This window comes from Leuresthes tenuis, unplaced genomic scaffold (assembly GCF_036924035.1).
Source record: "Leuresthes tenuis unplaced genomic scaffold, fLeuTen1.0.hap1 SCAF_14, whole genome shotgun sequence".
In the NCBI taxonomy this organism is placed as follows: domain Eukaryota; kingdom Metazoa; phylum Chordata; class Actinopteri; order Atheriniformes; family Atherinopsidae; genus Leuresthes; species Leuresthes tenuis.
This window is the reverse complement of record NW_027325368.1, coordinates 34,099,936-34,172,024: the sequence shown is the minus strand read 5'-3', so window position 1 is coordinate 34,172,024 and position 72,089 is coordinate 34,099,936. Positions and strand designations below refer to the sequence as shown.

At 39.9% G+C, this 72,089-nt stretch overlaps 3 protein-coding genes across 3 annotated transcripts; 2 read left to right on the top strand and 1 right to left on the bottom strand.

The window, feature by feature from the left end:
• Positions 1 to 47,729: 47,729 nt before the first annotated feature.
• On the top strand, positions 47,730 to 54,105 carry dmbx1a (diencephalon/mesencephalon homeobox 1a). The gene is made up of 5 exons (XM_072363838.1): positions 47,730 to 47,988; positions 50,700 to 50,867; positions 51,154 to 51,349; positions 51,611 to 52,007; positions 52,114 to 54,105. Exons 2-5 carry the CDS (start codon positions 50,716 to 50,718, stop codon positions 52,554 to 52,556), a joined length of 1,188 nt encoding a protein of 395 aa, XP_072219939.1. The 5' UTR covers positions 47,730 to 47,988; positions 50,700 to 50,715; the 3' UTR covers positions 52,557 to 54,105.
• A 5,263-nt stretch (positions 54,106 to 59,368) lies between these two features.
• On the bottom strand, positions 59,369 to 68,465 carry nsun4 (NOP2/Sun RNA methyltransferase 4). The gene is made up of 8 exons (XM_072363111.1): positions 68,328 to 68,465; positions 67,880 to 68,099; positions 63,199 to 63,325; positions 62,970 to 63,124; positions 62,722 to 62,879; positions 62,489 to 62,613; positions 61,097 to 61,229; positions 59,369 to 60,936 (listed from the first exon to the last, which is right to left on the bottom strand). Exons 1-8 carry the CDS (start codon positions 68,436 to 68,438, stop codon positions 60,793 to 60,795), a joined length of 1,173 nt encoding a protein of 390 aa, XP_072219212.1. The 5' UTR covers positions 68,439 to 68,465; the 3' UTR covers positions 59,369 to 60,792.
• A 125-nt stretch (positions 68,466 to 68,590) lies between these two features.
• On the top strand, positions 68,591 to 70,558 carry LOC140268313 (cytochrome b-c1 complex subunit 6, mitochondrial-like). Its single transcript, XM_072363114.1, has 4 exons — positions 68,591 to 68,744; positions 69,159 to 69,224; positions 69,792 to 69,950; positions 70,039 to 70,558. Exons 1-4 carry the CDS (start codon positions 68,697 to 68,699, stop codon positions 70,069 to 70,071), a joined length of 306 nt encoding a protein of 101 aa, XP_072219215.1. The 5' UTR covers positions 68,591 to 68,696; the 3' UTR covers positions 70,072 to 70,558.
• The last annotated feature ends 1,531 nt before the right edge of the window (positions 70,559 to 72,089 follow it).

Sequence of the window (72,089 nt, the reverse complement as noted above, 5' to 3'; positions counted from 1 at the left end):
CGAGCAAGCGCAGCCAAATGTCATTGACAGTTTTAAATCCCAAACATTAAGACTGCCAAAAGAAAACAGAATACCATTAACAAAAGATTCCTAAGTTATAAGAATGACTGCAGATGTGTGAATTAAAGCTTGGAGAGAATTTTGAGTGAGATGGAAATGAGGGTTATCCAAATAAAACAAAAGACAGTAGGGTTTAGCTGGCACTTGGGCTGGCCTCTGTAAAGACAGTTATGAGGGTAACAGGTGAAATGAACTGTTGACACAGTCTGCAGCACCACAGTCACCATACACCATACAGAAAACTGTTTTTCTTATGCAGTAAGAATAGGGGTCTCTAAATATTTTCTTCAAGAAACAGCTGTGAGCCACTCAGCACACTTTGTTAAAACTAAGACAACATACTAGTAGTTAAGCCTTGTATCATGTCTTGTAGCCTATCCTGGCTACCACTGGGCAAGAGGGTACAACCTGAACAGGTCGTCAGTCCAACAAAAAGCCACATAGAGACAAACAGGAGAAACAACCATGCATGCCGCTCAAACACTCACAACAATTTGAATCAAACTTTGTGAAAACAGTTAAACACTACATAACTCTGATGAAGACACAAGTGATTGTGGGATTGTTGAAATGATTTAACATAAAACTATTGATCTCATTGTGATTTTCATACCAAATGAGTAGCATATGTGTATCACTATGGGACTGAGTTAAAGTAATTGTCTTTAGGTCTTTTTGACAGAGGAGAAAAGCCGAGGTGCTTTTAGATGGTACAGACATCATGTCAATAGTATTTCTGGATATAGCTGGACACTTAGAAGTTATCAGTTCATGAAAAATGTTCACAACATCATACTGACACTTTGGTCTCTACTCAGTTAGAACCTCCCTCATAGAGGGAGGGAATTAGATTTCAAAACCTCAGTGTTTCTAATCTGCTAAAATTATGTGTGCCAGTCTATGTATTCTGCATCTCATCATGTCCTATATGTTGACAAATGTATCTTCCTCTTATCACGTGGATTTCAGCAAAGCTATCTGAACTACAAACTGTCCGCAACTCTCCACAGTCACAGTTTTCCTCTGACAAGCAGCCCCGTCACTTCCTCTATTACCCCCTCACACACCTTTACATCCTCCTACACACACTCTCACACACATATCATCTCCTCCTGCCCTGCGGCGACATGCGCTCCACAATAGAGAACAGAGTGGTATGGGAAATGATGGCCATTTATAACTGCCTGACGCCGTACCCCACCACCTCAGACTATCTCACACACACACACACACACACACACACACGCAGTCCCGCACTGAGAATTTGGCAAAAGGATGGCCACAGAGAGAAATTAGACAAAAAGAGAACTGGATAATGCCACAAACATATTAACACTTAACTGTACGAATAAGCTCTGTGCAAAAGTGTAACATGACAACTGAGATGACTGTGGGGATGTGTGTGTGCCTGTGCAAAAACAGGGAAGAATGTGTGTGTGTGAAATAAGGGAAGGATTTAAACAGATACATAAGACAAATATATTGATTTGCAGCTGGTCGTCAGTAGAATTACTTCTTTTTCTTTCGCTTATAAACGCACACACACACACACACACACACACACACACACACTGCCTTAGTACAGTACGACAGATCACATGGAAGCTTTATGTTTTTGTGAAGACTCGGATGGCGGTTAAGTCCACCTTTAATTTTGCTTTTTTTTTTTGTCTTCACCACAAAATTATCAGTATGTCCTATTTTCCACAAATTATGTCTCTGATTAGTTTACAGAATCATGGCTGCTGTGAGGAGTTTTTGTTGCATTCATCTAGCTCTTGCTGTAATAGTGCAAAAGAAAAAAAAGAAGGGATAATAACTAATTAAGTGCAGACCTGTAACTTTTTCCAGGTTTATCTCTGTGTTGTGCAACCTACAGTGTTTTCCACTGGTTGCACCTGTGCAGTCTGTCTCACTGACATCACTGGCATGAAATTGCATTCTTTTAACTAGCTTTTCCAGACTGAGAAAGTTTAAGAAAGAGAAAGTTTCTGATACATCATGCAAAGAGTTTACTAATGGAAATTAGTTTTACAATAATTGTCTAAAAATGCCTGTTGGCTGCATTTTTGTTCTTATTGTAGCAACAATGCAGATATTCAGCAGGATACAGCGGCAGCAAGGCTGAGTGACATTCAGCTCTCTAAAAACATCCACAGTGGTTTCCCAATTTTCATTGATCTGTAGATGGTTGGCATTGCATCAAAATATGTAGAAATGTTGGATTTAAAAGAAAGAGAAAAAAAGGTTTTGGTTGTTTGTTAGAACGCCACAGAGGGGCTTAAAAAAAGGACTTCAGCTGAAAAGTTGGGGCACATGTGACTTCTTTTTCCTCAACATTCTGCCTAAGTCAAGCAGTAATCCAAAGATGTTCCAGACCTATGTTCAAATTTACACTAGTACTTCCAGTCATGAGGCATGTACAGCTCCACACGTGTGAATCTGCCGATGTTCCTCTCATAAGGTTTGATACCTCACTCTTAAAGCTGCTGTCTGATTTTTGGGCACAGACACTGAATGAATTAGGTGACACTGTTCAATAATGAAAAAAATCTGTACTCAAATGCTTGTCTTTGCATAACCTAAATCATTTGAAAAAACAACAACTAGAAATCATTTTTTTTTGTCTTTCTCAAGTGGCAAGTCTATCAAGAGATATACATACATACATATTAATACAGTGTAAGTCCAGAAAAGAACCAGAAAATAATCCTTAATAAAAGCGATTATATGACACGTCTCAAATCTTTGTTCCAGTTACAGAATATATTATGAGCCAACAAAGTCCATGAACAACAGTAAGTATTTTTTTTAAATGTGATTTAATGTGTCATGGTTTAGTTTGTACAAACTAAAAGCTCAAGACCTGCTTTGAATCAATCATCCTCATTTCTGGCAATAACGTGCGTCTGAGTAGGTTATCATATGAACTTTTTTCCTGTATTTTCTGACACGATGAAATATGACAGAGTTGACAGTGCATGACAGAGATCCGGTGTGTTCATACTAACTGGACTGCTACTGAATGGCATGGATACTGGAACTGATGATTTTCACCAGCTGCATACATTTATATTTAATTTCCATAATACATTTGTGTTTCCGTAAGTGCATGTGTGTACGTTGGTGAGTCCTCCGCCCGTCACTGTGCTAGATGGGCTGTCACTTTCTTAATTGCCTGAGTGTGACCTCGCCCTGTTCTGCTCAACTGGTTAATTACTGTGTCTTTCTAGCCAAGAGACTAAAATGAATTTGTCTCCATTCAAGCTTCATTGGCATGAAAAGTAAGGTCACTAACTTTGTCATATTGCAACGCAGATGGTTTGTCCTTCTAGCAATATTTCTGTAGCGTAATCATGATGATCAGAAAAGGGGGGGAGACCCAAAGGAACCCTTGTTGCTTTGATCTGTTAGGAGTGGGTTCAAAATAACAAACCCCTTAATTCACGATCATGAGAAACGGAGTGAAAACAACACTCTAAACAAAGACATCCCACTTTTTGAATGATTCTGGAGTCAGATTAACATCTGCTCGGCCAGCCAGAGCTGAGTTGGATAAACACAGCCTCACCTTTGGGGTACCAGATAAGGTCACTGAAGCACATACCAAAAAGAACATTACCATCCTTATCTAAAGAGCTGTAAATTAAGATGTGACACCCACCATCTGGACAACAGACAGACTCTTGTTGGAAATAAAGGAAAAACTTCAGAGCCAGTTTCAGATGGATTAATGAATCTGTTACCAATAGGCCTCATAATTACCTACTGACTGTGGAATACGAAAAAGGAAAAGCTCAAGCATCATTTTAAGACTTTCCACGACGCTGTACGTAAAACACCAGGAAACTTAATATTACTCCGTAGGACCCGACCGTCGTGCTGTGGAACCACAGCGCCATCTACAGGTCGCGACAGCGAATATTGGGATTAAAATCATTCTGTATTTTATTCTCCTGTTTATAATATGGTGACTACTGCATTAGTGCCAATTAAATGTGTGTGTGTTACAATGAACTGGAGGTCCAACCGACGGAATAATCGGCAGTCGATAAACCGTGTGAATAATACATTTTCAGTTTTATTGGTCACTCACTATAATCCTTCGTCATCTCTTGGTTGAACATGTCTACTGATTCATGTTTACATTACTTATATTTAATGCCTGTGTGATAAGTATGGTATTAATGTATTCTTTGAATGTGATTTGGGATGCCGGGATAAGAGAGATTAACTTTTCTTTTATAAAAGTTAATTTAAGAATCAAAGCCCCTCTGTGACGCCCAAAAGCCAACCCGACACTTCATTGGATGTAAACCAGTGACGAAACTCCGCCCTCGCCAGTGAAATCGAAGCAGTTTGCAGTCTAATTTTATTCTTTTTATTAGTCTAGTCTTGTTTTATTTTCAGTCTTGTTTATTTTCTTCTTCTTTTATCTAATTTACGTTTATTTTACACTTTCAGACTCTAGACTCATTTTCCCTTTTTGTCACTTATTTACCCTCTACTTAGATTATTTCCCTTCTCTCATTTTTGTTACCCTTTTGAGACGCTCATTTCCTAAGCAAACCCCACGGGGCAGACTCAACCAATAAACCCCCTTTTTGACCAAGTTTACTTGAAAACCCAATTTTTGTTGGGGTTATTTTGACTCGACCCCACTCAAAGCCACTCAGCCACCTGTCCACACCCGTCGGCAAGAAGAGGAGACCAGATACCGCATCAGGTGCCTTCAAGCCGAACCAGAACCAGAGACTGGACCGCACGCACCACGGATCCTGAGCTGCAACAACGGCCACAATTCCGTCGGAGAAAGAGAATCTACCAGCTTCCGCTCGTAGACTCGCTTATCCGATGATCCAAACTCCTGGGAAGGCGGCGGCCAAATTCTCTGGATTCTGCGCAAAGTAAGGTCCACCCTTGTCTACCTTGGCTACGGAGCATCGGCTGTGGTTTGGTAATAAATAGGGCCGAGTTAAAATAACCAAGTTTTCATTCACGCAGTAAACTCATCCCTATAATCAGCCAGAGACCACTATAGAAATATCAAGTCCCGTGTCTCTCTTATCCTTGGGCTCTTGAATTGAATCTTTGGTGTTATGTCCTCCTTATCATAAGTACTGTCTTTCCCCCATGTTAAATAAATGACCATATATATGTAATCGATCCATGTTTCATGTTTCTTAAGTAATTCCGGTCAATTCGGAGAGAATTCTAACCTTCAGTAACGACTCTTAATATAAATATTTTCATACGCTCCTGCCAGCGTAAATGGTAGGTGGTGCCCTATTTCTAAACGAGGTCTTAAGAATTAATATCATAGCTAGAACGCTACATTTCCCACCCTCAGAGTTTCATTGCTATGGAACAACTAAATGCTGACAGTAAAAGACGAGTCACGTGACACTGCTAAACTGTCATAATCTAAAAAATAGTAGATAGTTCAAAAAACTTTTAAATAATAAAGTGAAGTCTGAAAAACATGCAAGACACTGATATCTATAAATGACATAAATTGCAGCAGAAAAAAAGAAATACGTCCCTCCGAGTATATCCCTAAATCTCCAACTGGAAGTTCAAGATGAGAAGAAACAACAGAAGTTGAGAACCCCCCCCCCAATAAAAGAGGCAGTCAGAAACAGTGCAGTGTGATCAAAATCCTGATTGAAATAATAGAAATATAATGCTAATGTGATGCTAATGAGCAAAGGGAAGGAGGGAGGGAGTGTCAGGTAGGCGGTAAAGTTTGGTTAGAGAGCGAGCAGCGAGACAGCAGGCAAATGGGCAATGCTTGGGTGAGCAGTGAGCAGGCTGTTCATGATGCCTCAATGAGAAAAGAACCATTAAGCAACTGGAAGACGGCAAGATGGAGAGAGAAAGAGACTTGGTGGAGAGGCCCTGTGGGCTAATGAATCCTGATTAGTTTCCAAATGACATTTTATAACTTTATTTGTTCTTTTTTTCCTTAGTTCACATTCCTCATGAAAACCACTTCTCTGTCTTTAAATCACTTGTATGCTTTGCTTGTGAATAGACTCTTGCTTGTTTTTGAAAGCCCCATTAAACTCCAGTTAAATACCACCTGAAGCAAAAGACATGCAGTTGTACTACAGATATTCAAGAAAGACAATCTATTGTTTACAGCCATAGCCGTTCACTATTCTCGCAAACTTTGAGGTCCACTCTTGGTTTTCTGTGTTTGTAGTTTGTCAGACTTGAACCACTCTAGGAAAGCTACAGTCAGTACGATCTGTGTTGACCTCAGGATATAACAGAGTCCAGCAAAGGCTTTAAATACAAAGTTAAAACTACAGTTAAAACTGCACCTAACATGATTATAAATGTGTCATTTTGTGTTATTAAGTATTCATTAACTGTATGTGTTAGCTGTACAAACATTTCCTATGGAAGAGAATAAGGGCTAGGGCATCCCAGTCTGATGGGAACTGCGACCAATGTATACTTTTCTAACCCTAATCATGTATTTTGGAACATGTAACCCCAATTATGTACTACTAACACCAAACCATAACCATTGGCAGGTGAGAATAAAGTTGAAAAGTGAGGGTTAGGATTCGGACCAGCGATCTCACACTTGAAGGCCAAATAGTTTAACACCACTGCCAAAATATGGCAATTGTACAATTCCGAGTCTCTTTTGTGAAATTGCTACATATTTTACTGTGGAACAATTTGTCATGAGATCACGTTTGACAGAAATATAAAGAGAGACTCGAGCATGGGCCTCTTGATCTGTTGATTCTGGTACCTTCAACTCTGTAATCATGGATTCGATCAATTCCATTTTTCAACATTGCCACACTTACAATTGTTCAGATTTTATCACTGTATCTTGCATAACTGTGACGCTATAGTATTGACAAATTTTTTTCTTGTCACAAACAGGCAGACATATAAAAGCCAGCTCAAGTAATTAAAACTATCTTTAAAACGGCTCCTATTACAGTTGACTTTCTTTGCCACCACAGCATGATGATACTCTGCCCACACGGATTCTGTCTGTGATAAAAGCCATCTTGTATAAAGCTACCAAATTATAAATTTCTGATAATCAGATTATTTTTAGTCAAAGCATCCATACACTGGTGAAAACGAGCTGATTATATTTTTATACCACTTTATTAAAAAAGGAAAAAAAATCACAAAAAATTAAAAAAACTAAGAAAAGAAAGTAAAGTTATTTTTCAAAGAAACAAACCAGAAATACTCAATCATTACTGTATTTCATCCATCTGAGCACCATTGCTCTAGTGGCTGAAATGCTGGTTCATATTTTCAGTTTTTCAGAGTATTGCTGAACAAAGATATTAGGAATGATAGTGGTAAATATGCCTATATACCAAGTGCTTTGTGATAGGTTGGCATGAAAATTTAAATAAGCATATTTTTTTCACAATAGTGTCTGCAGCACTACATCCCTAAAAAAAAAAGATACTGAAAAATATTGTCTACACTTTCCTTGTTTTCAGCCACAAAGTCCGGTCTGAATTGGGGAAAAGGCATTTAAATATGTTGCTTGCTGCTTGGAATCGGCTGGAGAATCACCTTAATCTTAAGGACGTGATGTGACTTATTTAAATCAGGTTATATATTGATATGTAAGTCATTACCATTCATTAGTACCCTCTCTAAAAACTGGAGCAGTTACTATGTCTTCTCTTCCTCTTTGTACTGTGGTCTTCGATAGACTTGACATAGTCTGTGCTAATGGTTCCACTCCGTCTTTGCCATCACAGTAACAATCCCTGCAGATTCATTTGCTGCTGTCAGTGTCTCCAAATTAAAGACTCTCTGAAAGACAAAGAGCAAATACAGTTTTTTTATGCCTGTTGGGTTCTTCAGAGCTTTTACAGAGCAGCACATGGCCACATAAGCAATCATCAGCTGGGAGAGAGGGTACAGGAACAGAAAGAAATGTGATCATCTGCATCTCCCTGATATGTTGGCAGTGAGGAGGAGCATCTCAATGGCGAACGAGCACAGAAAAGGAAAATGGCAATATTTAAAATAGGAGACACAACTCCATTTCTTTTTGAACAAAATATTAATGATCTTTCATTTGGATCTCATCACAGATGCGGCTGGGTGAAAATTGCATTCTGTGTGGCAGAAGTCTGGGGAAGACATGAGATAGGATAATAGCCAATAGGTATTTTGGAGGGAGGGAATCAGAATGAATGGGAGAGAAAGACAGAGAAACAGAATTGACAAATTCCCATGATGGGTATGCCATGAAAGGAGAGGACGGAGGCGAAGAGGGGGCGAGGAACAGGAGAGAAAGATTGGAAATTGAAATTTATGACATTGAAAATGACTATGATGGAGACAGAGCCAAGTCCCTCTTTGCTGTCCTCTCTTTGGTAGCAGTCAACCTTGCAATGAGGGCAGATCAAACAAAAATAGGTTGTTAAGGGGGCAGAGGGGGTGGCAGGCGTTGAGTACTGCAGATGGGATGAGAGAGGAGGAATGAAAGGGGGAAAGCAGTGGCCAAGGTGGCAGGACAAGGGGAGGGATAGAGGGATGTGAAGGAAGTATAGACAGAAGAGAAGGAGGACATTAAAGGAGGAAATGATGATGTTGTCAGTGAGCGATGTAAATCGTGGCAGCTACATAGTCAACAGATACAGTTGGCTGGCTGTGCGGGCCGGGGCCTGTCTCAGCTGCAGTGGCACTGACAAATGGAATATTTTCAGAGGACTTAATCAGAGGAAAATGGGCTTTCATCTGCTCGCCTACCCGCTCTGCTGCTCGCACAGAGAAATGATTGCCTGCCGCTCTTCCTCTCCCTGTCTCTTTCTCTCTCACAGTCACTGAACATGACTACTGAACCCTGTAGAGGTTACAAAAAGGGAATTAATCAGTCCGTTTTTAACAAAAGAATGCGGGAACATTGAGACAACTGCACTCCTATCATAATTGTCTTTATTCAGTGAATGTTGGTAGTAGGTTTGACATAGATGCTTACAAAAGCTAAAGTAACAGGTATAAAAAAAGACAGATATCAGATTTTTAAGGAAATTATTTTGAGGACCATTTCAGTCTAACCTCCCACTTTTGGGCCTTGTTTCAAAGCCTGGCCTTTGGCTAAGCTTGATAATTGGTCCCAGACAAGAAGAACCCAATGTGTTCTTCCCAATATGCTTCAAAAATCCTCAATCTTCCACTCAGTAAAACCTATTATGTGTCATGAAGGCCTCATTTCCTACAGTTATGTTTGATGTAGTACACATCTGTAGGCCCACAGGAGAAGCAGATAGGTCTACACACAAAAGACAACAGTGACATGATCTATTTCTTTCATGATAAATGTACCAATCTGCTGCCCTGTTGCCCTGTCTGCCTAATTTGTTACGATGTGACACCATGGAGACCCTTTTTCTAGGATGGTGAACTTGCTGCGAGGAAGTTTCATAGAGCGGTTGGATTCACTGACAGTTCAAGATGAGTGTTTGTTATTTAATTGTCAGTGATGGGATGCTTTTGTTGCTATTTTCTATCATCAAATGACTGCTTCTGTTAAGAATCTTCTGTTTGTTCAGCTGAATCACGGTAGGTTTGCATTAACTCACCATAATGACTGGAAACAGGGGAGAATCCCTTGTTATTCATCTGATGCTCTTTTTGACAAAATAACACTTGAACAGACCAAGGCCACAGTTGGTGTTAGCCTTTATTTACTGCCGCAATTTCTCTACTATGAACCTTAAACAAAGCTGCTACATACTATAACATACCGTACTTTGAGCAGCAGAATTTATGACAGTCATTTCAGAGAATCTAGGAGCACTCAGCGCTGTCCATGGTGCTGAAGGAAACACATCATGAAAACAGCTTTTTCTCTGGTTTGATACAGCTATGGCATGGCTAGCAATCGCTCATTGGTGCTTTTGTAAAGTTTGAAAAACTCTTTTATGGAGCATGATTGATTGTAATAGTATTTTAGGAGGTTGGTGGTGATGTGTTGCCTGCCAAACTTAACTGATTTCCACACTAAGATCCTGGCTCTGTACTGCCAGGCATCTGCCCTGTGAGAGAGGGCTGTAATGGCTTGTTGAGTTTCTATAAGGCTGGGCCTCAGGGCTGGTCACAGCCATATCTCACATAATATCGATCAGTTCAGAGCTAAGTGTGGCCCAGAGCCCCTCATCCCTTCTCTATCTCTTCCTCATCTCCCTCTTTCCCTGTTCTTGATCCTGTAAAGTTATAGCTGTACTCATGTCAGCTGGATAATTATCATTGATCTGCTGCAGCAGACAGTGACAAATTCTGCTGTTGTTCTACAAGCTGATCTGGAATCTATCATGACTTGCTGCCATGACTTCACCACAATGCAGATGGTCTCATTTTTCATTAGGTTTTAACTGTCCTGGTGGAGGGATTTGGGTTGTGCCTGAGACAAATTTGCATGCAGATCTAGACCAAATCACTGTTTGTTTTCATCATATCAATTTGATAACTATTTAGAGCAGTCATTTTACAAATTAACATAACTTAATTAATTATGATATGTGATATTAAGCCCGTGAGAACAGCTGAATAATGATTTCTGCAACTGGGGAGAAAAAATATATATATTTGGTACTAAATTTCAGAATGTTATGATCTCTGCAGCATCAAATTCTTTCCGTGTGGAAAGAAAACACAGGTCTGAAAAAAGAAAATGGAGAAAGGCTTGTGTATATATTCAGTGTGAGCCCAAGGCAAATCATCTACACGCTTATCTTTTGAGAGCCGCTCTCTTTCTCACATACCCCCCCACCCCCACACACTTGTTTCTAGTGTCTCCTGGCCAGGATTTGTATTGTTCAGTCTGAATTTGAATCCAGAGGTCCTGGAGTCAGCGGACAGATATTAAAAAAATTATCTGCTGTGGGTCTTCACTTTGTGAAGGGAGAAGTGGTGATGACCTTGTTAGGCTGTCTTAAAATCTCCAAATGAGTCAAAGAGTGATATAATTACCTATATAACAACATACCTGTGGTATGCATTTGCATCTACTGTATGTTTTGTGAGGGAAAAACAGTTCTGGCAAATCCAGATTATTGCTGAAAGGATGAAATATATATTTCATTATAAATATATGTATATGTGTCAGCATGAGCCTGCTTCTTAAAGTGACACTAGAGAGTCAACTTTGTTTGTCATTTAACCTAACCAATTAACCTAACATGCATGTTTTTAGATGGCGGCAAGAAGCTGGAGAACCCAGAGAGAACCCACATATACTCAGGGAGAACATGCAAACTCCACATAGACTTTAACCTGAAACCCTCTTGCTGTGAGGTGACGGTGCTAAACACCCCACCACTGAGCAGCCCTATGAAAAAACACAATGATAAAACCAAAAATTGAAATGTATAAGATTTATTTTTTCTTAAATACATTCCTGCACATTTTAATCTGGTGTATGTATGCATCAATATGAGCAAAAAATAATTTACATTGTATGTATTACATTGCCATGTGTTGTGAGCAAGCAAAGAACCATTTGAAAGTCTGCAAACATCTGTAACTTTGGTAAGAAATCTGCAAAAACTGAAACAAACGTGAGAAGAACTTACTTGCATACGCTTCTGAATCAGGAGTTAAGTGACCGAGATGATAACAATAAGGAGAAAACTAAAGTTTCAGTCTCTGGCAAATAGCATAAAATGGATGCTGTTGAAACATATTGCTGTTAAAATATTGTGTTTTCCCCATCAACTGTGATACAGAGCACAAAATCAAATGTATATATTGTGTACATTGTATATATATATGTATATATATATATATATATATGTATATATATGTATATGTGTATATTATCTTCCTGAGACCCAGGAATGCATTTTTGTCCTATGTAAGGGACAAGAGTTTCACAGCTTTATTAAAAAAAACAAAATGGTTTACAAAACACAACCTGTTGTGCTGGTTTTATTTGCATTCTTTTCATGACTTTAAACCCACATGTCAATAAGTTTAGCAACAAAGCAAAGCAAATGAGAAAATGCAAAAAATAAGAAAGAAAATCAGTTAACACTTATCATGAGCAACAGTAAGGCTAAATCTGCATTTGTCTGTGTTCTTTTCTGAGCTCTCCTGCAGTCAAAGCCAGTCTGGTGTTTATTCTTGTCCCTTGTTTTATATGTACACTGTATCTCTTTTTGCTCATTTCCTCCATTAGAATTTTCTTGTTTTTGCTACATTTGTCTCGGTGTACCGCAAAACAAAATTAAGTGGTGCTGGGCTGGAAATAAAGGTTGTGAACTGTGGTGTCTCAGCTAGCTCCCCGCCACTGCAGGGCGGTTTCAGGCCTGGGAATGTGCACAGGAATGTTACTGTATATCAAAATGAGTCAGAAACACATATTTCTGTTTCAGTCATATGGGAAAAGAGAGCATGGTAGGCTTTCAGTGTCAAACTCATTGTTGACAATACAGTATGGGCAAACACAATGCACACACACAATAATACAGCCACAAGCAGATGGTTAATGTTTTAATGATATTTTTAATAGGATTGACCAGAAAACCAATCACCTTCCATCAAAAAAAGACTTTCTATATAAGTAGGTGAGCTGATGTGGAATTTTTGAGGATAAAGTGAACACAATAATCCCTTAAAAAGACTAAACCTCTTTTCCAATCACCGATGACTTTTCCCCCAAAACCCTCACCTTAACTACTGATGATTTTCAATAGTGTAATTTGGACCAAAGTTACACACACATACACACACACATAAACTCTGCCCCTGTCCACTAATCTATAGCAGACAAATGAGGCTGGGCTAACAGAGTGGGGAAAAGAGAAAAGATTGACTGGGAAAGGGAGGCCTAATTAGCAGAGACTCATTAGGAGTCTTTAAGAGGCTGTGATTAGGGATGTTTGTTCACACAGCATGCTGCTGCTGCTTGGCTTAATGACTGGGACTTATCACTTGCTAGTTTAGCCTACAGCGTGTCGGGGGGTTGTAGGAGGGTGGAAGCTTGAAAGACGTGTTCAGTGGTGTGGCTGTGATCCAGCAAGCTATCTGTCTGCAGTTAAGTGATATTAAACACAGGAAGAAGAGCATCTTTAGGTCTTTTTCAGATTTTCTGTGTTACACCTGAGACATTTGCACAATGTAATAAAATCAGAATAACATTAAACACTGTAATGTCTAGACACTGTTGAGGATTCTAGGATGGAGCCTTGGAGGTACTTGCTTGTAGATTTTGTTACATTTGGACACAGTCAGTCAGTTTCTTCCTGTGAGCACTTGTTATGTTGAGGTAAGACCAGATGGCTCAGAGAGTATTCAAGTTCTTTCAGATGTTTGTGGACAATCCAAACTTTTTAACCAAATTCAGCAGTGTTACCCCTATAATTTCACTCATTAAGGATGCAAATAAGTAGCCTTTTATTTTCTTTATCAGTCACACAATATTGTGTAAAGGTTTAAGGATAGCGATCTATAATAATATGTATATTTTTGTTTTTATGAGTCCGCAGCAAGCAATGTACAGCATCCAATGTATTACAGTGTTAGCAAAAGCTTATAAGGATGCTGCAACAGTGATACATGTTGGTCCCCTATATCTGTTATCCAAAGGCTCAAAGACATTTGAATAATCAGTACGCTCTGGCCAACATTTTAAAAAGTTTACTCCTGAGCCTCAGCTTTTTGTACCTCAAACTCCTTCTCTTAAATCTGATAAGAGTCATAGTGTTATTGTGATACAATTTTCCTTCCATGAGCCTGCATTTTCCTGAGTTCCTTTCATTCCACTTTCTGAACTGGGTGGGATTGCCTGGAATAAACTCCAATCCTTAAAAGCAGAGAGCAGAAAATGGGGGAGGTAGGGTGGAGTAAAAGCTCAAGGATCAAGGATGCAAGGGCCAAAGAAGAGACTCTGATAGAGCAGCTGGTAGAGTTCAGTCCCTTGTCCCAGCATTCCACAAGATTCTTAAATGTATCTTATCCATCCATTTGCCCATCTGAACATCTTCACCTGCACTTTTACCCCCAGCCACTGGGCAGCGCTGCAGCAGTGCATCTCAGGGGTGTTTGCAGTGACGCATTTGCAGCAAGCAGCTGGACTGATCCATTTGTTTGTTTTCTGAATCCAGGATTTGCAGAGATAGATTAGACAACAAAAGCATATGGAAAAGATAAAGAACACTTAGGTAATGGATTTTGGCAGACTCTCCAGCCTCCCAGAGAACTCATCCTCTTTCCATCTCTCATCCCTCCTCCTTTCTCTTTGCTCTAGATATGTTTGTCTGGCAGAAGAAAAGAAAGACTTCAGCTTTGTATGAGGATGATGGGTTAACTGTCACACAGCCATAGTTGTTGTCTATTTGTATGTGTAAATTTGCAATTTTTTTTATACTACAAAAGACCTAATATGATCCATGTTTTTCATAGCAACAACCTTAAGGGAATCTTAAATAAGTTAGATAACACTACACAATGCTAAGCCCAACTGTCTTTCTAACCACGTTTTTTAGCTTGTTTGATTTGCAAATATAATCAACCACTTAATCATTTTACAAACCACACCAAACACAGGCAGCACACAGAACATAGGCTATCTCTCCAACACAACTGTCTCACAGTTCAAACCAGTCATCTTATACAATTAACTGAAGCATTGCAACGTACTGTAAGAAAATTAATTATTGTGTAATGACAAAAGTCAAATTGATTTTAAAGTAACATCTTTAAAGTGTCTCAAGGTGATGCAGAGAAACTAGTTCATGCATTTGTTACTTCAAGATTGGACTACTGTAATTCCTTATTATTGGGCTGTCCCACATATTCTCTGAAAAGCCTCCAGCTGATCCAAAATGCTGCAGCCAGAGTTCTGATGAGATCTAACAGGAGAGATCATGTTTCTCCAGTTTTAGCTTCTCTTCATTGGCTCCCTGTTAAATTCAGAATAGAATTTAAGATTCTTCTCCTCACATATAAAGCTCTTACTGACCGAACTCCATCATATCTTAAAGATCTCATTGTACAATATTTTCCTAACAGAGCACTTCGCTCCCAAACTGCAGGTTTACTTGTTGTTCCCAGAGTTTCTAAAAGTAGAATGGGAGGTAGAGCCTTCAGTTATCAGGCCCCTCTCTTGTGGAATAAGCTGCCAGTAAATGTCCGGGAAGCAGACACCCTTTCCACTTTTAAGATTAGGCTTAAAACTTTTCTTTTCGATAAAGCTTATAGTTAGGGATGGCTCAGGTAATCCTGAAACATCCCATAGTTAAGCTGCTATAGGCTTAGACTGCTGGGGGACCTCATCTGTCACACCTTTCCTCACTTTGCTCTCTTTTTCCCCCTGTTTAATTTCAAAATTGATTTTATGTACATGTGACATTATTGTGGTTATTAACTTGTGTTTCCCTGTTCCAACAGATATCCTTTGAATGGCGTTATGGTGTTTTTCCCCCCTCTTTTCCCTCTTTTCTGTCTTCTCAAACCCCAGCTGGTCGAGGCGGATGGCCACCCTTCCTGAGTCTGGTTCTGCCAGAGGTTTCTTCCTGTTAAAAGGGAGTCGTTCCTTTCCACAGTTGCCACAGGCACGCTCAGGACGGGAGATTGGACTGAAGACACATTTCGGTGCAATCTGTTGGTTTCCTTAGCTAGGATATTAATTTTTTTAATTAGCTCTATATGAATTAATTGGATTATGATTACAATGAATTGAATTCCAATTGGCTTGAATTGGACTATATTACTTAAGTGCCTTGAGATGACAATTGTTGTAATCTGGCGCTATATAAATAAAATTGAATTGAAAATTGAATCTCCTTGCTCAGCTCCATGTCCGTGAAGACAAACGAAAGCTTGATCATCTTGGCTGTGAGGGTAGGCTGACAGGAAAAACAGCCAGTATGGATTAAAGGATGCCATGAGCGCGCATAAGAGGTATTTATGTGCTTATAAACTATAATGTAAAAATATATAGTGCCACTTCTAAGCCCATCAGAGTGTGAGCGCATGACAGTTTAATAATGTAAATATCTTAACTTCAGAGTGTGTTTAGGACTGTCTGTAGGATATAAACCTGCAAGAGGGATGGAACAATAAACTATTTCTGGGTCATTCAGACATCACAGAGGAAGCTAAGGTCAGGGTGATGGATTTTGTAGAAGAACATTTAGATTTTTTTTCACCCACTGGACAATACAGTGTCACAGAAGTTTGTGCAAGCAACATGGTTGTTTTGAAACAACCCCCCCCCCCCCAAAGACAGCCTTTGGACCCAAGGTCTTCTTTTCAGTTGATTTCTCCCACTGCTTATTCTTCTCCACTGTCTGTAGACATTTGGAAAGAAGCCAGTAACATGCTCAGAAACCTGGTTCTTAAGCAACTTGTGTTTTTTGCTTCAAAAAGTTTATATTTTTTTCTTTGTTATATCTTAAATGCTTAAAAGAGGGATTGCAGAAGAAAGAAAATGACTCCAGAGAGATAAATTAAAAAAATTTCCAAGTTGTGCTTTTCTGTTTCCTTGACTCATTGTGCACTGACAAACAAACACTCCCACAACTCCCCAGTATTTATTGTAAAGCACTTTGTAATTTTATCTGTGATAAGTGCTATATAAATAAATAAATTACTTACTTACATCACATTTGATCCCACAAAAAATGTAGGATCTTCACTGGTCCAAAGATGTTTTCCATTTCTTATTTTTAATTAGCCATTTCTCATCAGTAATAAGGAAAACTCTGCAATGTGTGGATGACCTCTGTTTAAACCAATTTGATGATAGTTTTAATAATGAAGTCTGGAACCTTTTGCACAGTTTATGTCATTAGTGAAGAACCATTTCGGAGTGATTCACAGAAACGCCTCATGTTTCATTAAATTAATGAATAAACATTAGCTCAATGCTTGTTTAATGTGATTGAGTTTAGATTTTAAACAACACTTGAAAAAATGATCATCACTAAAAGATCTCAAAGACTTCATTAGTTTATTAGAGGATTCAGTGCATGAAACACACACAGACAGGCGAACACAACTGCACACAGGAATGCTCACAAACCAACAGGGTCTTTTAAATAACAAAAAGAAAACAGCTTCAGTAACCCAACTCTTCTGAATTATCACCTCCTTGCTCATGGCTGTTTATGAATACAAATTGAATTTCCACTGCAACCTTGTTGCAGTCATGGCTCATTTGATTTATTCCTTAATGAATATTTCCCCTTTCAACTCAGGAGATGGGAAAACATTTCCACACTAAATGAGACCTGCTCTTTATTGTAGCCCATTCTTTTCTACATCTAGAAGTACATTACACTTATGGTCGTGTTGCCGATTTGGATTGAACAGGCTTGTTCCAGTTTGGTCGGGGAAACAAAAGAAACTAAGACAGTGGGAAAAAGTGTTGTACTTGCGGCGGATTTTTTCTTCTGTAATTGCTGTACTCTCTTTGTTTACTTTGTTTGCCAGGATTTCTCTGTCTTACTCTGAATTAAGAAAATGCCACCTACGTTTCAGACAGATAAGGAGATCTACTTATTAGGTTCAAAGACTAAACCCTCATCATTGACTGTCCAGTGTGACAAAGATGCTCATTGCCACATCACTCAACAACTGCTGTTAGGGAGATTCTGCACAAACACCATTTACCTTGTGGTACAGATAATGTGCGATTGACAATATGCCTGTTAAATAATGTAACAGCTTGTTTGGGGCCATAAGGAGAATTGAAATAGTATTGATAGGCTAAGCTGCCATGGTTCAGGATGTATGTTGTCAGAAAACTCCAGTCTGTATTGAGAAGGGAAGGAATGTGCTTACAGTGGAATAGCTTAGAGTTTGTGAACGAAGGAGGAACAAAAGGGGGAAGCAGTGTGGCCTCAAAGTTAAAAATCAGAGTGGTAGAAGAAAAGAAAGTGACTTACGATGAGGAGGACAGATAAAGAGGGATGCTGTGGGAAGAGATGGAGTGAGACTTAGACATGGAGACTTCGGGGCCATCTTTCCATCCACTGCATTGCCAGGGGCAACAGAAGGAGTAAAGTTGTTAACGAGTGTGTGGACAGAGGTGTCAAGCAGAGCAGAGGTCCATCAGGGAAATGAGACGCCTGGGTTCTATTATGGCCCCAGGTGCATCATGGGAGGACAAAAGGAAACTTTGGTGGAAATAGATTATAGACAATGAAAAGAGCAGAAGAGAATTCATGTGTTGAATGTTGTTTTTTCCAAGACACTTATTTTCTTATTTTCAGTTTGTTGAAAATGGCTCTTTAAATGTTCTCTTTTCTATATATGTGGACCTACTGTATTCTAAGTCTTCTTTAGACTGTCTTTCCATGGATGCAGAACTGCCTGACATAAAAAAGAAGTTATTTAATACATTTAGATCATTCTAATCCACTTCAAGTATTTGATATATTGATGATGAGAGCATCTCCATGCACCACCATTAGATAGATAGATTATATGCCATGATAATAGAGTACATTTTTAGAGAGGTCCAAGCTTTTATTTACCATAGCCTGACAAAAAAAGGTATGAAGACCTTGGCAAAGAAATGCATCGGTTTCTAACATCCATTGTTTTGTGAGAATGTTTTGATTGGTTTTGATGGTTTTTACTTTGAAACCATTGCAGAATGTTTTTTAAAGTCTGCTGTTTGATCAGAGCAAGGGTGTTATCTCATTTTTTATGCACGCATACCCTGTACTCGTGGAAATGTTGTGAGGAAATTGTAATTGCTTCCAAGTACACTGATCAGCCATAACATTATGACTAAATCCAATACTGACTAAATCTTCCTGATGTTGCCTCTGTATCGATTGAGCTTGCTTCTCACAGATCCCATCAGATTAATATCTGGGGAGTTTAGAGGCCAGCTGGAAACCTCAGACTCTTTCTTGTGTTTCTTGAGCCCTACCTAAGCATTTTTTGTAGAGCCAGCTGTTGTCCTGCTGGGTGAGGCTGGAGTGCTGTTGCTATAAAGTTGGGGGTGGGTGGGTGATAGCAAAAATGTTAAGGTGTCAAAGTAACATCATAGTTAATGTCAGGATGCAGCTTCCAGTACAGTGTACCAAGATGATGAGCAGTGTCACTTTACCTGTCAACGGTTTTAATGATGTGGCCGATTGGTTTAAATATTTTATTCATTTCAGATGCAAATGGTTTCTGACATTCAGAGAGTTGTCATTAGTGAAGAAATTAAAATGCATCACTTCTGTAAGAACCTTCTAAGGAATATGGTTGATTATTGTCTGTCTTCCATGAAAACGTTAAGGCCACTGAAAATAAAGATCTGCAAGGTAGTTTCTTTTACCACTTGTTGGATTGTCATGGCCTCTTAAAGATCACATAAACAAGATCTGATACTTTTGATGCTAAGCCACTGCATCACATGCTCCAGCATTGGATCATATTTAATGTTATCGCCCTTCCACACCATTATGTTTAATAATCATATACTGATACAGTATATATGATTAATATTGATCTAATATAAAGTCTAATAAGAATGAACAAATACTGGATATGACTCATAATACACTTACTTGAGGTCTTTTTTATCTCTCTGAAATCAGACTGTTTTTGTTATGATAATTTTATACAAGAAAATGCATACATTCAAATAGTGCACCAAAGGAGGACAACAATAGTCAAGTTCCTTGTTGCTGATACTCATAAGTATGTGATTTCAATATGTTTATCTCTGAATAACAATATAATTCCAGCAAAACTTTAAGAAGTATTTGATTGTAAACTCAATCTGTGCCAGATCCTTTGAAAATATTTGTTGCTGCAAAAGATTACAAGGTCAACAAAGCTTTTCTGAGGCAGATATTTTTCTTGTCCGTGGTGTTGTTTTGGATTAACACATCTAAAGCTGTCTCTGTGACAAGTCTGCAAAAAACAACCAACTTACCAAAGATACACGACATGTATCCTTCATTTACTATAAAGAAACCTGAGATCTAATCTGTTATGATCGGTATCAGTGAAGAAGAAAAACATGTTTCTCTGACCATTAGTCAGTTGGTGTACATACAGTGTGAGCAGTGGCTCCAGGCTGTGCACTTAGCAAGGATTGTAATGGGACAGCCTTAATGGGGGATTACTTCAGTATAGCTGAATGAGAAAAACACTGCTGCAGAAATAAACACATGATATAGCCAATGGGAAAAATATAGTGTAAAGGGTCAGATATACATTTTAAAATAAGGACTGGCTTAATTTTCTGTATGTCTGCTGTAAATGGTGAAATGCTACATTTCAAAAATCCTCATGACTTTTACCTGGAAAATCCTATTTTGTATGGTTATAAACCCTTATCTTTAATGTTGGTCTTTAAAGTGTTAGTCTCTCCTTTCATCTTCAAGTGTCAGAGGATCATAAGTTCACATTTAATTTCCAAAATTCTAATATATTTCAATATCTATTCTGATAGCTCAGCCTATTTTAGCCACCTCCCCTCTTAGCCTCTGATGTTCCCTCTTTGCATGATAAACAGCTTTTCAGCCCTCAGAATATGTATGTGGCCCATATTTATTCATATGTGTAGTATATGGGAGCAGACAATTCTGCTTTGGGTATGAGAGAGGAAATAAAAATATAAATAAGAAAGTAAATAAACAGTCAAATTAAACAGGCAGAGTAATAAGGTTAGCTGTTGAGGTTTTTCTGAGATTGATATTTGCAGGGAGAGCTACAGGAAAGGCGGAAATTAATGACAGCAAATATAATGCCATTGGGATACTTAGGAGTGTGTCCAATACTTTAAGTAATAGCGTTAATGGCGAATTTGAAGGAATTTAATTTTCAACATCAAACAGCAGTGCCTTTCCAAAGCCACCACCCACAGCCTCCACATGTTGGGGTTTCAGGAGCTTCTGAACTTGCTTCCTCTCAGAAGGGGGAAGAGGAGCAAATCATGTCTGGGGTGGCGAGCATGCAGGGAGGCAGGCGGCTAAAAACTTCCAAGCAGAACAGCCTCACGACTTGCAGGGTGACGCTTGTTAGGCTCAGGCCCAGAGGAGGGAGTATGGCCAGTAAGTAAGGTTATTGGGAAATAATTAGCCTAGCCTGGGAATCAGCAGGGATACCGAAGTCCTCTGGGGTAGAACGCCAGTGCCCCTGGCCTCGTTTCCACAGCTAATTAACTTTGAGGAGAGCCTATTAATAAGGTTGTCTTCATAGAAAAAGCCTGAAACTGAATGCAGAAGGAACTTTTTGATGTGGAGAAGTCTGTAATTCAATTTAAAACTGAAACAAAAGTAATACACCAAACATAAGTGTGGAAATAATGAAAAAAATGTATGATATATCTGAGCTTTTAAAAGTGCATTGTGGGAACTTTTGACATAATCTAAAAATGTTATCAACCTCACCCTGACCCTAAGAGTTGGACTGTTCAGTCTTTTCCTACAAAAAATTTGCCCCAGAACCCCCACCCCCCATTTACCTACTCTGTGGACATCAGCCCCAAGTGGCCACATGTCCCTTTACCTGTCATACTGGACACAGCTGGTTATGCCCCCACTCAGGTCTGCTGAAAAAAAGAAAATCAAGCCTCATGGCCTCAGGCTGTGGGAGGGTGACGCAGGCCTCAGTGCCTAATCACCCCCCTCCCATGACAGCACTCATCAAGACAGCAGGTTCAACAAATCAATCTCCCTCTGACAGTTCATTTAGACTGAATTAATTTGGAATTAGGGGCCATTACTGCAATTGGCAGGCGTGGCTATTCCCCAAACGCAGGCTGTTATCCTGCTTTGAGGATAAAGAAAAAGAGCCAGCTTTTCATTTTCTTTTTTCCCTTTAGGATCGACTGGATAAGGTGTTTTTTCTGTGCTGATCGCAGGGCTGAGGGAAGGAGACATTGGATTCTCAGTTTAACTAATTCATCACTGTTCTCAATCAACAGTCAGACCCTGCTGATTGGTTTTTTCTGTCTTCATTTTGATACCAAGAGGAAGTGAAATGGGTGTTTAAATGAGAATCATTGTTCTATTAACCGTCAAATTGCTGCCAGGGGCCAATTTAAAGTCTGTTGTAATAGCAAAAGTAACACTAAATAATCAAATTTTGCCTCTTCTGAACTCTTTCTGAAAGGAGTGTATGTAGAATTAAAACTACTACTGTCAGTTTCATGGTTTTCAGAAATCTGCAAAAGGCTACAATCTTTTTCTGCAATTTAAGACTACTCTGATCATTTTAATTATTGTTATTGTTTTATTTTATTATTATTTTATTCTTGTGTTATATTGAATGTTGTATGATATATTATTGTGGTTGTCCTGTGGCCTGTCTGCTTCGGGCTCTGTGTCCTGCTGAGAGGCAGCAGCTTGAAGTTTACCCAGGGTTCACGACCCTGTGACCAGGAGGTTTGACCACGGCAACTCAGCACCATGGAGACAAAGCTTTAAAAAAAACAAAAAAACTCTCCAACGTCACACATACTACCTCAAAAGTCCCTTTGATGGATCCTGTGTAGTTCAGTGAACAATTCTATTTGCTTTGCAAAGAAATTAAAACAATCAGGGAAATGTGAATGCTTAAATTGATCCTCAGTTTTTATTTCAGCAAATGTCACAGTTGTAATTATGGCAGATGAGGTGTGCAAGGTGTATGCAGGGCTGTCCAACCATGAGATCAGAGTAAATATTAACCCTCACACACTCCTGTGGAAATACCTCGGTGACCTACAGGGGCTGCGAGGAGGAGGGCGGTAGGATGGGTGGAAGGAGAGAAAAGATGAGTGAACGCAGACATTTAGGTGAGCTGAAAGGTAAACTGCAGGGCAGTCCACACATAAACCTCCGTTGACAGATGGACACACACACTCACATTGATACCTTCTAACCACTCCCTACGTTAACACTCTGGACCAAAAGCACTTCTATTCCTCTGATGACATCTTCGCTCAACACCTTTGCAGAACTCAACCAGTGCAAGACAGCCAAGTGCAATAACATTACCTGTCACCTAAACCACAGGCTCATGCATTTCATGACCCGATGCTTACGAGTATACAGAGAGTAATACCTTTCTCGAAACATTTCTGTTATACATGCAGATATTTCTTGAAGAACATGTTTCTTTAGATGTGCAGCTCTTCCTTTTATGTGTGCCTGTTGCTTGCAGTGTTTTGTTTTTATCGTTTGTCTTCTTTTAGAACTAAGGGAAAGATGTTGTGATCTGAGCCAATCATAAAAGCACCCGAGGAGGCTGCAGGTTTGAGAATGATCACATTACAAATGCATGCTAAAGCTGAGAGCAGACAGTGCGGCCTTCTATTTATTATGTTTTCAAGCCTGGGCAGAATGTTCCATCAGCATGAGAAATATGACAGTGATTTCAGCGACACACTCTTAGGTTTCAGAGCAGGTAGACACAGCAGTGTGTGAGAGAAGAAGAGACAGGAGCAAAAGAGAGAAAGAGACTAAAGATGTGGTGAAACTTGTAGTAGGGGTGTTACATTTCAGCAGTGGACTGATAATGGAGTCAACATACTCTGCACAGGTTAAGGAGGAAAATTATGTATATGAGGAATGTAAGAGACAATTTAATTTTTTTTTATGTAACAGACTAGTGCACAATTTTCATTTGATAAAAGTTTTATTCTCAGAATTATTTTATTTGCTGTCTGCACCTGTTATTCACAAAAAAATTAAAAACACTTAAACCAGAAACTATGTTTAAGAATTTACAAAGCAATATACCCGCAAGCTAAATATGAAAATGAAGCCAGAAATCTGGACCAGAAACTGAGAAACACACCCAGGACTCACTTACTAAAGATCATTATTTGAGATATCATTTAACATGTTTGAATGTGAGATATATTATTATTACCCATATTACTTTGTATTTGCTTTAAATTATTGATAGACAAAAATAACCCACGATGAGACAGAATTGCATGACGGCTAACTTCTCACCACGACACAGACAACCGTGAGTATCTGAATGTAGATCTTTGCCAGCCTTTCACACCCGTTTGCTTCCCTGCCATTCCCTGTGCTCACATATATTGTACATCAAATCATCAGACAAAATGCCAATAAAGCTGCTTTCAGGCACATATTTAAATTTTTTTCTGTCAGATGGAAAGACAAGATTGAAACTGTCACTAGAAAGCAGCCCGTTTGATTATGTGTATTCACCTGCAGTTGCTATCAAAGCATTGAGACTGTTGCTATGCTCTACTAAAATAATGCTTTTATAATATCATCTCACAAAAATCACCTTCGTAGATGACATCTGTGTAGAGATTTTGGCTATATTCACATGTATAATGATCATCCAGACAAAAAGTTAGAAGCAACAGCAATGTCTCAAATGGTTTCTCACTCAGTCCACAGGCCCCTCACAGTACAACACGGCACATGTGCAAGCAGCTCACAGGCACTGTTGCTCCTGCCTTGGATAGAGCAGATTGCAGGCAGAAACATGTGTTGCAGCAGTGTGGCAGAGACCTCGCTGTTGCAGGGCAGCATCGATGATAAAACTGCCAAATGTTAGCATCAGTCTTAGTTTTCAGGCCATGATGCCACCAGCTGTGAATATGTTTTTCACTACATGAATAAAATTGATATGTAGCATGTGGGAAGTTTTAATTGCTGGAGTGTGAGACATGAAAGCCCTAATGGAAAAGATCCCCACTGAAGTACTGCTAAAAGACAAATCTCCCTCTGAAATCTCTTGAAAAGAAGGAACTGTTGGATGAGCTGTTGAAGTAAAACAGAAAATCCATTTCACTTCTTTCTCTACATAAACACTGCTTACACCTTGCTGTGCGACTACATGGATGTTCAACATTTGGCACATTTGACACTTAATTTAGCCAAAGGTAGACAGTAGGTTGGTGGGAGGTATAAGTCTGCTTATATTGCCCACCTGCTTATTCTTTCATACAGGCCTTTCACTTTTCTACTTCCCACTCTGTCATGAAAGGTTTGGGTTATGTGTTGAGAATACAAAGGTAGGCTAGGGACATATTGCCAGTTACCAACCATGGGATTGTTGCACTACAAGGTTTTGGACATGTGGAAAAACATTAATATAGTGGGCATGTACCCCCATGTACATTGCTCCATTTCGACAACACAGACGGAACTTCCTGAGTGACAAAAAGATGCAGTCATAATGAACAAAAACGAGCGGACCCCAGTGCAGACTCGGCACACAGGCAGGAATTTCTAGGTGAAATGATGATTTAGGTGATTTATTTACATAGTGGATAATGAATCCCAGGAGCGGGTGGAAACTGCTGCTCACAGGTACTGGTCTGTTGAGAGAGACTGGTGAGTAAGATTCAAGGTGAGATCCAAAGTTGAATGTGGGTTATGACGGAGAAACCAAGGATAACCCAAAACTACAGGAGTCTGAGGTGAAGGAAACTTAACCAACTCCCGATGGTTACCAGAGAGAATGAATTCCAGCGGAGTGGTCTGACAAGTGATCTGGGCTAAACTCTATCCAATCCCAATTCCAGTTAAAGCACTAAATGGACAAAGATTCAACAGGGATGTTTAACCAATTCCTCATCAGTAAGGTTTTATTCAGGTCCAGAGTCAACTAGAGCCTGTACAGGAAAATCTTTTGTCTGGAGACAAATAGTTATTCGGGAGTTAAGCGAGAAATCTCTTTAACAGAGCTACTTATCGGTACCCCCACAGTCACTGGTAGGCCCGGCCTTTTGGGTGAACTGGACAGGAAATGGCATGATAGCCCAACTGGCCGCAATACAAGCAAGCATTTGCCTTGCATCTTCTAAGACTCTCCTCATAGGTCAGTCTTTTTTTTTTTCCCCTTGTCCTGTCCAGCATTATGGCAGCAGAATTGTAGTCTGAATACCTTTTATGCCAAACAGATTTGCTTTGCTAAGGGAAGCTTTATGAATGTAAAGCTCCCCTTGATGCCCATCAACTGCTTATTTATCTATTTTTGTTACAATATTCAACATGTAATAGTGCCGAACCGGACGGGGGGACAAGGAAAGAGGAAGAGCAAAGAAGAAGAAACAGAAGAAAAATAGAAACAAACAATCAAAAAAAACAATGAAAAAACAGACAACCAGCTGCTACACCTGTAAAAAAAACTGGACTATAGAGCGAACCTGAATATAAGCTGCACCTTCTAATTTTAAAAAGAAAATCCATTTTGTACTTCTATAGGCCGCACCGGCTTATAAGCCACGGGTGTCCACATTGTAATATGAGATATTTACACAGAAAGATGTTACACGTGAGGATTTTTAAACTTTTAATTAAATGTGTATGGTTCATAAACAAATACACACTGTAAATGCTTTTTTTTCAAACAGTGGCTGTATACCGATGGTTTTAACTTAAATACCTATCGGTAAGGCACAAATACGTGGCGTAAATGCTTTTTTTTTCGAACAGTGCCTGTAACACGGCTGGTAAAAAAAAAAAAAGACAGTAGCCTACCAGGAAAAGTCAATGATCTCCTTCTTCATCTTCCTCCTGCGCACTAAAACCATCACAGTCATCTTCTTCAGAGTCTGAACTGAACAGCCTCAGAACTTCATCACTCACTTCAATCTCTTCAATGTCGCCCTCACAAAAGGGTAAGCCTTTAATTTAAAAGCTGCATCATAAGCATTTCTTCGTTTGTTTTCCATGTTTTGGGTAAGTACAAATGACCGATTTACAATAACTAAACAAACTATTCGTTAATTTTATTGGTCTAATGTTACGAGGCAAAATGTTTTTGACGGCATGAAAAAAAAAGAAGAAAAAAACATATATTCAAGCACTGTATTATAAGCCACAGTGCTCGAAGCCTGGGAAAAAGTAGCGACTTATTGTCCGGAATTTACGGTAATTGGACAGGAAAGGCGAAAGAATTTGTCCTATCTGAGTGCTTTGTCACAAAGTAATCCAATGAAGAAGGAAGTCTTTGAATAATCATCAGGGAAAGCTTGGGCTGACTGGAAAAACTAATCCACACTGGAGAAGAAATCCACCACAGATTGTTCAGGCATCGGAATGGCTGGTTCTCCAAGTCTTAGATTTTGGTCAGGGAGTAAGGGGGACTCAAGGATTGTTGCACAAGAACTGGAGGAAACAAGCAGGAGTAAATGTTTTGTACAGTGTTATTTATATGGTCAACATGGGCATTAGCGGAGCAAATAGCTCCCACAACTTAATTTAACGACTGATTGTGTTGACCCAACATTGCCCTGTTTGCTTAAGGCAGCTTGAACTGTGGCTGAATCTGCAGAGTCCATCAGTTGGCCAGATTGTTCTGTCATAATCTGAACTAGAACGAGTTGATCCAAAAGCAGACACAGACAAGATTTTCTAGGTGAAATAGTATGGAGAGAAAATAGACTCAATATATCTGTGCGTGCGTAGCACTTGATTTGTGTGTGCGTACTACTTGATCAAGTACTACGCTCAAACCAAGTAGTACTCACACACAAATCAAGTGCTACGCACTAACAGATATATTGAGTCTGTTTTCTCTCCATAAAATAGTGATTTATTTACATAGTGGACAGTGAATCCCAGGAGCAGGTGGAAACTACTGCTCATGTTATAGTTGGTTTTGTTTTATGACATCATGCATTCATATTCTGTAGTTTTCCACCGAACAGGACATTTTGGTTTAGAACTATAAGATAACATAACCGGTTAGAACTGGCTTGCATGACAGGAACATATGGAACTTCTCTATCTTGTCAGATTAGGTCTGTTCCATTAGATACAAGTCCAAAACAACACTCAGACACATTGTTTAATACGTTCCAAGAACAAAGACATGGACAGTGTTGCCGGTAACTGGCCAATTATACTCGGTCGTGTGTAAGTCCCACCTCTGTGAGATAAATGTAAACTATTTCCAGAGATCAGGGCTCATTCTGACAGAGGCCCTGCGAGAGCTCTGTCAGTCTGAGCCCAGCGCTGCCATACTTTACCTGTGACCAAAATAAATACTTTGTCTGTGAACTAAATTTCTCCGGTTTGTTCTGGGGCTTTCAACATAAGAATCAGGCCAACATTCACAGGTATTGGTCTGTTGAGAAAGAGAGACAGACATTGGTGAGTAATATCCACGGTGATCCGAAGTTATGTGAATTACGATCTTCAATCCGATAGATCTTACTGGTCTAGGTTCCTAGGGCAGACTGAATGCAGCTGGCTGGATTCCAAGAGGTAAGTGCAGAATTACAGGTGGAGATTGGACAAGCAGGTGAAGTTCTAACAGGATAAGCAGAGAATTTCCAGGTGAATGATTCCAGGAACAATCTCTGGAGGAAAACAGGACTGAGACAGGACTTGGCTGTAAGAGATTTACAGGGTTGACATGGAAACTTATCTGGGAGGCAGCAGATTCGTAAAAACTGTTTCTATTTTATTCATACTTTTGTAATGAAAACTTTAAGGGAGGATTATATCATGGTGTAGAATCCATGACGCGGCCCATGCTGAATATGAGCAGAGTTGTGACATGTTGCACAGTTCAAATGTTTTAAGGGGAACACATTTCACCTTTTCATCACAATTTGTGGTCAGTAACTGATTAGTCTAGACCTAATTCTCTATAAGTTCTCCAGCGTTCATGTATGAAAATGACTGATGCTACAGAATACATAGAGTGTAGCTTTCCAATACCCAACAGAAGTTTGTATTTGCACTTTTCCAAACTGTTGCACCAAATGAGGAATCACACTTAGAGAAATTTTAACAGATTATCTTTGTGAAATTTATAAATTCTGAAACTGTGGACAGCTGCACTGCAAAAGCATCAAAACACTCCATATCACCATGTTTGCAGTGATAATTGTGATTAGGATTTCTTCCAGTCAAAAAGGATGTGAAATCCTACACTAAGGCACAGTTCGCTAATAAAAAGAAATGATGTTGCATGTTGATGTCAGCTCATCATCCAGCTCTGCAGTGGCCTGATAAGGAGCCATTCATTTGAATCAGGTGTGGTGGAGGAGGGAAACATTGAAAACATGCAGGGCAGTGGGTCATGAGGACCGGAATTGAGAAACACTGGGTTAATCGGTGACTCTAAACTGTCCTCAGGAGTGAGTGTGCATGGTTGTTTGTCTCGTTTGTCTCTATGTGGCCCTGTGATGGACTGGCGACCTGTCCAGGGTGTACCCCGCCTTTCGCCCGATGACTGCTGGGATAGGGTCCAGCCCACCCGCTACCCGATTAACGGACTGTCGGTATAGAAAATGGATGGATGGATGTTGCAAAGGCAGCAAGACTAAATTTGTTAGCTAAAGTTCATCCTCTGACTGTTGCTTCTCTTCCTCTGTATATTTTGGTTCAGATAGATAGGGAGACTTTTGACATTCAAATATCCCAGGACAAATTGTCAAAAATCAGCAAAATATTCAGCCCAAGCATGTAGAAATACATGACTGCTAATAGGTCCTTTGTGTCTGAGGATGTAAATAATTCACCAAACAAATAGTCATGTCCAATTAAAATCAGTGACATGTTTCTCACTACTTTCCCATAAATAATACAACTGACACTGAAAGAATTGACACGTAAAAGAAAGATTGGTATCTGTAGGCATCCTTTTTAAGACATTGTCTGACATTCATAATTACAATTTCAGACTGTCGGTTTCAAATATAAGCACACTTGTTTGCTGCACTGACTGCCTGTTATTACAGTGCAGTTGTTTGGTACAACATATCTGAATTTTTCATGAAGCTTACTAGTTAGCCAGTTTAACTTTTGGATGAAGCTGCTTTTTTCCAGGCCCTTCCAGTTATTGTGTAAAGCTAAGCTAACCCTGGCTTTACACATTCTAGCCTTAAAACCTTGTACAATATTTTAGTGCTCACAAGTGAGGGATCAGCTATTTACTCTCACAAAGATATATGAGAGGATGCATGGTACTTTGCCCTTCCAAGTTTTGATGTGTTTTCTAGACTTAGAGAAGGCTTTTGATTGTGTAATTTATGGTGTCCTGTGGGAGGTGCTTTGGGAGCATGGGGTGCCAATCCCCTTATTACAGGCCATTTGGTACGTGTACAACCGAAGGGAGGGCTTGTTTTACTTTTATGGCAGTAAGTCAGATTTGATTCCCGTGTGTGATAGACTCTGCTAGGGCTGCCCTTTGTCTGAGACCTTTATGGACAGTATTTCAAGTCACAGTCAAGGGCCTGACAATTTCAAGTTTGATCTGCTTCGGATTGCATCTTTGCTTTTTGTAGAAAATATGGTCCTGTAGGCTTCATCAAGTGGAGACCTTCAGCAGGCACTGGAGGGGTTTGCAGCAGAGTGTGAAGTAGTCAAGATGAGAAATGTCACCCCCACTTACACACCTAGATGGAATGTGGGGTTCAGTGTCTTGCCCAACAATCAAACCACAAACTGCTCTTGCTCCTTAGCAACTTGCTCACCCAAGTCTGCAGTTTAGACTTTCCCCAAAAACCCAGTCCTGGGTTAATGGCATAAAATGGGTAGATGGCTGGACAAGCACAGTATTGCTCTTCTCATCATATTCATAAAAAAAAGTAAATAAGTTTTACCCATTCAATGCACAGAAAGGCATCTTTTACTTTTCCAGGAATGATGCAGTCACAAAGTGTATCTCATATATTAATTGTTATAATTGGCTTTGTTCTTAGACATTATAAATTCATATTCTGTATTTTACTAAATAACCTATGTTCCTAGCTGGTACTTTTCCACTCTGCTCATACTGTACAACAGATGACCTTAAATGGTCCAAGACCTTAGAATGACATAAACAACTGGGTCAGACAGAACATCTCTATTAGGGCAGATAGGTCTGGTACATTAGATCCACGCCTAAAACAGCACTCACACATACACACACATTGTTTATAACATCCAAAGAACACAACAAGGACAGCAACTGGCCTGATCATGCCACTAAAAACTGGCCAATTATACTCTGACAAGTGTGAAAACAACTTCTGTGAGATAAAGCTGAATATAAATATGACATGTTTCCGGATATCGGGGCTCGGCCTGACGGATTTCCTGCGGGAGCTCTGGCACTCCGAGTCCAGCGCTGCAATATACTTTACATGTGACCACTAATAAATACTTTGTTTAATAAACGATTTCTCCAGCTTGTTGTTGGGCTTCCAATGAAAAAATCGGGCTAACATTAATCCTTAAATGTCCACATTTATGATAAAATAAAACAAGATACTTTATTTTGTTCATTTAACGCTATGAAAATAGAATAGGTGTAAAACTCATATCGAAGAACTATCATATCTTTTCAAAATGGGATTTCATCATGCTCCAACACAAACAAGATTTGAAGATTATGGGCAAAATAGATGCAGATTAATCGCGGGATTTGTGGTGGTAAATGCCAGAAAATCCTGGGATTTTCCTCTGTGGTTTAGTTTTAAATCCTCTGTGAGATACAACTTTGCCTTTATGATCTTAAACCATCATATTTTATGCATGAGCATTGGTAAAAAGGATGGCACGAACACTTCCAGAATTGATTTGATCCATGGTGTATTTCTGTACTTATAATTTGATCAATGAAAAGGTGGATAGAAGATAGGAAACCTATTCTGAGTCTTTTTTATATTCCTAGATTAATTCACAGCATGCACAATACAAATCTTCCCGAGCCAGTTAACCTTCAGTCCCCCAATGTTTCAGATGAACTTTTGGTCTAATGGTGCAGACAAACTCCCAGAGTGCTTCGCTAACTGCTTCTGAATGGTGACCCCCGGGAGCAAGTGAGACTGGTGTCAAGAGAGAACAGAAGAGGGGATATGGGGGAGGGAAAGGGGAGGTACACCAGTATAAGAGATGAAAGAGATAGATAGGAGAAAGGCAACAGAGGAAACAGAGTGAAGGAAGATTGAAGGGGGAGGTAAAGGGAGGGTCGCATGAGGGGAACAAGGGAGGGAAGGTCACAGTTCTCAGCGAAGGGAACAATCTCTCAGCGGTAGCAATATGAAACCACGAAGGGCCTTGTAGTAGTTAAATCATATCAATTAAGCATGGGACTTCAGGGATTTTGAGATAATCTCTCCCTTGAGAGAGAAAGAGTAAATTAGAATGGAGAGAAGGAGGAGAAGAAGAGGAGATCATAAATCGACGTATTACAAAAGACAGACATGGCAAATTGAAAAGCATGAAAAACTATTTATCATATAACTAAACTACCAACAAATAACTGCATGTTTGCTTATCTTATCAGCAATAATGAGTTAATGACTTCACAGTAAATGAACAATGTAGCACTACATTTGCATTCTGCTACCAGCACTGAAGAGGCCAGAAGTGGCATTTAAGGATTAAAACAACACAAAACAGAAGATAATCCCAAAGCCTGGCCACACCCGCCTGGGAACTAACTTACATTATTATCACTTTGGATGAGGGCTTGCAAGAAGAAAAGGGCTATGTATATATTTAACACCCTCCCTTCAAAGTCTCATTTCCTGGAGTCCTATAAAATTGTTCTCTTCCAAATTTAAAAACATCCACATTTGACTGAAAATTAAATGATATGCCCTGAGAGATTGAATATAAGGTTTTGGGATCTATATTTAGGGGGATTGGACGACTGAGCTTTTGGGGTTTGAGAGAGGAGAGGAGCCCCTCTTTCTTTGGTGTAAATGCAAAAATGGCTGAAGTGGGTAATGGAGCCGTGAGGTAAGAGGATTAAGATCAGGATTCGGTCAGGACTGATAGGGAAGTGTAGGGTGATGGGAGGACAAAATGATGAGTTTAAGAGAAAGGAAAGGAGGCAGAAAGAGAGGCAGAGATGAAGAAAGAGCTGAAACGAGTTAAATAGACAGTGATGTGTGATTTGGCAGGTAAAGATATGAAATAGAGCAACTGTCCTTCTAATTATTTCTATTCCACTGCCCAAAGATTTAGCCTCAGACTAATATGGGTTCATATAGCATCTGTGTGTCCCCCTGATTGGGAATGGCCTGATAATTCTCAGCCCTAATCCTTGGATTGGTTATAAAGATAGTGTGAGGGCTAAATGCATCTTTGCAGCTAAGGAAGAGTCTGAAACCTGCAGAGAGGTTTGAACAGGCTGGTAGTTCAAATGCTGGGAACCCAAGAATCTTCAGGCCCACAGGTGACACATGTAGGATGAGTCAGATTCTAAAACAGAATTTCCATCCCTGGGGACAAAAAAAAAATCCTGGACACCGCCTAGGATACTTTTGTCCTATCCACAAAAGGATACTTTTGTGTACTCTAGCTAAGAAGACTAGCGCTAATCTCATGTCTGTACATTGATCATAAAGCTGGTAACAAGAGGTAGTTTGGCTAAATTTCACAGTGTCAGAAGATAGGCTGGTATTGTAAAATGTAAACAACTTACCAAAAGTCTTGTGTTATTTGTACATTTGTGTTTTTAGACAGTGTTAACAAATGAGATATAATATGCTGGTGCAAGTAGGCAGAACTAACCTTCACACTGTCAATTCCTACCGCAACGTTAGCTATCTCCTGAGACTGTCCTCTGCTCAAATACGTTCCATTGGGAGTTTTTTTACAAACTTTTTTTACAACCTTACAACCTGTAATTACTTTAGAAGCATCTGCAACATCTATTGTCCTGAGAACAATAAGAAATGGAAAATGATGGTAGGTTATTAACTGAATGTCGGTCAAATGTGAAAAATAGACTTTTTGCCAATATACACATTTACACTTGCTGTTATTACTTTAGAAGAGACAGAAAACCTTAATTTGCCTCTATCACTCACATTCACTTCTTTGTCACGCTTCTCCTTCATTCTCTTCATGTTTATGCCTCTCACTGTTCACTGACTGAGCAGACTGCGGTCAAATTGTCAGGCTTGGCATTTACTTGGTGAAATTAGCTGCCACTAAATTTGACGCACACCCATATTTTGATTATTATCATAAAAAAAGAAAAATATGCTAAAGGTGTCTATAACAGGTTTAAAAGTGGATAAATCTAGTTGGGGACAGTGTGACCAGTGAGCCTTCCTGCTTACCATTCCTATTGGGATCATGTATTGATCTGCTGTGTGTTTATTAAGAGATGAGGATGCTGATATAACCTGTGTGTGTGTGTGTGTGTGTGTGTGGGAGAGACAGACAGAGAGAGGTAGACTGCTGACATTTTGTGTGAAATCCTGAAAATGGATATTTGTAATGTATATATTATTCAAGAAATATTAGCCTGTTGCTGTAAATTGTAACTGCTGGTCGACCAGGAAAAGTTGTAGTTGCAGGCAGCCCTCCTGAAAGTCTGTGAATGGTTAAAGTAGACTGAAAGTTTCAAACTTTTTCCTCATACAGTAAGACATTTGCCTTCATAAATCAAGTTGTAGCCATCTGTATGGACTGAGGAGCCTCATGTAAATGTTCCCCTGACCAAAACATCTTTCCAGCTAGCTGCCATCACAGGATCAGACTCAGTTCTTATTTGCCAGTCAAAGAGGCTCAGCTGCCTGACCTCAGCTGTAGCCTAATGGAGCCATGCTGACTCCTCCCGCCTCTCCTTGCCGCAGTCACCTCATCTCAAGTCTTAATTCACACACTTTGAAGTATTTCAGTCTGTGCTGAGGAGCTAGTCAATCAATTACAAATGAAAAAAAATCTTCTTATGATATTTCAAGGTTTACTCAAGTAGAGGAGAGGGTCAATGGAAGAACAGATTATGGAAGCCAAATCAGTCTCTCAGCTGCGTACTAAGTGACAGGGGGAGAATCCCATGAGAGGATGGTGGGAAATGAAATAAGAAAAAAACGGATTACGTATAAGTATGTCACCTTCCGTGAAATCTCAACCTGATCCACAAGGACTGGAGGAGCGAGGATGGATCATTGCAAGCTGTGTTTATAAAAGGACCTGTGATTGCTTAAAAAGCTTTTTGCTTGCTATTATGAGAAAGAACTGTGTGCTGAAGTGTGGGAATGAAAAGCAAGCAAGCAAACAAGCAAGCACAAAGGGAGATAGAGTGTCATCTTGCAGGAAATCTGATTGATGATGAACCCAGAATAACTCTATGGACACGTTTGCTTTGGAACATCTAGCATGTAGCGGACATAAATGTGGTGATGACAGTTTAAAATTTCTGTTACTGGGAAGAAGATGAAATTATCTCCAAAGGGTATCAAGCATAAATGAAACATTCTTTACAACACTGAAAGCATGAGCAGCATAATATTTTCATATTGTGTAACTTTTTTGCAGTGCAAATAGAAAAGGTGAAGGTGCGCCTTTCTTTATCCCGCTAAAATCTGGGTACAGAAAGAAATGTAAGATTTGGAATGATCGTTGACAGTTTTACTGTGCAGCAAGAATGCCCAATTATACAGAATCATCTTAAAGAAAGAATGATGAAAAGAAAACGTTTCCTAGTGTTCCTCAACACAAATTCTGGAAATAATTTGACTGATGAATCTAAAGTAGAACTTTTGGACCAGAAGGTTGCACACTTCCTTTCCTCTTGAGCACAGGGGAGTATTGATCATACTTTGGGATTATATTGCAGCTGGATGCACATTTTTATTGTAGGTAGAAGAATGGATTTAACAAAATGGTCTATTGATCATGAACACACTCCTAAATCCACAATGGACTATCTCAACTGGGACAAACTGAAGGTTTCGCCATCCCCTTCACAGTCCTCCGACCTAAACATTTTCAAATCTGTGTTATAGACTTCAGACAAGCAATGCGTGCAACACAGTGTAAGAATTTCCTAGAACCAGAAGTGTTTTTTTAAGAATATGCCCACACAAGAACTGAAAGACTTATCTTGACTAGAAAAAAGTGTTTACAAGCTGTAACACTTGGAAAATGTTGTAATACAGTGCCAAGTAACACATTGTGTGATCAAACTAAAACCACTTTGTCCACTGTTTATTTGTCAAACAAATATGCTGTCTTCTTGTCTGAATGCCATGACATGACAATGGAAGTGGAAGGAGAAAGTCTGAAAGAGAAATACTATGCTATATGGGCCATTTTGATCTAAAGAAAACTGTATTTCTGTACAAGAAAAAACTGTAAAGTAAAATGATGTAAATAGATCTATCTTTTTTAAGTGAAAACAATAAATTCTTCAAGATTCTGAAATATGAAAAAAAAAACAAACAGAATGAAACCAAAATAAGAAATAATACAAAGTACTACTTTTCTCTTCATCCAGCCTCGCCTATCTCCATCATCAGCTATATTGTTCACACATCTTGCCTCAAGCCCTCCTGATTTTCTCCATGGCTGACGGTTGTTTGTGCTGCTGCAAGCTAGGCTGTCAGCACATTGATCATGCCCCTTCATCCTCAGCGTCCCCTCCGTTATACCTGACTGTGGCGACTAATTCCCCGTTCTCGCCTTTCTTCATCCCAGATTGAGAGGGTTGGAGGAAAAATCAATAACTGTGCCAAGTGGAGCAGGGTCAGAGGTCAATGAGGTCTTTGACAAGTGTGTCAGGGGAAGGAAGAAGTGGGCGGGGGCTTGTTTATGTGTGCGAGTATATGAGAGTGTGTTACCTACGGAGTGGCCAAGACCAGAGAGACCAAAGGCCTCGTGGGTGCGAGTGTCAGGCTTGTCAGGGATCAAATTTGTGACCATTGATCGAAACTGTGTGCAGGTTGGATGGTGATGAATGTGTATTTTTGTTTGGATCATGGTGGAATCTGACAGGGGTGAAGAGTCATCATAAAGCCTATTACGGTCAAGCAAGCTAATGAAACAAATGACTCCCAGGAGACAAAGCATTGCCATTCATGCATGTCTGTCCAATCATCCTTTTGTCCAACTAGTTGTGGATTTTTAGCAATAACCAAAGCTGTGATTCGCTTGTATATACACCACAGTTTGACTCAAACTTCATGCTCCAGAAAACAAGATGTTAGTTCACAACAACAACAACATTGCAGTGATCGCGGTTGTGGTGTTAGGTCTCTGACATCTCAACTTTGTGAGGTTTCATTTATTTATAAACATATATAAACATATATTATGATTTCTTGTCTAAAGTTAGCTGAGAGAATTGATGCCTCTCTTAAGTCTGTCTTTAAACTTGAAAATCCATCCATCTATTATCTATACCTGCTTATTCCAACTCAGGGTCACAGGGGGGCTGGAGGCGGAGTACACCCTGGACAGGTAGCCAGTCCCACGCTCACACTCAACCCTAGGGTCAATTTAGAGTCACCAATTAACCTTACATGTGTGTAAGGTACCTGGAGAGAACCCACACATATACGAAGAGAAAAAGCAAACCCCACACAGAGAGGTCCCAGTCGGGATTCGAACCAGGAACCCTCTTGCTGTAAGAAAACTTGAAAATAAAGTTAAAAAAGTTTGGAGTTTGGAAACGAGGGTGTTCATACTGCACCCAATAATCACCTAGTCCAAAATTGCTTAAAACTATGCTGAAAGAGAACAGATTGTGCTGAGAAATGTTGCAGCGCATGTGAAAAAGTAACAACATGTATCACCAAGTAATATCAAAAGAGACATGGATATGAGACCCAATCACGTTTATCTAATTTTATGCATGAAGTCAGATTAACACAAAGTCTGAGGTATGACCTTGTTAATTATGTCGTAAGTATGCCATGGCTTTCCCATAAAATGAATGCCCTCATAGATCATAACAACTGTTACTGGTCCAATTGTTCACATGGTATAAATGGACTGTATTTATGTAGCTTTTCTCTAGTCTAGTTGACCTCTCAAAGCGCTTCTACACTACAAGCCCGATTCACCCATTCACACACACAAACTCTTAGAGCCACTCTTATTCTGTCAGAATTACAGGCTATGCAATGCTTTTTCATTATCACATACATTCCCACACTGATGGATGCATCAAAGGCACTATGTCTTGCCCAAGGACACCTCAACATGTACTGCTGGGAAGCTGGGAGTCAAACGACTGACTGGCAGATGACCGCTCTTCCCCCTGAGCTACAGCCACTCCATTGTGATGTTCTTCTGAATCACAAATGTAACATGTAATAACATGTTACTCATTTCAGGTTTGTACATAATGCTCACACAACAATTCCATCAGCAGCCAGAATAGTAAAAACTCAGTGCTCATACATACTGTCTCTTCAAACATCTTCCCTCTGTTCTGTGCTGTAAAAGTGCTTGTTGTCCAACACTTATTACTTCCCAATATATTCAGAGAACTTTGGTTACTTACGTCTTGAGTTGTTATTGAGGCAGCAGTAAAAACACTGCTGCTGCTTTTAGCTTTTCTATGGAAGATGGTTGTACAGGTATGTATAGTTGAATTCACTGCACAGACGTTGTCTTTAGGTTACTTCAGTAGGGATTTTTTCAGACTTTTAAAACAGCAGAGTGACAGTCTCAAAATGTTTCATATGATCCCAAATTGACAAGCAGACTTAATAGTCTGCTTTTCAGTCACAAATTCTGTCACTTTTAACCATTTGAAAAAATTCAAATATGTGAATGAAAGCAGCTTTATTGGGAATTTCGCTGTATGTATTGCACACTATTCCTCATGGTAAGTCTTTGTTGTTATCAGCTCCTTCTTCTTCCTCTGTGCACTGGACAATAACTGATTTGAGAGTTGAAACAAAGAGGACGGTCTTCAAATTTTCACCTCTTAAAGATTTACTTTATACTATTACATGAATAGGAGCTTTTTTTAAAAATTTCCCCCACTGGGGGATGAATAAAGTATTTTTCTCTTCTTCTATTTTGAACATGTTTCTGTACGTAGTGTAGAGGTATCCACAGTACCTGTGCATCAGTGCTACACACACACAGAAGAAACAAAATCCATTTGCAATTTAAATGGAAATGTAATGAGTCCTTGGTGGCAGTGAATTAGCCTGCTGATCGATTGATTATGTCAAGGACAAATAGGTAAACAAATATATCCATTAGTCTCCTGTTCCAGTCTCCTCCCTCTGCTCCCTGCTGTGGAAGAGTACTGGAGGATCACTGAGGTGAGATGATGGTGTGTATCTATCTGTGTGAGTGTCTGTCCATAGAATGAGTAGAAGTAGCATTGACAGAAAATACCGTTTCAAATGTGTTTTTGTGGGGAGGTTCCCTGAAAGAATACAATTTACACAAATGTAAACACACTAATGCTAACAAGTGCACACCCCACTGTGACCACCCTGCCCTGCTCGTTATACAGACAGTTGGGCCCAGCAAGGCTCCTTTCAGAGGCAATGGAGGGAGCAGAAGAGGAGGAGGAAGAGGGAGTGACAAGGATTCGACTCAGACAACATGCAGGATGGGATCAACACCTGAGAGAGGAGTCAAGAGGCTGCCTGTAAAGTGGGTTGGAACTCATTTCAATTTACTAATGTGTTTGTCAAAAAAAGAAAAGAACACCAGTCAAATGTTTCAGTGCAGATAACTGGACAACTGGATAACAGCAAGCAATAACTGGATACCTTTAGATTATAGTATCTTCAAATTCGGGGTTGCATGGCATTAAAATGAACTTTCCATTTCTTTTTAGATGTTTGAATTTGGAGCACGTCAAAATATTGATATTTTATTAATCGTTTCAGTTCATGCTTACCAAGCCACATCCATCAGTCATAGTTGCTCATTTATTTCATTCATGAGAAGTTTCATAACCATTACTAATTCATGTTAATACCCAATCAGAAGCCTCTCTGGTGTGAAAGACTGTCAGAATAACTTGTTTACTGCCTACTTGTTAAAACCGACTGAAAGATCTATGAATTAAAGGATGACTTTAGACATAACTTTCTACTGAGAATTAAAGATATGGAAAGGGTGGCAACACCCATTCCGACATCCCACCATTCCGACAAGGCTTTCAGTATAAGGAAATGTGCGTTACTCAACAGGTGAGTCCCTTCTTTCTGTTCATGCAATTTATATATTTAACACATGTTTACAGATAAGCGTTATTAAAAACACAAAGTCTCGGCAACTGGAGGAGGAGAAGCAGACCGCGGTGGTTTTCAATCATACACGCCAATGCCACTCGTTTCAACTTCAAAAAATTTAATCCAGGAAAAAAAGGCTTACAAATATGGACCGAAACGGCTCCATAACACGCACAAGAATCCAAAAGAAACGAAAGTTAACTAAAAGAAAGCAAATAAACAGCATGAAGTGGTCAAAATTGGTTTTACGCATGCCTCTGTGCGTCTGGCACATGCGTCTTCGGGCTCTCCCACGTTGGTTTGTGGATGAAAGCTATATGTTCAGCTGTAAAAACAATCTCTACATGACATTTACTCCCAGGTGTGACCAGTTAGGTCCTTAAGATATCAACAGGCTGTATAAAAGGCTGTGTGTTTGTGCCAAATGCGCAAAGCCCATCCGCGCTTCCCATAATTGGAGCGAGTACTCATAAATCACGTGAATAACATGAATAAACGTTTTTACTGCATTTTGTTGTGTTTTATACGTTCTATGCTGTCATTTCTCTCCTCTCCTATTGGCAAGGCAAGGCAGAGTGCTCGCAACTGTGTCCTGTGCAGTAGCCGTGATATCTGTAATTGCAATTATTACTTTTGCATATGATGACAACGTGCAAAAGACGCATGGGCTCTGTGGAGAGCTCCGCTCCAGCTGGCTGCTGACAGCTCACTGACACTGTATTTCTGTTTAATCAGTTCCAGTCTCGCCAGAGTTACATTAATATCTGTATCTTTATATTTGACATTTCAGGGGATTTTTATAATAGATTATTAAAGTTTGTTTGCGAGGCTGTGGCCTCTGTATGTGCAGAGTTTGTGCGCCAAACTTTAGGGCGTATTTGCGCCGGCATATCATTAGTGCATTAATTAACAAATGGGAATCAGAACTGCCAACTTATGACTGAAAACAGATTAAAGAGCGCTGCTCAAAGGTTAGATTTCATGTATGCACAGGATGCAAGGTCTAAATCGAAGAAAAGAATCAATATGGTCTGGAGTTTTTCTCAGTTAGGCTGCTTTATATGAATTGGCATAACATTAATTTGACTGATCTTGATTTGAATCGATTAGATTTTTTTTGGAATATAATCATTTGGATTCTAATTTGACTGAATTGAACTGTATCTTTACTTTGCCTTGAGATTACTTTTGTTGTGAATTGGCACAATATAAATAAATTTGAATTTAAATTCTTAGCTGGGATATTAAACACTGGTATAGCATTATCAGCTCATTTCTTTCTAATTTGCTGTTAAATGCGAAGCAAAAAGCATTAGTAAGCTCCCCTCTCTGTGGTACAGTGATTTCAGCATGATTTGAACTTAAAGCTGGATGGAGAAAATGATAAGGCTGACTAATTCTACTCTGAGCTGGGCGTGTGATGTGGGAATCCACAAATCTAAAAACCTGCAAATCTGAACTGAGATCTAACTGAATAAAAGAATTTTTAAGTTTTTTCTGAGTTGGTAGTGAATTCTGACACCTAAATATGTGTTCTCGAGCCTGGAAAATGTTTTTTCCCTGCATAGTATTTCCTTTTAATGATTACAAGTTTAAAATGATCAATATCACCTTTGAAAGAACAACTAAAAGTAGTACAGATCATTTTCTTCGGATTATTAAAGATTTTTAATCAGTTATCAATTATTACTTTTGATCATTTGTTAAATTTCTCAACTGAAATACAAATGCACTATTCAGGCTCAGAAAAGACAGCTCTGCAGAGGATGACAGCTTGAACATTTCTATCAGGAGTTATTTCATGCAGGCTGCCTGTTCAACGAACAGAAAAAAATGCCACCATCTCCACTTTGAAAGCGGGATAGGATATTACCCTCAGCTTTAGAGGGCAAGGACACCTGGAAAGGCATTTGGTAAATTATAATATCTAAGCATGTACTATATTTTGTGAATGGTCTATTTTGGTGACATACTATTACTTTAAGCTACCAAGAGAGAATGTGCCATATACAGTGAGACTTTGTGACAAGTAAGCGTTGCAAATTTATATCAGTTGTGCATTATTACATTGGACTTTTTTTAAAAAACATTACATATGTGCTTCAAACATGGGAATACTCCAAATACAGTTTGTTGTTATACTCAACCTTAAATCTGACATGCAAGCGAACAAAAAAAAATTAAAAACTGCTGATGAGGAAACAGCAGGTTAATACGGGATGAAGAGAAAGAGAAAAAAAGATCCAGTGAAAAAGAAAGCTTTTTAAAGAGGACCATTTGTAAAACAAGGAGTTTAAAGCCAGATTATAGGCCAACAATGACACAATCCCTTATGTTCATTCCTGTAATACACTGTGAAGAAGAGGATTTATACTTTATTGTGGTGGAATGCATCACGGCTCCATTCGCCTGCTTCTTTGGGAAACATTTTCCTCCTCCTGAGGCCAGGTGTAATCCCCGCATGAAGGAATCAGAGACGCCTGTAGCCAACTGCTGATCAGCCTTATAATGGTTCAAGTATTACTAGTGATATCGCCAGAGGGAAAATTCATTCAATCCAGTCGAAAGCATTTTCTCATACTGGCTGACTTTGCACTGAACGATGTTTGGTTTGAGTCTCCCTGGTCTGAGTTGGATTGAGTTAGATTGTCTTAATTATCTCTAATGACTAAACTGTCCCAACTATTTGCTTCATTAACTCTGTGTTAGCTCTATTAGGAAGGAATGGAGCCAAAGAGTAGACGGTAATTGAGGGTGTTAATGAAGGAAGCATCATGAGCAACATGCTGAAAGTGGCAGGATGTAGATTAAAAGAGCGATGCTTTTGTTTTTCACAACTTTGGCAGATAGCTGTGGCATTCTGTTTTGAGAAAGGATCTTGAATGAATTGCATTTGAGTGTGAAGAAATCAATTCAACAGTCACTTTTAAAGACAATATTTAACTCTAATGCTGCAGGTATGCACAAGCTCATCACTCAAGCTCTCAGTCCTCTAAATCCAGCTCCAGATTGGGGTCTGATTGTCTAGAGTGGAGCTGATACAGTGGGATTTTCTGCAGTAAAGACAGATGTTTGAGGGAAAAGAAGGGATTCTGGCTATACAGAGGAGCTTTAGCTTAGTCATCGCTGTTAAGATTTGGCCTAATGCACCCATTTCTTTAATTGGAGGAAGGTCCTGAGAGGGGCAGGCCAAATCCAACATCAGGATGGGTCACAAATGACTCAAACAGAATTTGGAATCACAGCATGGTTAGGCCTCTTTTTGGAAGGTGGATGTGACTAAGGTGCTAGAATGTTCATCTTCCAATCAAAGGATGTCCATCTACTGATTGAGGCTGTCAGCTTCTGCTGGAGTTTTTTTCCTGTGCATTTCCTGGACAGGGGACTGAATCAAGGAAAGAACTCTGATGTGATTGGCTGGGTTCCTTAGCAAGGCAGCTGTTTATGATCTGGAAAAACATGAAATGGACTCTCTGGATGTTAAAGAATCTTATTCAGATTGATTAGAATCTGATTACAACTAATTGATTAAATTGGATTGTATTTTTAAAGTGCCTTCTTATTGATATTTTATATATTCATATACATATTATATTACAGATTATGATATTACATATAAAATCAGAATGAACTGAAAGGTGGGTGGGGGTTGCACGGTGGTGTGGTCTCACACAGCGAGAGGGTTCCAGGTTCAACTCCCAGCTGGGGCCTTTCTGTGTGGAGTGTGCATGTTCTCCCTGTGTATGTGTGGGTTCTCTGTGGGTTCTCCAGCTTCCTCCCACCGTGCAAAAACATGTCAGGTTCATTAGTGACTCTAAAATTGTCCTCAGGAGTGAGTGTTGTTTGTCTCTGTGTGGCCCTGTGATGGACTGGGGCCCGATGACCATGGGGCGAGAGGCGGGGTACACCCTGGGCAGATCGCCAGTCCATCACAGGGCTTTAGTGTGTGATTGTAGGGAATAAACCAGTGCATATAAAAATATCAACTTCATAAAAAGCACTGTTTGCATGACTGAGAAGCACATTGTGAACTGCTTTATGGAACCTAGGAAAGGTTAAGGGCTGGAACTGTTAGATAAAGGTTAGAAATTGAAAAAATGTACATGTACTTGTTTGATGCTACCATATATTGTAAAACCCTATTAGAAATAGTTTAGGACATTTTTTAACAAAGAACATTGCAATTACAATAAATGGACCTAAAGCATGTGGAACAGTGATGCTCCACATGTAGCCTTCAGTAGCAACCCATCCTGTGACTTTCACACTATGGGACACAGAAACATTACTTTGGCATGAGGCAAACATGTTTCCTCCAACACATTTTCTCTCTATAAACTTACAAAAAGTTTTGATGTTTGCATTGTACAATCAAGACTTAATGTAACCAATATACATTTCGTCAGAAATATGTGCACAAAATGATATATTATAGTTGACTTCTAAGAGAACAGTGTATTTAGCCGGGAAGAGATTACTTTGCTAGATTTTAAGACATTTCAAAAGTATTGTGATACCAGAATCTAAAAAACAAAGTAGTATGGAGAAAGGCTGCTCTACCACCAAGTATTGAAACAGAAATGAAGTTTTCAGCTTTGAGTCATTCTAAATCAAAGTCCCTCCTTAAACCTGCCTAAGAGCAGTTAGTAAGTCACAACAGTTGTTTTTTCTATGTGAACATGTTTGTGGAGGAGAGATAAAGTGTATTGTGTATAACGCCTATAACTGCTCTGTGTGCCTTGAATTGATCCTTGGGGACAAACTACCTTCTTTGAACTGAATTCAAGTGTAGCTTCTTACACGCAGCTGTACGCCACCTTTAATTCTGTGACTGTTGGATGAACAGCCCTACGTACTTCGGTGAATGCAACAACTTTTGTTCATTTCAACATCACATTTCCTCTCTAATATGTTCACGTTTGTATCATGGAATACGTGTTCATGTGGTCAAAATATGGACTGGGTTTTTCAGTGAGAGGTCCGCTGAACCTGCAGGTGAAAGCTTGTCACTGTAGCTTACCTCTTTCAGGAAAGTTTGACCCTCCCTGAATGATCTTCCCTAGTTCAATCTCTGAGTGAGTTTTTTTTCACCAACAATCTCTTGTTTTCTCTCTTTTCTCCTCTTCCATTCTTTGCCACTCTCTCCAGTTTTTCCTCTTTTTTTCAACACATAGGTGGATTAAGGCAGAGGGCCTTTTGTTTAGATAAAGCGAAGGATTAGGGAGAGATTTGCCCCCATAAAGTTGTGGGCTTGATGGGCCTTTTATCCCTGCATGTCCCTAAAGCTGTGTTGCCTCTGGATTAAGACTATACAATGGGGCCCCTTGTGCAGAGGGATCCGGGCCAGAGAGTGAGAGGAGAGAAGGCAAGGGAAAGAAATGAGACAGGGATTGTGACAAGGGAAAAGGGAGGGCAAGAAGAAAGAGAGAAGAGGATGGAGGGAGAGGAAAAAGAGGGGGAATTATCCAGCTTTTAGAGGAAACTGACAGGTTGAAAACTTTTAGAGGAGGGATTTGCAAAGGAGATTCTGAGATTTTGTCACCAATAAAAGGGATTTCAGGAGGACTGAGTGATGTGCTGCTGACAAGAAAACCACAACATTGTCTCAGTGCCTTTGAATTAATTCATCTAATATGTATAAAAAAGAGAGCAGGTCTTACTGTGGAAGTGCTGCTAATAAGGTGTCTAAGAGGTGGCTCCTGGCAAATTGCTTTGTTATTCTTGTCAAAAAGGTCCCCAGCAAGAAGTCGATTTTAAACTACACATCAAAATGATTAATTGCTGTGGGATGAACAGATGCTGAAATACCCTTGAATGGAGCAGGGGAGGCTGAGGCTTGCTGGATTGCAGACCTAATGTATTCATGAAGTTGCAGAAACATCATTAAGAATATTAATTAGCTATTAGAGGGCAGAATTTAGGCATTAAAGATTGTTTTGTTCTTTATCAAGTGAAAGGCTGGAACAGGTTTACTTCAGAAAAAACACTTTCGCTGCTACAGATAGAGAAATATTCCTCGAGTGGGCTAAAATCTGCACGAGGTTGTGGACTTTTAAGAGAAAATGATAATGATTTCTTAAAATATGGATTTCTTGTGTTTGGCCACCTTATCCTCATCAGTGCATGGCTGTGTACAGGGGTAATGGGAGCTGCTTTTTTGGCGTTTAAGCTCATCAGATGCGCTGGACAGCTCTAGTCGCTCTAAGAAGCTTTTGGTGGAGAGGCGCTGAGAAGAAACTCTTTCTCGCTTTAATTGCTTTAGAGACGGTCCTCACAAAGAGACAGTGGCCAGATTTACCTCCCGTTTAAGTTCTTATTTCCATTGGTTCACAAGTTAATCCTCTTTCTTTCTCAGACCTCGGAGAAAACCCTGTGATAGGGGCCTATATACCGAGGCGACGGGACCAGAGAGGCACACGAGTTTTTCCAAGCGAGGGGAGAAGATTCACCAACGTAAAAGTTTAAGGTGGGACTGAAGATATTTAAGAGGAAAGGCGCAAGAAAGAGATGCCATTTCGAATACACCAAGCACACCAGTTTATATTTATAACATTAATTATAGCTATAATTATCTCGAAACAACTCATTTTAAATATAGATACTAAGAAAAGAATTACAAAAAACGTTTTTTTTACTGAAGCGTTAAACTAATCGAAAATACAGAATATACAGAAACCACTGTCATATTTCTTTTGGTTGTTACTGAGTCCAAACATTCATTCATTTTATTCTTATAATTGAATTAAACTACAAACCGACCGACAGCTTTCGCGGCTATTTAACTCCTTTCAGTTAAATTCACTTTTGTCAATTCTTAAGACGTCTGAACGAGACACTTTTCATTTAAAAAATATCCAAATTTTCTTTCAAAGAAAATCAGATTGGCTAAATGTAACACGAACACTTCTAATGTCCCAAACCTGCTTGTGTCAAAAAGCAGCACTGTTAATATTCTTCAGTCCTTTACACATTGTGTTTGCTGTTCGGATTCGTTACAGACTGGAGAAGATGGTCACAAACAAAACTACGTTACGGGCCAAGCATCTTAAAAATATGCCAGATTTACATTTAAAGGCTACTGCGCTGCCCTTAATTCCCTACCTAAACGGTTTTGCTCCGGGAGAAGAAATCTTCTCTAAAAACCCTTCAAGAAGAGAAGGGCATTATTGCCCTAATCCTCTTACCCGCAGTCATTTCAAGACAGGGGTTTTTGGAGGCTGAGATGGCGTCTTGTCATCCCTATCCCATCCAAAATCCTTCCAGGCCGGGAGAGAGGCTGAAGGCAGCACCCTGGCATCTGCTGGCCATCTAAAGTCTTCCTCCGGCGGCGCAGAGAACGCCAACAAACTGTAAGGTGGTTTCTGTTCTCCGCTAAAACAGAGCAAAGACTCAGATTCAAATGCAGGCGACAGATTTGAGAAACAAATGTTTAAGACTGAATATTCATCACAGCATAATTACTACAAACAAACTGTGAACATTCAAAGTTTTAGCCTGGTTAGCCGTTCAAATTACATGAGAAATTAGATTCATGTAAAGTAGCAAAGCAAATGAATGTAGCTAATACAAGTTTAACTAAATCCTAAATGGAGCAGTTCAAAAGCTGAACGTTGTTTATGAGGGAAACAAACCTTTCACAGATATGTGGGCTCAGAACTAATAAAGTGTGGTAAAATGGCTCACATTTGAAAATAACTCCAGACGTCATTACCGATCAAGTTGATTTACTTAACTGACAGCACGGACAGCCAATAGAGAGGCCGGACGACCCCCGCGAAGCTCTCCTTAAATTCCCTCCGCAGAGTTCTCGCGCACCAGCAGATGGCGGCTTCCCACTTCTGCGCGAGACGCGGAGAAGTGACAGGAGCAGAAGAAGCGCGAGCGGACTCGAAGTGAAGCAACAGACTGGATGACTTTTACTCTGCCCTGACTTGTTACCCTGCTGACGGACAAAGGGACGGAAAATCGGCCGCTAAGAAGCCACCAGAGCAGCGGGGAGCGCTAAGGTGAAAGCCGGAGCCGGAGCAAGTAGAGCAGCCTGGACTCCGTTGTTCGCGTTGGACGTGACAGAAAATAGGACCACACAAGAGGTAAAAAGACTAAAAAGTTACTGTTTTCAAACATGTTCTGAAATGCTTTATTGTTCAACACATGTAAACTAATTGTATGAGTTTGTAATGAAAGCTGCACGCGCAGACTGCAGTTTGTTTGTAAAGTAGAAACTTTTAGCTGATGTAAGGTAGATCAGAAGAGGAAGGCTGTTCCTCGGTTTAATTTTCCATTTTTAGAACATTTTGTAAGTCTTTAAAAACAACCCGTTGTTGTAATAAAAAACGGTAAACTAATATTTAATTTAACTTAAATAAAAAACTCTAAATGTGATCTGTTTTTTCTCCTTAAATGTCCAAAACTGACATACCCAAAACATCAGGGATTAATTTCCTCTTCTTTTCAGTAACATTCTGTCTAACAGACCTATGAGAATGCCAAATTTATTCGTTTTTTTTTTTTTGTCAATTATTTTGAATGATCATTTGTTCGGTTGTAAAACACTGAACTGATCTACAATTATTTGACGCGCCTGACAGTGAATAAAAGAGCTTTACATTTAATGCGGCCTCTGCAGAACTATATCATTCATGGTAACAGCTCAGAAATCGTGCAGCTCGGAGTAAAATCAAACATGTCTGACAGTTTGCACTGTGTGACAAAGCAAAGGGCAGATTGTCACCTGAGGGCTCTTCTCAAATGACATCTTTCCTAATTTAGTCGGATCAAACAGTTGCACTGTACATGCCAATTCATATAATGATGGTTTGGTAATGGAAGCGTTGAGAGGGGCGGCCATCAGGGCTCAGTGCCTGGAGCGCGGAGAAGCTTATGAATGAAAACCAACCAACAGTCCGGAGCTGTTCGATTCGGACAGGAGGACACGCAACGATGAGCTTAAACATTCTGAACTGAAATATTCACCTGAGAGTAGCTGTATGGTTAAGAAGAAAAAAAGATTAAAATCAAAGAGGTCGGCGGGTTTCATCCACACATAGGACCACATCAGGTTGTTTTCATCTCAAATGCTGAGAAATCAGCGCCTTTCAATTCAGAGTAAGACAGAAAAAGCGCAGGGTGCAAGCACGTGCACACGCGGGATATCCAACGCCTGGACCAACCAGCCAGTCCCACTGTACGTCCGTCCGTGTCAGCGTTGATGATAAATGGAGGGCCTCCTAGTCGAAACCTATTTGCACTTCCATTAGACGGGGAGCCAAATGGGGATCAACATGCATATTTCTACCCGCGGAGAAGCCATACATCTCAGCCAAAACGTTGCCCCAGGGCGGCGGGATAAGAGGCCGCCAGAGAGGGAAAAGGGAGGGTTGAGGGGTGGAAAGGAGGGGGGGAGCCATTCAACTCAAATACTTAGGGGAGTAAAGTAAATGTTTAGCGAAGCACCTTCTGTCCCCGCGAATTAAACTATTCCCCACTGCCCTCTGATCACATTCATCAGCCGCCTCAGACACTTAATAGGCTGGGAATGGGCACTGCGGGCATCACGCGCACACACACGCGCACACACACGCATCCATTGGCCTGTGAGCCGCAACTAAAATAACAGAAATTAAAATAACTTCTAATGACTTCCAAGAAACTATTATGTTTATTATTATTATTATTATTATTATTATTATTATTATTATTATTATTATTATTATTATTATTATTATTATTATTATAGCAATAAAATGAGAGAAAGAGTAAAAGTCTGAATCGTGTAAGACAAATATAGGCCGAATTACTGATCAAAATATAGATCAACAAGCCCTGATTTTCTATTATTAATTTGCTAAAATTCATCATGGGTCACACGACAAGAAGAAATCAAATGAAGCAGCATTTCTATATTTAGTAAAGGCTTTTAATCTAACACTAAAAGGTAACATCAGACCTGTGTGAATTTTCTGTGGAAGTGGAAAAGCTTCCAGTGTTCCCAGGACACACGCCTGTCATACAGCACAAAGATTTATATCTTCTCCCTCTGGTCTCTTTGTAATAGTTATAATAACTGTTTGGACCTCGGAGATATCTCCTCCTGTCAGCCTACTAATACATATCTAATCATGACCTCCAGCGTTTCATCTATGAAAATCTCGGAAGAAGAAGTGCAGAACAGGAAATGGTGATATTGTAAAAGACCGGATATTTTCCGTAAAGAAAGTCATCTTTTTGTGTCAGGTTGCAATTATTTGAGTCTATAGATTTATTAGGAATAACAGAAAATGACCTCTAATGAACGGCGAGTTCACATAATCAGATAAATGCGCTCAGAAAGTTATCATAAAAATAATCCCGCCGAATTGAAATCAGCTAATATCATTTTCCAACACATTTCATCAACGCCCTGATCTGTCAAAGCAACACTTTCAATGGGGATTTAGGTTTTTCGAGAGCACAGAAACGAGGTGAATAAATTCATGAATAAGGCATCCGTCACGGTTCATTACGGCAACGAGTGATAATTAGCCCCAATTGAAAGTCCTCTGTATAATTAATGGATTGAACAGAGAGATAATTGGATGTTAATGGATAACACTTTAGTCTAAGTGCGCACATTAAAATCTGTTGGTCCCTTGAGCTTGTTGGCCTGCTGTCATTTAGAAATAAAACGCGCGTGTGATTTCAAGGCCCGTCACTAGAGCTGCCAGATGTTTTGAAGGTTTGGGCTTGCTTAGTCACAGCGTATCCAAATGTGTGAGTGAAACACCTTGTGAAACGCACAGCCCTGCTCCTCTGCTCCCCGCAGGTAGCGACCTCTCACCATGCAGCACTACGGGGTGAACGGCTACTCTCTGCATGCCATGAACTCCCTCAGCGCCATGTACAACCTGCACCAGCAGGCCGCTCAACAGGCGCAGCACGCGCCCGACTACCGGCCCTCAGTGCACGCGCTCACTCTGGCCGAGAGACTAGCAGGTAATTGAGTGCTTGCTTTCATGCTTTATACAGACAGCCAGTGTTGCGTCTCTGTGTCACAGGCTTGAGGAGAAATGTAAGGCTTCCAGCGGCTTGATGTTAGCTGCTAACTTCTGTCAGTATGTGAATACAATTAAGAAAGCTAAAACCTTTCCGGACAGGGTCAAATATTACAACGTAACCTACGTTTAATGGTTTTGTCATTCATGTAACACATTCATATAAGCAGGCTGAACTCCTCCACTCCCAGTAAAATAAAACTTGCCGTGCGTTTTCTTTTCCAACGGCTGCGCATTTCAAGACATCATCCTGGAAGCTCGCTACGGCTCTCAGCACCGCAAGCAGCGCCGGAGCCGCACGGCTTTCACCGCTCAGCAGCTGGAAGCTCTGGAGAAGACTTTCCAGAAGACGCACTACCCGGATGTCGTCATGAGGGAACGACTCGCCATGTGCACGAACCTGCCCGAGGCCCGAGTGCAGGTAGGCGCGTCCAAGGAGGGAGCCGTGAACAATATTCTTATTCCGTGTATTCTTATTTCTGTTCATAAAACTGAGATTACAAACTGGGAATTTTTTTACTCAAGATAACAAATATGAAGTAAAACCTTAATTCTGTCCTTAGTTGCTTTACATGAGCTTTATCGTTTTATAGTGCTGTACTTAAGATATGTACAACACTTTCCACTGAAATCAACTACATTTTGTTCTTGCTCTTCATCTAAATCTTCTGCTCGCCATCAGGTTTGGTTCAAAAACCGCAGAGCAAAATTCCGTAAGAAGCAGCGCAGCCTCCAGAAGGAGCAGCTCCAGAAGCAGAAGGAGGTGACAGGGGAAGGAGGAAGCGAGAAGGAGGACGCGCCTCCCTCAACCACCATCCTTCCAGATGCTCAGCTCCCTCCTTCATCGTCCTCGTCCTCATCCTCCTTGGAGACAGAGAGTGCTGTGGTTCGTCCTGTACCTCTGGACATGGAGCTGAATGTTACCTCAGCAGAACATTCAGGCAGCGAGTCGGCAACAGAGGATAATGCCACAGATAAGGAGGACGAGTGTAAACCTCAGACAGAGGAGATGAAGTGTGAGAGGGCGCTGACACCTGGGGACGCTTCTCCAGCTTGCAAAAGACTCAGCCCTAAACCAGGTCAGAACACAGGATACGTGAATCTTACTAAGAAGTCCAATAAGAACGTTATTCAGTTAGCAGCTGACTGATAAATGTGAGTACTGATGAGATTTCTTTTGTACAGATTCTTCCTTGGTCTCCCCATCAGTGACGCCCTCCTCCTCCAGCAGTGGCCCCCTGGCTAACAGCGGTCCTCTCTCTCAGAGCAACTCTTACTCTTCCTCTCCTCTCAGCCTGTTTCGTCTGCAGGAGCAGTTCCGCCAGCACATGGCTGCCACCAACAACCTGGTGCACTACCCAGCTTTTGACCTTGCTACCCCATCTTCACTCCCCTACCTGGGAATGAATGTTAACATGCCCCCGGCACCACTGGGCTCCCTGCCCTGCCAGTCTTACTATCAGTCTCTGTCCCATCACGCTCAGCAGGTGTGGAACAGCCCGCTGCTGCAGGCGTCAGCTGCAGGCGGCCTCACTAGCCACAACAGCAAGACCACCAGCATCGAGAACCTGCGTCTAAGGGCCAAACAGCACGCTGCCTCTCTGGGACTGGACGCACTGTCTAACTGAGATTACAGTTGTATGGAGGCGGGTGTAAAGTAGGCAGAGCCTCAGCCATCACATACGCATCCCACTGCATGTCTCTGTGACTATAACTCTTTAGTAACCATTTACACAGCTCTGCTCGACTAGATGGGAAAAGGACATACACACATGTCCAATAATAAATCCTGTCAAAATGATTTGGACCTACAGATCTCTGTTTAACCACTGAGTCATTTAGTTCCTCCTAGATTCCCTTACATATGCAATACTGAACTTTGCTGGACTGAGGTGCAACGGTTGAAGCGACTGTCGTGGTCGTAAGGGGAACTCTCCAGCTGGAGATGGAATCCTGGATCCTGTAAACATTGAGAAAACATGAGAAAAAACTACTTAAAATGATGTGAACTGCTGATTATGAATGCACTCGGTCTAAATGACAATGCAAATAATGTTTACAAGAATAATGTGAATAAATGAGGCACTTTGGTGGGAATCACAAATCACTCTTGCAGTAAAGAGACTTTTCAATTAAGCGATGTGGTTACGGATGTGGCGTGTACTACATAAGAGCCCGTTAATGAAAACAGACCAAGTCATGTTGTCCTCAGCTACATAATTAAAAGGGACTCATTTACCAGTTAAATGGCCAATGATATGCTGCTTTCTGCAGTGGCTGGCTTGATAATGAGAAAATGATTTCAGTGACTAAATTTTAAAAGCTCTTAATTACATTTGGCCCAGGGCTGAGGGAGCTGGGGCAAAAGCAGTTATGAACATGCATATCATTTAAAAAGAGCCTTTCTAAATTCAAAAGGCCTGTACACCAAAACAAGAGTTTCAGGCTGCCACATGACAGACGTCCCTTTGTCGTGGTTTTCTGTGAGAAGGTGATAAACGTAGTCTTCCCTCACGTCTTCTCAACGGTCGTTCCCACCTTAATTCTGTTTGAGGAAACATGCTGTTTTGCATTGAAAGTCTCACAGACTGTAAGCACTTGATGAAGAGAATCATACAAATCTCTGTTTTCTGTTAATATGTTCTGGAAGATCACGTCTTCAAATGAAAAAAGCACATTGTCATAAAATATAATGTACAAAAAAAATCTATCTATCAATGTTTACTGGTAAGGTAACTGTAAAGTTTTGTTGTATAATTGATAATGAGCTCAAGAGATTCCTTTAGCTGCCACATTGTCAGATTGTATTTGCTCGGCTCACTGGCAGCCCTGTCTACCCTTCTCTCTTGGCTGTCTGTGTGCCGCTTCTGGTTGAATTTCTTTTGAAAGTGTTCACACCTTTACTCCTAGAATTAAATGAAGCAACTGAAGAAACGAGACTTTCTGGAAAACTAACACCTTCCTTATTTTGTAATCAATTCAATCTAAAAAGTGAATAGAATTCAGTAAATAATTCCTCTGTGTAACTCTGTCTTGACTGTTTGAGTTCTGTTGTTGTTTCTGATGCTGTTCCTCTGACTGTTTCTGTCAAACTACTCGGTTCAGTGAAGAAAAGATTTATAATGGTGGAGAACGGAGTGACTGTTGTTTCCTTTGCTCTCTCAATGTAGATTTGAACTAGTGTTGTATCTGCAAATAAAAACATTGCTTGAAGAGCTTTATAATGAAGGCTCCTGTCATTTGTGCTGGGTATTTACACAGTGTGGGGTGGTTGTTACTGCACCCTGACAAAGAGGGTGTGCCAGACTCTGCGAAACAGCAATCTTTAAATAGCTTGTGCTAAAGTCCAACTTTCTAAATGTAAAAAGTCATAGCAAGATATGCATTTAACATGACCGTTTAGCTTTTGTTCCGTCTCAGAAGTGGAACAAAGTAAACGTTGAGTTGAAAAAAAGAAAAGTGAAGAAAAACCATCAAGAAGATGAAGGCACGGTGAGGAGGTCAAATTTGACAAAAAATTAAGATGAGAATTTGCAAAAAAGACCGAGTGCGGCAGCAAAAGAGAAAGGAAAAAAAGAAGAAATATCTGAAAAATACAAAGCTTGGAGACGTTGGGCATCCCCAATGAATAAGCAGGCCATTATCCTGAAGAATGATAGCCTGGGGCGGTGATTATGCTGCTATTATATCTTTAACAGCATGGTTTGTCAAAACGTACGGACCCCCACCCACCCCAGCTCACATTTTCACACACACACATGCACCCAGAATCTGGGCATTTCACATCCTCTGAAAAAGTGCCCTTGCTCTTCCCACAGTAAACTTTACATGTATTGTAAGTGCATTACTCTGGCTGTGAGACATTGTTGTGCTGTTAATTGAATTAGCCTTGAGCCTATATTTTTCCCTCAGCGTGTGTGTAAATGACTAATGTGCCGCCGCTGCTGCGCTGGGCAATTTCTTTGACTGTTACGAATGACCGCTTTCCAAAAATCGGATAGAATAAGATAATGATCTCACCAGATTAGCAGTGTTAATATGGGTGTAACATCTCACCCTAACCTTGTTGTGTTTTATTACACCACAAATGTGTGTGTGTGTGTGTGTCCTCAACCAAGGGCATCCTGATTGTGTGACTGATAGGACTGTGGTGTGGGTATATATTTGAAGAGTATGTCCTTGTTATCCAGAGGAGGAATCTGTGCAGGTACATGGAAGAAATTTTTTCCCATGGGGCTCCAACAACAATACTCCTGTTCCAAATGTTCTCTCTTTTCTTAACACCCATCCCCCAAACACACACTCACACACACCCTGGGGGTTGAACAGGGATTGCTTGATTGTGCTGCTGCAGGGTCAAGTGTGTTGAGCCCCTGATGCTGGATCAGGTGCTTCCATTTCTAACACTCAGGGCTGTATATTCACCACTAACACTATTTGTTTGCACACACATGGATCTCCATCTACTTTGCTTTAAGCCAGTGAACACATTAGTTTTTCTGGGTTGCTGTGGGCTCTGAAAAAATCCTTCCCCCAAAAAAGTAGGGGTCTGAACCGGTTTGTATTCTGATGATACTTTAACTTGCACACGGTATGTATGTAATATACACAAAATCTACTTTAACTACTGAATTCACTGGTTGTTTTATACATTTTCAGGCAACATCTTTGTGTACATGACTAACACAGGTGCACTGCTTTTGCTGCATCTCTTGTTTTCACTCTCAGTTACACACTCACACAGCCCCTCAGATCACCTCAGACCCCCACAAAAAAAATCACAGTGTACCATTCAATCAGTGCTTTTTCTCCCTCCTCTCCATGGTTCTCTTAAAGGTTTTAACCACGACAAGAATGAAAAGTGCCAGCAGTAGAAACCTCGGCCCATTGAGGAGGTGACAGGGTCTGCCAGAATATGATCCTAATCCTGTTTCCAGCATTCTTTTAGCCCAGTGGCACTGCCATTTCGCAGCATATTCTCTGAGCTGTCAGGCCCGGGGAAATCCTTCTAATAGTGCATTGCACAGATACACATCAAAGCCCTCCTGGAAACAACCAGCAAGAACTTAACAGAGAGGGAAGTACAATCAGGCTTACAGCTGCACATAGATTAAAAAAAACAACAAAAGCTTTAAATCACACAAAGATGGAATAAAATCAATTCAAACTTTATGGTAGAAAGGTGTCCAAAAATATAAATATGGCAGCAATCCTTGTCCTATACCTTCTAATAAACTAAAAAGAGCTAAGTTGGTTTTATAGAAAGAGTGTCATCAAGAGGAAGACAACAGGTAGCTAAACTGTGTATCCAGGGCCACCCTCCTTTAGTTCCACTTCATCTTCAATTCTCCTCTTGTCTTTTTTCTCTTAAACACCCTGACTGCCATCTCGCCCCGCCCCGGGTAATCTTCTTAGAGAGAAGAAAACCCCCATTCTCTCTTTTCTTAATCTGGCTGCAGCCTAAACCTAAGGTTGCATTTCCAAACTGAACAAGTGCTCTCAGTATGAAATCTGTCAGCAAATGCTGAGATCACACATTTAAAAAGATTCCGGTTTATGAAATCCATTTGAACTTATTTAGAACGGCAAACTTAATGATGCATTTCAAGCTACTGACAACTAGAATGTTGTGAGAATGTCTATTGTCGCATCATAATAATCTCCCTAAAATCATACCAGGGACACTGTAATTCATGCATTTCAGAGTAGGTGAAACGTCTATCATGCTATCGAGGTAAAGGATAGATTTTCTGTCTTTAGAGGAATGAGTTATTCAAATAAAATATCTAACAAATCAAGACTAATCATCTTGTTAAAAATTTACTCAAGCATTATACAATAATGCAACTTTGAGGTAATTTATTATTAGCATGGCAGTTTCAAACAGCTTTACTCTTCTCTTTGACAACATGCCACAGAGATATCTGACAAGTGATGTTAACATTTTGGGTTTGTGATCCCTAAAAAAATAATCAATGAATAATTCGATGTATCTTGTCATGTTTTATGATAATAATGTTGATGGGCCTGTTCAATTAAACTGTAATTTCCCTGTTTGATATAAAAACAACAAAACTGGAGAAAAGATTGAAAAGAATTGTGTAGAAGAGCTTCATTTTTTTGTCTTTTAAACCCTTTGGAAGGAGCCAACACTTTGGTTGAGAAGCAAACAACCAAACTACTCATCTGAATGTAAAGAAATTAAAACCAGTGTCACCTACAGCACTAAACTGCACCCTGCACACTAATGCACTCAAGTTGCATCATCACAATTCTGCTTTTAGTTCTATAACCAAAATTCCGAAAAAGATTAAAATAAAATCAGAACGTAATGATTTACAAATCTCATAAACCAATATTTTATTTACAACAGAACATAGAAAACAAACCAAATGTTGACAGTGAGACATTTTACCATTTCATGAAAAATAGTTGCTCATCTTGACTTTGATGGCAGCAACACATCTCAAACGGATAGGACAGGGGCAATAAAAGGCTGAAAAATGAAGTAGTACTAAACGTGAACAACCACAGGTACATTTAACAACTAATTAGGTTGATAGGTTAAGAAAATAGCTCCTTAGAGAGGCAGAATCTCTCAGAAGTAGAGATGGGCAGAAGTTCAGAAATCTGCAAAAGAATATGCCAACACAGATTGCACCGTACGTGCAATCTGTTGGTTTCCTTAGCTAGGATATTCATTTTTTTAATTGGCTCTATATGAATTAATTGGATTATGATTACAATTAATTGAATTCCAATTGGCTTGAATTGGACTATATTACTTAAGTGCCTTGAGATGACAATTGTTGTAATCTGGCGCTATATAAATAAAATTGAATTGAACTGAATTTTGGAGCACTGTCAGAATTTTGCTCCTCAATGTAAAATTGCAAATACTTTCAAAACAAAATTTGCAAATGTGCTGTCATCAAATTTAAAATGAACTGACATTTTTCATAAAGTAGTAAAAAGTCACATATTAAACATTTTGTTTTGTTTTCATTGTTCAGTTGTGAATAAAATATTGGTTTATGAGATTTCCAGTTAACTGCATTCTGTTTTTATTTACATTTTGCACAGCATGCCAACCTTTTTGGAATAGGGGTTGCACTCACTAAGGTACATTTTGATCATAGTAATACAGTAGTTTTACCGAGCTAAAGAACCAGAAAATTGCTTTCAACAATATTTCAAATGATTAATTGATTTTTTTTAAAAACACGACACTGGTTTTGCAACTTCCAACAGTTCACAGTGCAACTGTTTAAATAAAACCATGGTAGAGAGAATTATATCATGTATCATTACATCAACCTTACTGTTGAAAAATCCATCCATTTCTATACCGTCGATCCGTTAATCGGGTAGCGGGTGGGCTGGAGCCTATCCCCTGTTGAAAAAGGATTAGTTAAAAACTTGCAGCCCCACACAAGTTGCAGTTTAAAGTCAGGTCTGTTCAGTTTTGTATATAATTTAAGTTTAGACAGTCTATGTAGAAATTTACCTATGAATTTCATTAAAGTGTATTTATATTTGGCAAATAAACCAAATGTACAGATGGAACAATGACAAGAGACAGTGGTTCAGACTGAATGTAGATGTCGTTGTAAAGAGGCTACAAGTTCTAAAAGGTGTCACGTTTCTTCAACCTGACAGCACAGAATACAGTCACTTCAAAGGTGAGCACCTGACCTTACTCCTGAGTTCATAAGAAAAGGATGGGCTACCAGAAAAGACTAAGAATCTCCTCCTGCCACTGCTGCCTCCAGCATAGAGGCATGAAAAACAGAAGAAGTCCATGTACAACCTTGACAGAATGTAGTTGGACCTCTTAAGTACAGTCTGACATCCAATATGTCCCAAAACGACACTATTAAGTCAGTAAAAATGTCTTGAAAAATCATTCAAAAATTACAAAAAGAACTAAAATAAAAAAAAAACAAGGGAAATGGAAAATGCCAGCTTTTTCACTTTTTATCCACTCAAATGTCAATAAAACAAATAGCTTTATACACTACTTTTTTTTACTAGACTGAAACAGACTGTAAGATGCTTGTGAACAGAAATTAATGTCATAAGTGAAAAGTAAAAGCAGGAGTAGCTGTTGTCTGGAGAGATGGGACACACACACAAAATGGAATTTTACATCGAACACGAGAGATGTCGCCTGTATTATTTATTTTTTCATCACAAAATATGGTCATCTTCTTCCCTACTGTCACACTGCCAGTTGGGATCTTCACCTTCAGGTTGAAGGCACCACAACAGCACTGCTTAAAGTACACAGACAATAACTAAACTGATACCTTACTGATCACCTTAAATGACTTATATATGACTTATTATTATCATTAAACTATTTACCAACCCACTCTGGGAGCTAGATTTTTCTCTGGAGTTCAAGAAGAATGTGTAGCTTGGAAAAAACATGAGACTATTAAAGTGTTTTGCATGTTTATTAGAAAGATTTAAATTGTATTTGAAAACACAACAGAAGCAATGTTGTAGAGTTAAATCCATAATATTCATCTTTCTAATACAAAGCATGTCGCCCTAACACAGGCTTACACACAGGGACACAAATGCACAGCGCTTCATTGGCTAATTCAATAATAAAGCAAGCAGCCAGTCGAGTCTATAGACAGGCAGAATGGAGAGTAACTCATCTCTAACAGTCTGCCGTCTCCTGAGTGTTAAAACATGTAAATTTATGTAAGAGCCCATAGGAAACACATATTTACAATACGTTTAGGTAATCACAAGATATGCGAAGAGGCATTCAAGGCCCTGGGGACAAATGCAGTCAATACAAAAATAGTTTTTATGTGTCATTAATTCCCTCTGCATTCCCTGATACATCCCCCTTTTGCCACAGTAATACAGTAATCACTCACAATCGCACAGAAAATTATCTGCACTCATCTGTGGAATAAAAAAGCGAAGGGGCAAAACAGGGCGAGTCGTCCCATTTTAGGTCTCTGCTGCCTCTTTAATGTTCATCTGGGAGCCGCATGGCTGCCGACCATCACTGCACGGGGATGGAGCTTGGCTCCAGCACTTGGAGCAGCTTAATGACAGTGGGAAGTGGATTCATTTCACACAAACAAATAGACACACCTACACATATATATATATATGTATATATGAATAAATATATAAACACACCCCTTTTCCATGGTACATTACCTGACCAGGACAACATAAAGGGTCATCGGCGGTGTGATGGCAAAAGAGCCACCTCTGTCTCACATTAGGGTGATAAGAGGAAACATTTCACCTCTGAGTGATGTCAGTGTAAAACGGAGTCAATCCAGCTATAGTAATAAAAGTTGCACAGATTCAGATCTGAGAAGCCAAATGGTCAAAGAAGTCATTACCTGCCTTTTCATTATCTCCTCCTTTCAGATAGAAGCGTATCATGTTATTAGACAAAACAATCAAACCTGATGAATAAGCAACAAGCCAAAGCCATTTTCACTGCAGAGTTAAAAAGAGCACGGAATTCTGATGGAAATCTGGGTCTCAGTAATGTGAACCTGAAACATCATCTCCAAGCATCTGACACAGTGCAGGAGAACACACATTCTGGAGTTCCTGCAAGCTTTGTACATTTATGCTTAGTGTCCTCTAGTGGACATTGAATATAATATCCTCCTTAGTTACTGTGGACACCAATGGGGCAAAAATGAAACTACATATGAAAAACACGCATTCTAACTGCTCCATAACACACAGCAGTTCAGCTCTGTCGGGTGGATCCAAAGTTATGAAAAAGTCCAGGTCCATCAGCTGGAAATTCTGAGTCTAAAAGGAGTTTATTTCCAAAAAGCTTTTAGGTTAACACATCCACCAAAGCACACTTTACGTAAGCCTCCTCAGCTTGCACAAGTAAATGGGTCCAAAGTTAGCGGCCAAGTGTGGGATGACCATTTCACCCAGGTGGAGGTCAGGAGTGAAGTGAAAGGTGTTCCTAAACATTTGCGTGAGGGGTCGCAGACTGACAACCTGCGTACAGATAAGATCAGGACAAAGAGGGAAGGGAAACAAAAATGACCAAATTTGGTGCGATTTGAGTTTCTGTGTTCATCAACAGGTAATCCAAATCTTTCTCTCAATCAAACTTACATTACTATTTACAATTACTAGTTGATAGTGTCCCACTAACCTGAAGGTGGATGCCGTGGTTCTCTTGAGCTAAGTATATAGCTTGTTCAACCACACCCAGGTTCTGGTTTAGAGACAGGGTGCAGGTGGAGTAAAGGATCTCCCCTCCAGGACAAGCAGCTTGGATTCCAGCGCTGCAGTAAAGACAAACTTTGGTTTCAGAACCATTACATCTGAATTACAGTGCCCGGCAATAGCTCTGAAAAGAAATGCTTCACTGATTTCTGTTAAGAAATGGAAGCACATGAACATAACCACTCAAAAGTTGTGAACACACCTGCTCATGCGCAGAATTACCTATAATAATGACACCTTATAAACGATGAAATGGAATCCTGGCAGACGAAAAAAAAAGTATTTAAAAAGGCTGCATGTCTTTTTTAAAGCAGCCACATTTAGCCTTGATGACAGCTTTTTACCCTCTTGACATTCTCTCAACCATCTTCACAATGCAGTTACCCGGAATGCTTTTACATCAACAGATGTGCCTTGTCAAAAGTCAACTATTGAACTTGTAGTGTGTTTGAACTCACAAGCTGTGTTATGTCAAGGCAAAGTTGACCGATTATGTCAAGAACTGCTCATCTAAATAAAGAGATCAAAAACACAAAATGACTTCAGATGTGAAGGTCAGTCAAAGAAAACTGCAAGAACACTGAATATGTTTTCAAGTGCAGTTACACCAAACTGACTCTTATGAAGACAGTCCCTGAACACGAAGACCAAGGCTCACCTCTGCTGCAGAGAATAAGTTCATTAGAGTTACCAGCCTCAGAAATCATTAATCAACAGCACCTCAGATTAGAGTTACGAGAAGAGTTTAGCCTTCATGGTCAAACTGCTGCAAAAAAAACTTCCAGAAGGACACCAATAAGAAGAAGAGAACTGTTTCAGCCAAGAAACACAAGGAACAGACATTAGACAAGTGAGATGCAGGAAAGAAGAAGGGATGGTATCTGATCTGCGTGTGTGGTTCTCATAACGAAGCAAGGTGTGTATGAGAATAGCATGAGACTGTTCTAATCATTCCCTTTGGAAGCCTCCCCATCGGGTAAGAGACCTCAGATCATGATGTATGACACATTTCTGGATTGCATGACCACCAATTAACCTAACAGGCATGTTTCTGGATGGTGGGAGGAAGCCAGAGTACCTGGAGAGAACAAACACATACACAGGGAGAACATGCAAACTCCACACAGCTGGGATTCCAACCAAGAACCCTTTTGCTGCGAAGTGATGATGCTAACCACCACACCATCGTGCAGCCCTTCATCAGAAATGCACATCCTTAAATTCTATATGTGTTACTTCATAGAAAATAGTCAAAATAAAGAAAAACATATGCATGAGTGGGTGTGGCCAATTTTTTCCCTGTTCCCACCAAACTTACAGCAGCAGTTCCAACTGTAGCTTCGGCAGCATTCGCCTCTCACCGGTCCTGTTCTTACTGAATAAATTGTTGTCATCCTCCATGAGTGAATGTCTGTCTGTGGTGCAGGGAACATCAACAAGGACCTGAATTCAGAGACGACAAGAATCGGCAGTGTCTGAATTAGTTTACTCAGCTATCACCAATGTGAATTTTCTGAAAAGGTTCAATATTGTTGTGTGACAATCACTTACTCTGTCAAAAGTGTTACTTTCAATCTCACCCCATTTGGTGCCATCAAAAGAGGTGATATGCAGATTCTCATCTGTCAAAAACTTAGGAATGTAGCTGTGGAGGACTTTTCTCAGACGCAAAGTTCGAGACACTGACGAGTCATTTATGCACAAAATCCCTGTGACATAAAGAGAACATAGTGGACAATTAACAGAAAAGCCACTGACAGAGTAAGCAAGAAAGACTTTGTCAAGAACAGTCTACTTACTGATCATCTGAGTCTGAAGTAAAGCCCGGGTCTTGCCACCTGGAGCAGCACAGAGATCCAGCACAGCATGACCCTCTTGAACATCCAATGCGAGACAAGGCAACACAGACGCTGCGTCCATCAGGTAGTAACCCAACCGGCCAAACTGGTCTGGTCTTCAGTCAACAAGAGACACATGAGGATTAGACCACATCCTTTGTAATGGAAATGTTTTCAGACTTTTGCTCACCTTGCAGGCTTGAATCGTGTGACATCCCCTCTCGGAAACACAAAGCACTTTATATTTGGGCTTAGATGTAGGGGAGATGGACCATCAACGTCTCCATCAGTGGGAACATCCCTGGATTCCTCCTTAGCTGTGGGGACAAATGTATTGTCATTTATTAATAGCAGTCTGCTGTCCAGGTTGGTCCCAGTCGACTTTAAGCCTGCTGTGGTTGAACCTATTCTTAAAAAGCAAAACATTGACCCAACAGTTTCATCTAATTTTAGACCAATTTCTAAACTGCCTTTTATGTCCAAGCTTCTGATGTAACAACTTTTTCTCTTCAACTCCAATCCTTTTTAGATCAACATAATTTTACAGAGGTCTTTCAATTCAGGTTTTAAAGCTTTAAAATAGCACTTTTAAAAATGTTAAAATGGCCTTTTATCTATCACAGAATCTGGAAATCTAGTCTGAAAATGTAGACCATAGTGCTTATTTCTCGTTTGGAGCACACAATTGGGATTAAAGGACTTGCATTGAACTGGTTCAAATCTTATCCGAGTAACCAAGCTTGTACAGTTAGGGGAGGTAACACTTTTTCACCAAAAGCTCCTCTCTCATGTGCTGTTCCACAGGGGTCCATTCTTGGCCCCTTGCTGTTCTCATTATATATGCTTCCACTGGACTCAGTTATTCAGATGACACGTTATATCTGCCACTGAAGCGTGATACCAGTACTCCTCTGAAGGTTTTATTTGACTGCTTGAACAATGTTAAGGCGTGAATCGCTCTAAACCTTCTCTACTTAAATGAGCAAAAAACAGAAGTCGTCTCACGGAAAAGAAATCACATAAGGCCTATTTTAGCTTTTTTTTATTTAAATTTTTTCATAAACTGGCTAACTGTGCGTTTTAGAATTGATTAAGATTTTACTGTTTGTTTTTAAAGGTACCTCAGTGAACTCCTAGTCATTTACATTCCACATAGACCAGATGCTTTTAACTGTTCCTAGGTGTAGGCTAAAAAATAGTGGAGACCAGGGGCCTCATGTACAAAGGCGTGGATTTCCTACTGAAACATGGCGTACGCTCAAACCAAAATGCCCTCCAACGTACAAAAATATCCGGATGTATCAATGTGTGCGCACGCATGAATCCAAGCACATTTCGTCTGTACATCCCAATCAACGTGGAACTGAGCGCACATGTCGGAGTACCTGACTCCTCCCTGGCCACGCCCCTACTTAAATATGCAAAATATGCTAAGCCCTGCACCTGCGATTCCTCTCTGTAGGATCAGAAAATAAAGAAAAAAGAATGAGTAAGACGGGAAAAAGAAGAACTTCAAGGAAAGCGAGATGGAGGTGCTACTTTCTGAAGTGGAGGCCCGCAAAAATGTGCTCTTTGGCACGCTGTCCTACGATATAAGCAGCAAACGTAAGAGCAGTGGGTGGGAGAGCGGGAGCGAGGCCTTTAATGCTGTGGAGTCTGAGAAGCTCACACAAGCAGAGGTGAAGAAGAAGTGATCCGATATTAAGGTGGATGTGAAGCGGAGACTGGCTGCCCACCGCCAAAGTGTGGCCAAAACGGGGGGGGGGGGGGCTGTTTGAACAGAGTCGGCACAGCTATGGGTGACACTGCTCTCTCAGGGGTGTGGGAGTGTGGGTGCCTCTGATTACCCCCCAAGGTAAATACCTGTATTTGTGTAACTCACAACAAACGTGTTCATACAGTAACCAGAGGAGAAGTGCGCCGGGGAAAAAGTGAGGCTGATTAAAACATTTCACACTTTACGTACAGGGTTATTAACATTTGCACACAGAGACGATCAGGGGCTTATTAGAAAGATCTTAAGCTGTAGTTTAACCAGCAAAAAGCAGCAAGTTACTAACTTTAACCACCAATTATGATGCTGTGAAGACGGGATAGAAATTGGGGGAGCAAATGCTCAGTGCACATCACAGGGAATGGATGGTATATATTAGGACAATTACACAAATAAAGTTACTCACCAAGAAGCCACCCATCGCACAGTGACAGCTAGTCTGTTCACAACAATTCTGTTACTGAATGTTTGAATCGTGCGTTGTACCTCTCTGTCTCTGAACACACGCTCTCTTCCAATTGCACCATTTCCAATGTCTTCCAACACCGCTAAAGCAGCCATTGTTTTTAATAGTATGCATTGCAACACTTTGCATGCTTTTATATCCACTCCAACTGTAATTCCAGACACATCAGTGTTAATTGTTCATCAGTGTTAATTGTTCATGTGTCTCAAATGTGTACATCACTCATTCTAGGGACAAATTGTGTTCACATTTATTTATTCTAACAGTTTCCCAACATCGCCTCTAAATGTCGCCAAAGAATCAACAGCTGTATAAAGTGCGTACATTTCCATGGTCATTTGATGGTCTTGATACATCTGATCGTTGACGTGAAAAAGTTCTTACGCCACTTTTTTGTGCGTACGCACCCTTTGTACATGAGGCCCCAGGCCTTTGCAACAGCTGCCCCTAGATTATGCAACAATTTGCCTCTGCACACCAAAATCTCCACAAATATTTATGTTTTTAAAACACGTTTGAGATCCTACTTCTATTCATTGGCTTTTAATTATTGTTTGACATTCTTTTGTTGCTTTGTGTAGTTGTTCAACCTTTCTCATAAACTGTTTTCTTTAAACATGCTTTACAAATAAATTTTAAAAAAAGTTATGCACACATTTTCGTGCATAATCCTACGAATATCCGTCAACAGGAGCGACCAGTGCGCCTGCGCAAAGCCTGAAGTCGTAACGGACGTGCCTTTTATTCACAAAGGAAAATAAACATTTTAAAATAGTTTCGACATTATAATACATTGTTGATAGCGAAAAATGTACTTTTTATTTTTACAATCTTCCTTCAGGGAATGTATGCAAGCTTTAGTTTGTTAGTTATTAACCTGTAGAGGTTATTTTTGTTTCGAACGTTACTATGGTGATTACTAAGGACGCTGCTAGCTTCCGTAAACGTCACGTTAATCGCCATAGGCTGCTTTTTTGTTAGTTTGTTTTAATTTGCTCTTGTTCCGGCTTCGCTGCTGAAACACGCTATAAAGGAAATACACGCAGGCAGCGGAGAAATAAGTTTGTTTTGGATAAACAACCTGAAAGATCAATGCCCACTGACATCTTCTGCATCGAATCAGAGCGCCGAGGCGAATGGAGAGAATAATTATATTTACAGGAGGATGTATTCACGGACAGCTAATATATGAACAAATAAAATAAAGATAGGTTTTATTTGTCATTCTCATGCGTCACATAAAAAGGAAATTGTGTTTCACACATCCACCGTTTGGAGATCAGTGCAGTTAATTTCACCAATAAATAAGGAAACATGGACAAATAAATCAAACAGATAAAAATGGTCAGGGATAAAAGAGAATACAAATGATCATTAAATAGGTGCTCTAACAAATAAACAGCTACAGACACCACACACTCAGTTCTGCTTTGAGCTAAACTAACACAGTTTGGACAGAGTGGAGCGAATAAAATGAGACCCAGGCTGGCTGAATTTACTGCAAGATCCAAATGTTAAGAAACACTGTAAGTGTACGTAAATCCCTTCATCATCTTCACATCATCGCTAATAAACAACATTTGTAAAGCTATGTATGCAAAAATTAAAACTATATATCCAGATACGTATTGGAACTACAACTGAACTACAACTACAACTGATGTCTTGGTCATCTACGACCATCCTGTCAGCCTGGGGAAAGGTATACAGTAGGTATAATTGGCCATATTAGGTCATTAGAAAATATATGAAACTCACTGTAAATTATGGGGAAAACAGGGTCTAAACTGGTCCAAATTTCAAAGTCTGACAGTGTATTAAGCAGACATCAATATTTTGAACACGTGGTCACTAACTACCCCTTAAAACACGTTTGAATTATTTGATTTTTGATTATTTGATTATTTCATCCAAAATAATTTCAAAGTCGGCGTCCATCGGAAGCTATTTAGATAACTCGCGATCGGCGTATATCCATATAACGGAGTGAACAGGGCAGGGACGATGCAGCCTCTAAATAAGGTATTATCTGTCTTCATTTCACCAATACTTTAAGAAGAATGAATTCAACGAACGTATGAAGTGGTCCCAGTAGAGTGCCTGTGTAGAAATCCCTCCATTAGCTCTCCTATAGCTGTAAGTAGCCACATAACAGCAGCTATGAGCTAACAGAGCTATAGCACACGTTCGTTCATTCATTCATTCATTCTTCTTAGAGTATTGGTGAAATAAAGACAGATAATGCCTTATTTAGAGGCTGCATGTCTTTGCCCTGTTCACTCCGTTATATGGATCTCGAGTTTTCTAAATATCTTCCGAAGGACGCCGGCTTTCGCCAAACTGTTCTCGGTGAGTAGATAAACGCATTTCATGCCAAAAATAAGGTCTAGGTTTAAAAATACCGGCGTTCCCTTTTAAAAAGGGTCTGAGAAAGTACACCTCAAAGGGCCTTGAAAATTAAACTTTGGTGTAGAACAAAAGTGAAAACATCATTGGAAAGGTCTTGACCTAGGGAGTAACAAAACAGTGGGCAGCTCCTGCTCCTCAGAGGTGACCTTTGAACCTTGAACCTGAGACACGCTTGAAGGCTTACAGAGCAGCAACAAAATGGCCTACAGACCAGTTACCTACCCTCTCCATCTCTGTCGCTGATGAAGTCTCTGCATCCCTGGGCTTGGAGGTCTGCAATGCCAGCATCTTGTGAGAAATTATTGAGAAGAGCTCCATACTTCCTCTCCGTCAGCAGTGCGACTCGGACTGAAGGCCACAGCTGCCCCAGCTGTGCACCATAGGTGGCATCGAAGTGTTGCAGGGCCAGCTGGGTGGGAGGGTGCTTGGGACGTGTAGCAGCCTGTCCGAAAACAAGGAAGCTCAAACGTCCCCATAGCCTATCTTATTCAGCCATTCCATGAGTTTTACTCTCGATTTATATATGTTCCTAAACAATTACCTATGATTATATTCAACTACATGAATAATTTACTTTAGCAATAAAATGATCTTCTAACTGAACGAGACACATTTTTTCAATTAACAAACATCATCAGCTACTTTATAAATCATTTGGTTGAGAACCTACCCATTTCTCTTTCACTCGGTTTCGTCTTGGCATTAGACTCCTTAAGTATTTAACCTTTCTTAACAAAAGTCTGTTGACGTCCAGGAACAGTGACATGATGCTGTGCGGCATTTTTTATGGTCCGACTTTTCTGCTATATTCACAACATAAGTTCCGCACTTGAATTTTTCAGATAGGCGGAGCTTACACAAACTCTGTATGTGATTGGACTATATTGACTTCCAATAGTAGCTCTTAACCAATAAAAAACGCCATCAAGCTATTCTCGTAGTTTCCGGCGTGTGACCGACCCCGCGTCCTCAAACCTGGACACCGACATACTAGCTCTTCTTTCCGCTGTGTTTTCCACAAAATTTCACCGACGTAATCATGGGTTTTGAGAGGAAAATGCTCACTTATGGGGATCCGGACGACGAGGTACTGAACAATATACGATTATGTATACGATTTTTTTAAATGTCTGTGGGTGTTGGGCCGTGTTACCCAACAATGCTACACTGTTTAGCTGTATTTCCTGCAAGTTGTGGCCAGCCTTTTAAAGACATTGAAATATGAAATGATATAACCATTTGCCGAAACGGTGAAAGAAATTGTACACGAGTTCAAAGTTTAAATATACACTTTGGCTTTATAGTTATAGAGCGAATATTTTCCCTTTGTGTTACAGAGAAAAGTCAATAAGACATTAAAACAGACAGAAATAGAAACACTTTCTCTTGATGATTTTTAACATGCTGATAATGTTTTTTTTTTATTTATTTACGGTTTCTGAATAAGCTTAAATGGCGCAGATCAAACTAACCACAAATGATGTTACTTGCCACTGACTAGGAGGAAGATGCACCTGCCGAGGAAGAAGAAGAAGAAGAGGAGGAAGAAGAGGAGGAAGACATGGTTGTAAGTCTCATCAGTCAAAGAAGAAACCGAGTCCACCTCAGTTGACTTAATTATGTCTTTGTTCTGTATTGTACAATGATGAAGCACTTTAAAGCACCTGAATACCATTACAAGGTACTTTTTCGGTACTTCAGAATTTTCTGCCACCCTGCATTTCCACTACACTGCCATTCAGAAGCAGACTTTGTTCTCTTTGATCCTGTATATTTTTATCATAGCTTTGTTTTCTTGTGATTTTTATTGCTCAAAAAATATAAATTTACTCTAATTTGAATTGTCTGTGGCATTAAAGTAAACAAAATGATGCGATAACTAATGTTGTAATAATTATATTATAACGAAAGCCTATTCAAGGGCTAGTCAATTAGCAAATTTCTTCCTCTCCATACTTTGAGTTTAATAAAGCAAACATATCTATTTTTTTGGTATTGTTCATTTGATTTAAGTAATGACAACTTGAGCCCTTCAATCACTAGTTTGATTCTAAAATCCCCATCCCCAGCGTTCATTGTCATGTAAGGCTTTATTTTGTAAGTATATCACAATTCCATCCTTTATGCGCTTCAGGACCCTCTAGAAGTGATACGAACCAAGTGTGAGCAGACTGAACACTGTGTGCACAACAAGGAGCGTCTGGAGCTCTGTGAAGCCAGGGTCGGCTCCAGATCCAGCACTGAGGACTGCACAGAAGAACTCTTTGATTTCCTCCATGCACGGGACCATTGTGTAAGTCGCACACAAAGGGAAAGGAAAAGATTTGAACGTTCTTTGCCTTCCAGTAAAGCTACTTATTGTGCTGTTTTCCTCTTTACAGGTTGCACACAAGCTGTTCACCAATGTGAAATGACCTGCTGTGCTGCTCCCACACATTGAAGCTGTAGAATCTATTTAATTGTTATCGTTGTACAGTAATCAGCAGCTATGAAGTCTGTTCTTTCTAATCATATCAGATCATGTCACCCCTTTGTATTCAGTGTAGACTTGTTGGCAATGTCAGAAGCAGCATCGACATTAAGAATTACTGCTACTTTGCTTTATGGATGCATTAAAAAAGGCGAAGAAGGGCCCAGACTCTCACTTGTCTAGTCGGATCATATGCTGCTCCACTAATGGAGTTTACGCAGGCATGCTTATGGATGACATTGTTCTGACTAGAAAATAAAGTTTTTCTTTGGTTTACCTTTAGGTGCATTTATTAAAATTACAAGTTTACCGTACCAATGCTACTGTAAGTTGTTTGCTTATGAAAACTTTGGTTAATGGGTGGGGTATATGACCAATTTTTCATCACAGCATTAGAAATTACTGACATACTATTAAACTAATATCATTTAGTTACCTTTCTTGTATTTAAACTAGTAATCATAATGTGAGAATTTGTGAATAAATCTTCATCCTATTGGGGAGGTGCAGCAGCAGACTTTGGGAACAATTACTAACAAAAACACGTGCTTTGAATGCAAGTTTGCCTATTTATGTTTCAGTTTCCCTATATTTGTAGAATATAGAAGGCACCTGGGGCGGCTGTAGCTCAGGAAGAGCAGTCGCCCACCAATCGGAAGGTCGGTGGTTTGACTCTGGCTTCCCCGGCTACATGTCGAAGCGTCCTTGGGCAAGACACTGAACCCCACGTGGCCTCCTGATGTATCCATCAAGGTATGAATGTGTGGATGGTTAGAAAGCACGTAGTTCTGTGTATCTTAAGACGTGCTGTATGTGTGAGTGGGTGAAGTTGGCATGTAGTGTTAGGAGCGCTTTGAGTAGTCGGTTCAACTAGAAAAGCGCTGTACAAGTCCATTTACCTGCACTACACACCAATCAGCCTTAACATTATGACCATCTACCTAATCTCATCCTGTCCAAACAGCTCTGACCAGTCAAGGCGTCAAACAACATCTGAATTTGTCCTGGAGTGTCTTGTACGACAACCTTAGCAGAGGATCCTTTAGGTTGTGGGGAGGGTCTTTGTGTACTGGGCTTGCTTCCCTTCTGATGCTATCAGATTGTATCTGGAGAGTTCAGAGGTCCGGGGAACACATCAGGCTTTTTAGCCATTCTGAAGCTGTTTTTGCAAGAGTCAGGGCGGCTCGTTACGGAAGTGGTGTTGCCACACTGTATGGCTGTGGGGGGTGATTGGTCTGCAGAAATGTTTAGGTAGATGTCAAAGGGAAATCCATTTGAGTCTCAGGATGCAGGTTTTCCCAGCAGAACATTGCACTGGATCAAAATGAAGAAATGAGATGAGAAATGTTGCTCACTTTACCTGTCAGTGGTCATAATGTTATGGCTTATCTTTGTAAATGGATGTTCTTACTCCATCTCCACAGTCATCCACACACCCAACACTTCTATAAATTATGCCAAAATATTGAACTTTTACAGGTTGGCTAATACTTTATTGGAAGGAATGCAAAAAGTCATTAAATCAAAAATAAAAATAGAACAGAAAAAAAAGCTCAAAAATAAAAGTTACAGCAATGAACAGATGGTGGCAGTGTGACCTAAAAGTGTCTGTAGTTACAGTCTAAAAGAAACAGTCCCAACATAACCACTTTCAGAAAACAATTTAGCTGAAAATTAAAACAGCCTCAATCATGTAGAGCAAAAAACCAATCATTGCCGTGCACTATTCAGAATTTGTTCTACATAACGTTTCTGTATTCAGCAGACGCTTTTATCCAAAGTGACTTACAAATGAAGATATAACAGCTGTATAAAAAGCTAACAATAAGCTCCATAGAAGGAACCCAGGAGTCCGACTCTGTCAGAGGGGACAGAGTAGAGATAGGGTGCAGGCATAGAAGGAAGTGCAGAAAGATAAAGTGCAGAGATAGAGGGGGGAGGGAAGTACAAGGTAAGTGCTGG

What these genes read in the sequence shown, in the direction of transcription:
- LOC140268313 (XM_072363114.1), top strand. Translation starts at nt 68,697, where the DNA reads ATGGGTTTTGAGAGGAAAATGCTCACTTATGGGGATCCGGACGACGAG. An exon ending in ATGGGGATCCGGACGACGAG is followed by an intron (nt 68,745 to 69,158) that starts GTACTGAACAAT and finishes GCCACTGACTAG; the next exon opens with GAGGAAGATGCACCTGCCGA. An exon ending in AAGAGGAGGAAGACATGGTT is followed by an intron (nt 69,225 to 69,791) that starts GTAAGTCTCATC and finishes TATGCGCTTCAG; the next exon opens with GACCCTCTAGAAGTGATACG.
- dmbx1a (XM_072363838.1), top strand. Translation starts at nt 50,716, where the DNA reads ATGCAGCACTACGGGGTGAACGGCTACTCTCTGCATGCCATGAACTCC. An exon ending in TGCCCGAGGCCCGAGTGCAG is followed by an intron (nt 51,350 to 51,610) that starts GTAGGCGCGTCC and finishes GCTCGCCATCAG; the next exon opens with GTTTGGTTCAAAAACCGCAG. An exon ending in AAGACTCAGCCCTAAACCAG is followed by an intron (nt 52,008 to 52,113) that starts GTCAGAACACAG and finishes TCTTTTGTACAG; the next exon opens with ATTCTTCCTTGGTCTCCCCA.
- nsun4 (XM_072363111.1), bottom strand. Translation starts at nt 68,438, where the DNA reads ATGCCGCACAGCATCATGTCACTGTTCCTGGACGTCAACAGACTTTTG. An exon ending in ACCGAGTGAAAGAGAAATGG is followed by an intron (nt 68,100 to 68,327) that starts GTAGGTTCTCAA and finishes GTTTTCGGACAG; the next exon opens with GCTGCTACACGTCCCAAGCA. An exon ending in ACACGATTCAAGCCTGCAAG is followed by an intron (nt 63,125 to 63,198) that starts GTGAGCAAAAGT and finishes TGTTGACTGAAG; the next exon opens with ACCAGACCAGTTTGGCCGGT.